The 62145-nt window shown below is 40.5% G+C and overlaps 2 protein-coding genes across 2 annotated transcripts; both read left to right on the forward strand.

Annotated features, from left to right (window-relative positions):
* Positions 1 to 3106: 3106 nt before the first annotated feature.
* LOC128442622 (troponin C, slow skeletal and cardiac muscles) lies at positions 3107 to 10422 on the forward strand. The gene is made up of 6 exons (XM_053425176.1): positions 3107 to 3250; positions 4146 to 4176; positions 9132 to 9278; positions 9466 to 9580; positions 9876 to 10012; positions 10164 to 10422. Exons 1-6 carry the CDS (start codon positions 3227 to 3229, stop codon positions 10193 to 10195), a joined length of 486 nt encoding a protein of 161 aa, XP_053281151.1. The 5' UTR covers positions 3107 to 3226; the 3' UTR covers positions 10196 to 10422.
* A 10149-nt stretch (positions 10423 to 20571) lies between these two features.
* On the forward strand, positions 20572 to 53716 carry mfn2 (mitofusin 2). Its single transcript, XM_053424406.1, has 18 exons — positions 20572 to 20770; positions 21790 to 21971; positions 25351 to 25486; positions 25640 to 25802; positions 25884 to 26008; positions 27388 to 27496; positions 27965 to 28072; positions 35694 to 35847; positions 36559 to 36626; positions 38534 to 38655; positions 38758 to 38884; positions 39134 to 39238; positions 42924 to 43026; positions 43297 to 43517; positions 44120 to 44275; positions 49536 to 49732; positions 50358 to 50492; positions 52480 to 53716. The coding sequence occupies exons 2-18, from the start codon at positions 21794 to 21796 to the stop codon at positions 52547 to 52549; spliced, it is 2277 nt and encodes a 758-aa protein (XP_053280381.1). The 5' UTR covers positions 20572 to 20770; positions 21790 to 21793; the 3' UTR covers positions 52550 to 53716.
* The last annotated feature ends 8429 nt before the right edge of the window (positions 53717 to 62145 follow it).

The following is a 62145-nucleotide window of genomic DNA, read 5'->3' on the forward strand; positions in this document are numbered from 1 at the left end:
CCTTCACCTCTGGTGACTTAAGAAAGATGGAGTACCATATGGTCTGCTGCACTTCAAATGCCCTCTTCACCAAACACCTTGACCTGGAAAACCTTGTATTTAATCTTGCCAAACAGGGATACGCTCCGTCATCAATGATGACCTATGTACATAAAGTTGGTGCAGATGCAGCTAAGGACCCTTGCATCAGAGCCAGGGAAGCGAACATTAACATCCAGGAAGTGACCCTTATAGTCAAGGATGGTTTGAAATTGGATGGAGTGAAACTGTTGGTGTCTAAAGCAGTTCATCGCAAACAGAGGTGGTTCAATCCAGACAGGACACCGACCAGTGCACCCTGAAAGCCGGAGAACCAGACATCTGCTGGAACCCAGCCACAGAATCTGACCCTCCTGCACAGACTTGCAGAGGATATTTATGATTTTTAGTCTTTGTTGACTATTTATTTATTACTGATGACTACTCGTAGAATTAGTCTCTTAAGGGATTTCCATTTTCTTTACTTTGCCCACCAGATACCTATTTGTTTATGTATATGTATCAAACCAATTTCTAAAGCTGCCACATAATAGCAGGTGCAACGACCTCTCCTGAATATGTAGCTTTGCAACAGATTTATGACCACAGTGCTTTTTTTACCCTCCCTACTGGTAGAGGTCTTGTATTTCTAGTCAAGGACAGATGTTCAAAATAGCCGGTGTATTGTCAGCTGAGAGACAGCTGACTCCACTCCACATAAAAGAGATTAAATAAATAAAGATTATTTATAGTTATGAAAATGTAACATTTTTATTACCTTCAATTTGTCAACCTATGCTGCCCTTTAAAATGCTCTATTATGGAGGGCTGATATGTTTTAGCTGAAATGGATATGAGTGACCTAACAAGCATTCTGTTTGCCATCCATTTGCTGATATGTTGCCCTGTTAGTTCTGAATTTAGTTTGACTGATGAATACATTGGATGATGCATAGCTATATGCAGATATGTTAGTTTCAATATATGCCATTTAAGTGAAAGTGAATGTGAGTACAAAACATATGATTAAGAGAATTTGTGCAGTTACACATTATTGGCATTACATGCAATTACATCGACAAGATAATTTTTAAATTGCATCGGGTTCACTATCCTTTGATTTCAAAATGTCAGGGGTCACTATCAGAAAAGTTTGTTATTAAATGTTAGCTCATAAATAGCATCTGTGTCACAAGTCATGGAATGTATCCTTTAGAGGCTGCATTAGAAGACAGGTCACAGCAGCATGACTAGGTTCCTTGAACTGCTAAGAAATGCATCCTTTCATTCATTTTTGTTTTAGTTTTTCCTTACTCTTAAGGGTGAAGGGCAGAGGATGTTTCATCTTGTTAAAGCCCTATGAAACAAATTGTGAATTGTGAATATGGGCTATAAAAATATAATTTGATTGATTGATTCCCAAACAGGGATTCAATGGGTGGATTATTTGTGGGCCAACCTATTACAGGAATGATTCTGTGGTGACACTCTCTCCAAATCAGATGTCATCATAATAACTCCCCTCAGTACAAGCAACATTACCAGTCTCTAGGTGGGTCACCTTATCTAATAAAGTCTATAAAGAGGCCTGAAATCTAGGTGTTATGTTTGACTCTGATTTATCGTTTGATTCTCAGGTGACCGAAGTGGTGCTGTTCTGCTTTGTCCATATGAGAAAGTTGAAGAAGATCACCTCTTTCCTGTCCTCCACAGACTTAGAAAAGGTCATCCACGCTTTTATTTCTTCTTGGCACATCTATTGCAACGCACTTTATTCTGGTAAGCATCAGTAAGCAAAATATTGAAATACTACAGTTAATTAAAAAATCTGCTGCCAGGCTTTTAATGTCCACTAAGAGAAGTGACCACATTGTGCACATTGATTTTACTGCTTGTTTTTAAAGCCCTGAGTGGCCACGCTTCAGTCTATCTATATACGTGACTTACTAAGCCCCTATCAGTCTGAACGCTGCCTGAGATCCTCCAACGGAGCCCTGTTAACAGTTCCAAAATATCTACTGGTCACTAAAGGTGACCAGGCCTTTGCTATGCTGACACCATAACTTTTGAACTCCATGCCTGGAAATGTCAGGCAGGCAACCTCACTATCTTTTCTTGAAAGTATATGCTTGTGTGCTGCCTCCTGGAATACCTTTAACTTGATCAAGGAATCCCTTGAGAACACTGTCCGGTGCAAGTTTTTTTTTGTCCATGGCTTAGGCTTGTGTCCATTGCAGAAAAATACAAGATGAAAAATTAGCTTTGCTGTCAATTTTAACTGTCAAACACTTGTCAGTGATTGATAGAGCAGTCAGTCCTTACTTGTACTTATAAAGTAAATGCACACGTGGATTGTGTTGCTGCCACAGGAGCACATGAAAAAAACTTTTTATAAGGAGTTGCATTTTCCATATTTTATGAGGATGAAAAGTTCATCTGCTTGGCCAAAAGTGCATAGTCTATACTAACAACAATCTCATAAATCACCTTAAAGGGATGGTTCACCCCTCAAAAATGTTTCACTCATAATGTACTCACCACTATGACAACGAAGGGGTGGGTGAAGTGTTTGAGTCCACAAAAAACTTTTGGTGTTTCAGAGGTAAACAGCGTTGCAGCCAAATCAAAAACAATTTCAGTAACTGGCGGCCACTTCTTCAAACAGAAAAAAACTACTGAAATACCCGATATTAAAATTTGACTAAAAACTGCGTAATTTACACCATATATCATGACAGCCCCTATAAACCCCCTATAAAAGTAAACACACTACATGGGCACAGTGGAATATGAGGAGACAGATGCAAGGATCTTAATTGTGACCAGGGCTCTGTGTTAGGGACCATCTGCCCTTGTCAAATTAACTCCCCAAGGAGAGATGTCAGGGTTTACAGTAACCTAAATCATGTCTACCTTCATACAAACCATCAAACTCAATCTATGAATAAATTTAAGTATCATCGCAAACAGTATGAAGTAATAACTAAGAACAGCCTATTGTCTAGTGCCTTCCGTTGTACCTATTTATAGATCTCTCCCTCTCTGTCTGTCTCTGTCTCTCTCTTTATCACCCCTTGAATTTTGAGGGATGAGTCAAGAGCTTTTTTAGTACCACAGTCACCCACAGTCCAGATACAAGCATTTGTATTGTATCTGTGTGCACCAGTACATTCAGTCGTGTGTCAGACTCAACAACAGATCAGCAGCCATGGATGATGTATATAAAGCAGCGGTGAGTACAGAATATGCCAAGTGTAATATGCAATATTATTTTTCTAGATTATGTAATTTCTAAAGCATACAATGATCACTAAGCCTTTGGATTTATGTTATCCTTGAATTTTCTTCCTCGTAGAAGTTGCTCAAGATACAGAGGTCACATCCTTGTGGTCCTCCTAACCCCTTAAGGATTACATTCAACGTAAACTTTTTAGAAAAAACAACAATATTAGGATTCATTTTTATATTTTCTTATTCTATAAATATTTTTTATAAATCATATTATTATTAGTGTAAGAGAGCTTTGAAATTGTGATGCAGAACATTTTCTAGAAAACTATTGCTTGTGATTATTTGCAACAGTAACAAACTGGAATTTATTATAACTTTTTATATGTTTCTTATATTATAAAATATACAACTATATATATACAAATAGCAATATTGTATTATATATATATTTACAAATAGCAATATTGTAAAAAATAAGAAGATATATATATCTTCTTATTTTTTTGTAAAAAAAATGCATAATTAGTATGTCTGAAAGCCGAAAAACAGGTGTTTTTACAAGTTGTAGGGCTTTTATGACACTGAAACTATAGTTGTGAAAAGCCCAGTGACCACAGGAACAGGCGGCTTTATTTAGGTCACATTGCTGTGCCTGACAATAAGAACAAACAGTTCAGGGAGCAAAGAGAAGGGACAGCTGATGGCTATTAAAACAAATGGGTGTCACCTGATACCAACCACTCCCATAGTAGTGTAACATTGCCGTCCCACTGCGCTGAGAATAGTACAGAATTGAAGTGATCAGTGTAGTTGCTGAGTTGAAGTTGTATTTACTGTGAAGTGGTAAAATAATAACTGATATATACAATGTTCATCGTCATTCTTCTTTCTTTCAGGTTGAAAATTTGACAGAGGAACAAAAAAATGGTGAGGAAACTACTATTGCTATTTGATACTGTTTTGTATCTATATTTACCAATATCTGTTCAGTTGTACAAATTAAAACATTATCAACAAGTATGACTTTAGTGTGGTGTCAAGAACAAGACAAGGCTGAAGTTACATTAAACAGCTTTAGTTAACACTCAACAGTTGCCATCTGGCATTCTCTTTCTCTCTATATTGGTCTCAACTAGTACTTATTCTCTTCTTCTATAACAGTGCCACCTAGCGGTATGAAGGAGTAGACATTTAAATGATATATCCATTTCTCTCTGCAAAAGATTACACTCTCTGATCAAACAGGTGCTAGTAGGAAAGAGAAGGTCAGCTTTAAATCGAATCTTATTACAGCAAGGCAAGACTATAATTGTCTTAACTAATTAATAGAAATGGACACTCTCTTTTGGTGCTATTAGCATAACTAGAGCAATGGACAAAAATAGCTTTACATAAGACACATTAAACATATAACAATGTAAACATGCGCAATTTCTTCACTTTCAAAAGTGTCAAGTGCATTACCATTAATTCTTCAAACTGTATTAACCAAATCAACAGCAACAACAACTACATTGCAACTATCTCAGCTTCTTATATCATGGTAGAAGTTATGGCCTGCAGAAGTTATGGTTCAGGTTGCAGAGGGAAGATGAGCAAGGTGGGAGGTGCTCCAGTTCTCTTTCTCACAGTTTCTGGGGAGTGAATCTGGGGTGTGCTTGTGCACATGCACTGGGGAAGACTTTTGACATAAGAATGCATTTTTCTGTTAAAAAGGGTGAGGTAAAAGTTGTAGCATGTGGTGTTACATGGTACATGGTACCTGGAGCCAGTTTATTACAGTCTCTCTCCATGGATGTGACTGTTGGATTGCAGATTGAATACAGAGGACACGATGGAACCTAAAAATTTACAGCTGGGTGGTTATCTGCTGTTCTCCCATGAGTTATCCCTAAGTCATGCAGGAGACAACACGTTAAGACAATATTATTTTCTGGGCTACTATGACGACTAAAGACAGCAGCTAGGAAATGTGTAGTCCTCAGTGGTGGCACTATGTTAAAAGGCAAGATCAGACTATTTCAAATTGTAGTCGGCGTTCAGCGTTAAAGGGTCCAACAATGTACAGACCAAGTTTTCTTCCATGACCCATCAGCCATTGAGACAGGCTGCAGCGGTGCATGGTGAGTATGGGCTGTTTAGTTGAAAGACTAGCAGAGTAAAGCATCATCCCCGGAGGTATGACTTCCACTTGTATGCATCCCCCACAGTTAAGTGCCCTTTTTTCGACCGTGGAATATTTCTGTTCCATTTCAGTCAAAGTGCAGGAAGCCAAAGCCACAGGTTTCTCTGTGCCATCAGGCCTTACTTGTACAAAGACAGCACACAGTCGTCTCCATGGTTACTATGGTGGATCTATGGTCACTTTGTGACATCCACAAATCTATACTTTGCGGATGCTGCAGTTGTCCCTGAGTTTAATAATGCCTAAAGTTTTGCATCATATTAATAAATTAACAGTTAAGACTATCAACTTTCCTCACATTCTGATGGTACGAATGAATACTTTTTACTCGCCTCCACCTTTAAATCTGACCCCTAATTATTTCAGGCACTGTCCTCTCTATCACACTCACTGTGTTTATTGCAGCTGCAAAAGGTTGCTTTGGTTTTATCAGTGATACCACTGCTGTGGCTTCAAATTAACATATTCCTCATATACATCTCAAACACGATGGGAAGCTGTGGCCGAGGAGGTAGAGCGGTTTGTTCCAAGTCTTCCCTGTTCTGCGCTCCCAAAGTGTTCTTGGGCAACTTACTGAATCCCTAATTGTCCCTGATGGCTGTTCTAGGGGTGAAGGGTGATATTTTATGAAAAAAAGTACTATACATAGATGCAAAGTATGAATTTGTGTGTGAATGGGAGAGTGGCAAAACTATAAAGCCCATACTCATCGATAAAAAATGTGTTCATAGGGCTTAACAAGGTGCGTCATCCTCTCCACAAGATTAAAGAAAATATACCCAAAAATATATATATTAACAGGGGATAAAAACGTAAAGATCTCTTAGAGAGTCACATTTGAGGGATCCCTCTCTCAGGATGGACAGAAGTGTATTTGAACACATCAACATAATTACAATATTTATGACATATTGAAAGGTGTGTCATTGTTTAATGTATTGACACACCAGAAAATGTCTAATAGAAAGGAAGGTAGCAGCAATGAAAAGTGAAATGGAGGCAAGTAATGGCAGATGTTAGTAGGCATATTGTAAATTAAGCAGTCTTGTTGTAATCTTACGATATTACCATAATGTTTTAATGGTGCGACGCCAGGGAGCTAGTTCATTTTGGTCTGATGATGAGCAAACTATTATGAATGAACATGAGGTAGCATAATGTGTTCATTTTATAATCATTGTAAATATTTGAAAGAGTGCTGACAATGTTTTTAATAAAAGACATCAGAGAGTTTTGTATTAATTTTGGGTGCATTGCACTGCCTAGTGGTGGAGGCACCACTAGGCATTGCATTGCATGGCGCAACGCCATGCGCAGCGCGCCATGCAATGCACCAGATATTATTATTCCGTGGTGCTTCTTATGCTTACTTCCTCATCCATCTTTATTTCGGCACGCTTCTCCTCCCACAAATTTTGTCGCACAATCACGAGACCTGTAAATAAACCTGCGGAATTACGTAGAATAGTGTGCTATTATTTTTATAAGAATTTAGTCTAACAGATCGCTCAAAGATCGCGATAACGTGGCCGAAAACGTAGAATGGGAGATTTGAAATATTTGAGGTGTTGAGACTGTTTCCTTCGCAGACATTTCACTCTCAAATCTCTCGGACATGTGCTTATATACGCCACGAGAAATCGAGGAATTATTTCCGGAAACATCTCTCATTGGAGACCCATGTTATTTTCGAAGATATTTCTGAAAAGATTAAAACAGAAAAATAAAACTTAAATTGCTCCTACGGCTCCATTCCATAGCTCTCACGAAAAAAACATATCTGGTTGTAGTGTCAAGCCTTGTGATTCTCAAAATGTTTTCATTTTCCAGATAGGAATTATAGTTTTTGAGTAACAAGTATTTGTTTGATGACGGCGTTAGAGTGTGAAAAAATGTCTCTTCCATTAAAACTAATGACAATTTTAGGAGGAAAATTTATGAAATGAGAAGTACGCTTCTAAACTGCTCGTACGGCCTAATTTTTTGACTTTCAACAATAATGTAGATATGTTCTTGTTCGTCCAAACCTTGTGATTCTCACTGTGTTTTTATTTCTCTGAGTTATAGATTTTGAATTAGAGCATTTTGTTCGGGACCTTCTCCTCAGGTCCAATCTGTCACTGTCTCTGTGTCACAGCTGCATCGTTAGTGAAGTCACACAAACTGAGGAGGGGGGCCAGAGGGGTTAAGGGGAAAATGGGATCTATTTATAAACTATCTCAGCAACTACTATAGGTGATGCAGTCAGTAGGGCAGAGGGACAGTGACCCAGCGGTGGTGGGTTCAAGTCCCAGTACTTAAACAGCTTTTTTTCTTTGTCTTTCACGGGGGTACTGTTGAACTCTTTAAATAAACAACTGTCAATGATTTTGAAAGACAATGTGATTGGCTCTTCATCAGATTCCTGTATTAGTGTGTATGAAGTGATAGTGATAGCGCCACCTAGTGGTCAGTGTGAAGATGAAGTTTTATCAATCACACCCAAAATCCTGTCACATGATCAGAGCCCTGACCTGATCAAGTCAAGATTATTACTGCATACACACTAATAGTTATAGCGCCACCTAGTGGTCGGTGTGAAAATGAAGTTTGTGCAATCTTTCCCAAATTGAACACACTTCATCAGTTTCCAGACCTGAACAGATATGTTAGTGCGTATGCAGTGATAGTGATAGCGCCACCTAGTGGTCAGTGTGGAAATGAAGTTTGAGCAATCGCCGCCAAAATCCTGTCACATGATCAGTGCCCTGTCCTGAAGAGACCTTTGAGTGTGTATGCAGTGTAAGCGATAGCGCCACCCGCTGATCAAGTCTCTCTCTCTCTTAAACCATTCTCGATATCTCTCTCTCTATTTCTCTCTCTCTATGGGTCTCTCTCTGAAACTGGTCCATTTTCTCTCTCTCTCTCACTCTCTCTCTCTGGGTCTCTCTCTGAAACTGGACCATTCTCTCTCTCTCTCTCACTCTCTCTCTCTGGGTCTCTCTCTGAAACTGGACCATTCTCTCTCTCTCTCTCTCTCTCTCTCTCTCTCTCTCTCTCTCTCTCTTTACCCCAAAAAAACAAAAGTCTCTTTTCGAGCCAGCAAAATTCTAGGCACCCATTCGAAATTTCTCGGCAGGGGAAATTTTCTAGTTTATCTTTATCATTACACAGTCTTCTTATGGTATTCTGTATTCCGAGCTGCAGTGAGAGAATAAGGCAGTTAAAGCATTATCACTGTCAGAGATCCTGTCGGGAAATCAAATAAGCTTCTGTGTGATAAATTCACCCTTCTCACATTTGAGGGCACACATGAAAAGCGTGGAAAAGAAAAATGGTCCATTCATTTAAATATCTGCAGATCTTTATCAGTTCTCACTTTACCACTTGTCACCTCAAACTCATTCGTCTCAAATCATGTAGGAATGATGACTCTGGTTTTCTAGTAATCTAACTGGACAGTATTGTCATGAGTTGAATCTGAAGTTACTTCAAGAACCGCATATCCTGCTCTGTAGTACACGCCTCAGGTGTAAAGATGTTCCTAATAAAGGCGTCAGTGAATATATTATTTAAAATTAAACTCTTGGTTTAGATACTTCGGTCCAATGGGTTTCTAAAGCCTGTTTCTCTGTAGATATGTAAACTTTTGTACATGTTTGTTGTTATTAGTAAATATCTCATTGTCAGAGAGTAACACTTGCTGTGTCTCTTCTAGAGTTCAAGGCTGCATTTGACATCTTCATCCAGGATGCAGAGGATGGCTGCATAAGCACCAAAGAGTTGGGGAAGGTGATGAGAATGTTGGGACAGAACCCCACTCCTGAAGAATTACAGGAGATGATTGACGAGGTGGATGAGGATGGTATGTCATCATCTTTCAATGAATCACATCACAGCACGAAATACATCAGAAGCATTTTTGTTTCATGGATTGGAATAAATTGATTTACCACATGGAGGCGGAAAACTGGATCTTGAGAGATTAAATCACTTAACATACAATATTGAGATTTTCAGTCTTAATCATATCATATCATGTATATTCACAGGCAGTGGCACAGTTGATTTTGATGAGTTCCTGGTTATGATGGTCCGCTGCATGAAGGAGGAGAGCAAAGGAAAATCAGAGGAGGAGTTGGCTGAACTTTTCCGCATGTTTGACAAGTAAGTTTCTCTTCATTGTCTGTTCGCACCATGCAGAGCCTTCATAAAATTCATAGGAGTTCTACTATATAAAATAAATCTGTGTTGACGCCCATTAGTAGATTTACAGATGATGTTTGAAATGTAACTAAAGTCAAACAGAACTATCTTGACTTCAGGTAACAACCCAAACTTCACTTGATCAGGTTGTTACCATGTTAGAAATAAATTGTTCACACTGTACACAGGGTTAACAGGTTTCAACTCAGCAAACATTCCAAATGAGTATTAGCTGATTCCTTTATTTTTTGTTGAGGAATGGAGATGGCTACATAGACTTAGAGGAGCTGAAGACCATGCTGGAGTCTACTGGAGAAACCATCACGGAAGACGATATTGAGGAGCTGATGAAGGATGGAGACAAAAACAATGATGGCAAAATTGATTATGACGGTACGTTAACAAGCACATTAGAGGCACAACTGTCATTGTCACCATCTGTCTTACAAACAATGCTCATATGCATGTCCTTTATTCATATATCAAATGTCATTTTTTAAATTGACTTTGTGGGTCATTGTTCCCTCATTGTTCTCTTTGACAGAATTTCTGGAGTTCATGAAAGGTGTGGAATAAAGGATTAATCCGAAGTCCTTACAATGCACCATGTTCACTCTTTGACATCATCATCTCAGGCAATTTTCTGAAGACAAGCTTTAGTCTTCTTATAAATTTTCAAACCACACACCTGTCCTCACCAGTACACAACTACCCTAACTACTGAGTCAAACAACTCCAAGGCACTGAAGGTTTGTCTTGCACTGATATAAAGGCTATTTTCAATTAAAAGATGTTCACATTTGTGTATTTTTTCTGTCATAATAACCAAACCCCAATATGTTCATACAATGTCAATCTTGAGAAAAATAACTAAATATACTGATAACACAATCATAGGAATTTTATATTGAAGATCCGAACTCCTTTAAATCTGATGCCATATTAGGTGATTTTTGTAGAGGGTTGGTTTTAAATAAGTACTTGCTAGAGATGCCCGGATTGACTCTGACGACATCCACAGGTATGCTGGCCTCATATGCCAATCACCCACTCATGGGAACGGGATGAATAAAACAGGGCCACAAGACACTGAGTTTGTTTTTTACTAACAAGTCCTGAAGAACTGAACTGAAGAAGCCTCTTGGATGAAACGTTTTTCTTAATCACATGATTAGTTATACAGGCTACATCAGAGTCGGTGCTTAAAGTGTAGACAAACACACCATTTACATTAATGATGTACGTATCGTAGATCTACCTGAACCCATCCGCATTGATACAAATGTTATTAACTGAGAGTTTGTGGATTTAACTGCAATATGCGCATCACAAGTAATTGCTTAAATCCCATATACATATACATACATATAATACATATAATAGTGTTACACCTGTTGCCATTTAGATTCTCACAACCTATTAGGTAATATAGTATCTTTCCCGCAGTAGTGTCTTGTTGAAGTCGGTGTTCGAAGAGAGGAGACGCGGACCCAGTACTTACAAGTATAATGTTTATTACACAAGAGTATTACAGGTCAGGACGAGCTCTAGAGACTCGGAGATAACACACAGCCAAATGGTGAAAATCCGCCTTGACTCTGCAAGGTAAGGCGTTATATAGGGGAGTTGTTTACCACAAACCTAGAGATAAAATGACGTCACACAACCGGGCCTTCTGCCTAAATTTGGGAATGTGTCGTGCCTTAAGATTTAAGGACCCGCTGAAAACCATCTCTCCTCTTATTATTCCATAGGCAGTTCAAGGATAGTTCAAACAAGGAGAAACACACTGAACACATCTGGAGATAATAATTAAAGGTTTGAACTTAAGATTCAAGGCGCCTTAAGATATTAACATGTCATTATGATCTATACCTATGCTAGAAAGAATCATTAGCTGGATATTAACATACCATTTATGGTTTGTAACTGTGCTATGGATATCTATTAGCTAAGGGAATATACTACAGTAACAATCTGAGAAATTTCTACAAATGTGATTTTAAGTGAGTCCAGCCTCACCTTTCTGGTATTCTCACTATCTTGTTTTGGACATGGTTAATTTGCTATAAATAGTCAGATGGTCCATTTTGGGATTACTTTAATATGCATTACTCAGGGTTGAAAAGTAAGTATTGCTCCTCCATATCCAGTCCACATAGAGCTTCAAGTGGTCACTGAGATCCAGTTTTAGTTGAATGCTAATTTATAAATTATTCCTCAAACAACAGTTCCAACTTTTGCCAGTGCATTTAAAGTGGGAAAATCATGTTAATTTAACTACATTAAATTAGCAAACATTACTATTTTCCCAAGTAATATAATAATTTTGATAGCTATTTTTCATTTCAATTCCAATAACCAATTGACATCATCACATAACCCTAGTCTCTTAACCATTTCCCCCATGCTCTGCCCCTTTATTTTCCCAAATTGCTTTGGTCTTGACATGATATGTTACTAATAAGCTGATTTTAATCATATCAATTAAGGTAGCTGTTGTGCATTGATTGAGCTTTGTGGGCAGGGGAGTGATGTGACACAGGAGGGAATAGAGAGGGAACCAAGAAAATAAGGCCCAGAATGGGTTGCAGAGCTATGTTGTTGGAATATTGTCTTAATGGTATTAAACAGGAAATAACAATGAAAACCGCAGCTTTGATAAAGCTGAATATTTGTTATCACTCAGGTCCACAAAGAACTTGAAAATAATGAATACTTGAATAAAGACCAAAACTACAAATAAAGACCAAAACTGCAGAGTAGGTTAAGATGGTAACTTTTTCAATCACTGACTTACACAAAGAAAATAAAGTCCCTGACACAGTCAATTTAGGCTAAAACTGAAATCTTGTAATAGATGGTAAACGTTTAATCACTCAGTTACAGAAACAAGCTTATTCAAGGACTGAGTGAAAAAGTCAGTTGACTGACTGTTTTCATACTATGAGGGTACCTACTAACCCAGACATGGGCAAAGTACGGCCCGCGGGCCATATACGTTGGGCTATTTAATCCGGCCCGCCGAACTTGTTCAATAAAATAATATATGATATATATTTTTTTAAACTAACAATTTAGTAGCAATTAAATGGCTCTTACTTATAGCACTTTGTAGTTTTACTTAATTTATGAGGAAATTGTACTTTCTTGCTTCTTGTTTTACTAGGTTTGTACCCTCGGTTTTGAATGCACTTATTGTAAGTCGCTTTGGATAAAAGCATCAGCTAAATTAAATTTGATCGGGAGTGTGGTGTATAGGGCTCGAAAGGGGACATGATATCCCTTCACTTTTTCGCTTTGCCCTGTGAGCCCTTCTGTAAAAATGAGCGGATCAAGGAAACGAAAAGTGGACAATGAGTGCCGAGTGTTTAACACAGAGTAGACAACAAAATACTTTTTCACTGAAGTCCAATCGAAGGCTGTATGCCTGATATGCCGAGAAACTGTCGCAGTTTTCAAGGAGTACAACATCAGCCTTCAATTTGCTAAGAAGCATGCTAACTACGCTAGCAAGCAGTCAACGCAAGAACGGGTGGCTACAGCTCAGAGGTTGGCGGCTAATTTACAGACTCAGCAAAAGAAAAATCACCGACAAACTGCGATTCAAGAGTCAACTACCAAGGCAAGTTTTTTGGTGGCATTCGAAATAGCAAAGGCTAGCAAGCCTTTCTCCGAAGGCGGGTTTTGTTAAATTGCTTGGCAAATAAATGCTTTGCTATTTGTTAAAGGCCAAATCCTTTCATGTAATGATTTTTCCATGTCATTTATATTAGTTCACAAAAACACTCCATCCATCTGGTCCTAGCCCGGCCCCTCTGTCAAATTTTAGAACCCATTGTGGCCCGCAAGTCAAAAAGTTTGCCCATCCCTGCACTAACCCTTTTCAAGTATTTATGGATAGTGAAAGCCCAGAACATGTATTTTAAACAATATGGGGCCTTTAAGATGTTGAACTCTCCCAACTTGTGCTCAATTTCTGGGTTCAATGTCTTCCTATGAGCAGACCAGCTTCCCACTGTCCTCTGCCCTAGCAACTCCTTGCTGAACTTGAAGGGGTTGGCAATAAAGGAGTTAGAAATGCAGAAATCTTCTTGGCGCGATCAGTTAAAGGGACTTGCCACTACCATTCAAGAAAAAATCAATCAAGATTTTTCAGTAAGAAGCACTGCCAACCCAGTCGACACAGTCTTTCATTTTGAGCAAAAGCTAACAGTCAGGTTTGGTCGCTGCCCAACCGGCCAGAGTTATTCAACTACACCTTCTCTTTCTTTGACAGCACCATAATATCCTCTTCCTCCTTCTGTGTGTCAGTCCCTCCTAAGATTGACAGGCCTGACACTATCATCAGCAGAGAGCGCTACCACACAGGCAGTTACAGGCTCACCCATTTCAGCACTGGACAGCTCCCCAGAGTGACAGCTACAGATTCCACTGAGTCAGATTACCGTGCATTATACAGTTTCACATTATACATATTATTGTGGCACAGCCTAATCCTACAACTTCTGTCCGGAGTAGCATTAAGATAATCATTATCACCTACTTTTTCTTGGACATGATAGAGACCACTGAAGTGAACTGATTAGAATTAGAATAGAATGTCTGAAGTCAAAATGACCCAGGGGTGGGCAAGAAAAAAGCCTGTGTCCTGCACAAACATAATGTTCTCTTGCTTTTGCTGTTTCAGAGTTAGCATAGGTTAAAAAGGCACTCATAGAAAGGACCATCCCAGGTGTATGGTGTTACTTCACTAAATTAGCAATTCGTTTTTGTCTTCTTCCATCTATAATCTTGAAATATTGTATCATTCTATTAGAAAAAAAAACGATAAGTGAGATGAGAGAAGAACTTTGGGTGAGAAACGAGTGACACGTGGAATGATAACAGGGTTTCCTATAGATGAAGACTTGGTAAAACTCAAACAAAGTTGTTATGGGTGCGAGGTGAATCGAATGAAGAGATTGCTAAAGCTGTTAATGGAGCAAGAGTTGGTTGCTTTCTGTACTAATTAAGTTTCAGGAATCAACACGACCTGAAAGAGTCAAAGTCGGATGCATGAGTTTTCTTGTAAGGCATTACATCCCGCCACCACTTTGCTACTTTAAATGCCAGAGGTATGGACATATTGCAGCAGTTTGCAAAGGGAAACAGCGGTATTCCAAGTGTAGAGCGGATCATAGGTTTGAGGATTGTAAGGATCATGGACGGGATAAATGTTGCAATTTTGGTGGAGAAGATAGTTACATATGGATTATGTGAAGTCAGTAAGAGGGCTGTTGGAAGCAGGTCAAAGCAGTTAACAACATAAGCTATGCAGAGGCTGAGAAGAGGGAAGGACAAGAGGAAAGGAATAAAACAGTATAAAGGTTTTGGGAAAGGAGCAGAGAAGGGGTATTTGATCATTGAAATTGGACAAGAGAAAGAACTATCAGAATTGCTAACTCGTATTAATTGTTCAATAGAATAACAATAGCATTACAAGACAAACTTGCAATACATTTAGAAGGAAAGTGGTATGTTGTGAAGATTTCAATGCTAAGCAAATTATGGGATAGTATTAATGATGATAATGGAATGGTGATTGAAGAATTAATGGGGATAAAATAAAGGTGTGGGACAAGATTTAAAATGAGAACAGATACAGAGCCGACCATAGACCTCACTTTAGTGTCAGATTCATTGGCATTAGTTAATAAGAGTTTGAAAAAAACGAGATAGAATTCAATGTCAATGGATGAGATTATGAACAGCAGCATTACAGGTAGAAATGGAAGAAATGCCTCTAGATATGAGAAGGACTCAGCTTGCATTAAATTATTTGGCTAATTTACAGGGACACAGTAAAGAAAATCCAACATAGGACATGAATGAATAAAGCAAAAAACTGAAACGAACAAATTACAGAATAAAGGTAGAAAACCAGTAATGGCCTAATTATTCTTTGCGGTTTACTAAAACCATAAGCTTTAATTTTATTTCAGCTCTTATAAATGTCTATTTGGACCTTTGTCGTATATTCGTTAGAGTAAAACATGTGGATATATGCTTACAAACACAAAAGACATTCTCAGAGAGTCCACCAGATGTGTGTCTTATTTACTTTACCCTTTGGGGGATGACCTTTGACCTAGGGAACCATCTCTTACCAGTTAACAGATGGGCTCAGAAGGAATATTCTTGACCAGTGTGCTTTCATGTTCGGACACAAAGATGTGCCCTTATTCAGTCAGAAATCCCATGTGGGATGCATTATACCTGAAGTCATGGGTGGAACCAAACTCCCTATATATGTTTGCTTTCATCCCCTGCAAGTCAGATTTCACTATTGGCTTGTGTGTCTCCGAGTCTCTAGAGCTCGTCCTGACCTGTGGTTTCTTGTAATAAACTTTGTTACACTGAAACTACTGGGTCCTCGGAATCCTTCCTTCATCATCAACAACTTCTACAACATCATTGACCTCTCGGCTGCATCAAATATACGATACCTTTAACCCTAGAACACTAACGTAAAATTAGTTACACCATCACTAACGTCGGGTACATTTTTACCCGATATCACATACCCGATAAGAAAAACTTCTCATCAAAATATAATAATGTACAACAATACATGGCAACTTGAAGTACTCTTCTTTTATTTTCCCCGATACAACATCGCATAAAACCAAAAAAAGTATCATGGGGGGACCCTATAAAGAGGCTCTAAAATTAGTGAAAAATTAGGGATTCGTTAAAGAAAAATTCCAATAAAAAAACATAATAGAGCTGGAGAGCTGGGAACTTGTTCCTCAGTCCACCCATTCCTGGGACATGTCCGGTGAAGGCACAGTCTCCCTGTATCATTTACAACTTATATCATATTCAACAAATATTTTACCCTCCATCACTAACGTCGGTTAAAAATCACCCGAACACGTGCCTATTGAAAAACCAGGGATGGGAGCAGGGAAACTAGCCGACCTTCCATGACGTCAGTGAGCAGACTGAAGCTACCCAAGGACCCACGCAACTCAGACAGCAGCAACACAATGAAAATCCCATGACCACACTCGCTCGGGTAAAAAACACCCGACGTTAGTGTTCTAGGGTGAATTTGAATAATGAACAAAAATATCCACCCAGTCTCAAGTTTGAAATGAACAAGTCTTAATTTACTAAAAGAAATGGAGGTCTAAAGCAGAATTGACTCTCAGCTGAGTAGAAAAAGTTGTGAAAAGCAGGATAAAATACAGTCTGATACGGAAGCATCCAAATTATTTTGAGATAGATGTGATGATGAAAGATGCCAAGTTTGATACAAGTGTAAATTTACTGGAAGCACAGATCGCAAAAAACAAGAACAATTAACAAATACACAGTTCTCAAAAAATACAAATAATAAATAGAATAAAATGTCATATTAAAATGAAAGCCCTCAAAAAGCCAATTCATTTGGGTTACAACAATAAATAGGGCTGCAAAGCAGCACTGAACGGGCCCGAGCACATGTATTTTTAAGCCTGTTGCGGTTAGTTGAGAGAGCGATCATGACCAAGCGCACGTCTCTGCGTTGCAAGCGTTTTGCACACTGCGGCTAGGATAAACACTTCACTTCCTGCGTCTGTCACGCGATGTCGATCCTTGCCTGCTAATTGCTCATTACGGCCCACGCTATTAATTGCACATCACACTGTGAACATTTTATATAAATCGAATGATAGTTGTAAAACAAAGCTTATTTCCTGTTGCGAGTAGGTGGCGCCATCAGTAATACTACATACAGACCAATAGATCTGTTCTAGTAGGGGCTCTGATGTAGCTTAAGCAATTTTTTGTCAATTGGACAATGTTACAATAACTTAATTTTCAAACTGATCAGTAGGTGGCGCTATGACCCTGTACTAATATTAATACAATGAGCTGTACAGGTCAGGATTGCAATCATAGGTCAGTAGTTCGGGGCCGGTTGGATAACGAGTGGATTTACAAAGTACTTCCATCTTCATGGCAAATCAGTAGGTGACGCTATGACCCTAAGGACATTTTGACACATAGAGCTGTTCAGGCTTGGACTCTGATCATGAGACAAAAGTTTGGTGGTGATAGGACAATGCACAGTGGAGTTATGACAACATCGTCTCCTTTGGCGAAGGAAGAACCTTTGCCGTACCTCAATGTTTACACGGTTTGAGGAAATGTCCCAATTCTGAGAGAGAGAAAGAGAGAGAGAGAGCGATGTCCCCTTTGCAAGACATCAAAGATTGCTCCTATGATCACTGACAGTGTCACTGCAGGAGTGGAGTTGTTTGTTGACGGCTCAGCATCAAAGGATTCATGGTCCATGTACAATTGCAATCCTGCATCCACAACAGATTTCAATGAGTTTTGTATAAATCTGGTTATTTGTTTTTGTGTAATTGTGTTCACAAACACACAAACCAACAGACAGGTGGAGGTTATCAATAAATCACTGGTGTGCTACTACAAAGGTGTTGTTTTAAATCACACATTAAGTCTGGAGCAGCGAATGAACAATAACAGAGGAATTTGATGATCATTGTTAGCTGATGATGAGAAATCCAAACGAACCATTAACATAATAATCCAGCAGAACGATCTGAAACCACATCAGAATCAGAATCAGAATCAGAATCAGAAAGTATTTATTGCCAAGTAGGTTTACACCTACAAGGAATTTGCTCTGGTTATTGGGCCATACAATGAACATAGAAACATAAAAACACAATAAATACAACACACATAAGAAAAGCAATAAAACAATGTATATTTACTCACTATTTACTTCTTATTTACTCACTTTTTCTAATATTTATACAAAGTAACATTTATTTAGATATAAACATATCTAAATAAAAATATATAAAAGATAAAAGATATAAAAAGTGAAGTAAAAAGTTAAATAGAAAATGCAAAACAGTGAACAGTGTCAGATTGCAATATGCAATGTAATGCAGTATAATATAATATAATATAATGTGTTAATTTGACACATCCTTGAGGTGAGGGTGAGGACTAAAAGTCTGAGTCAGGTGGCGGCCCCTGGCCTTGTTGATAAGGCCAACTGCAGCCGGGAAGAAGCTGGTCTTGTGGCGGGCGGTTTTGGTCCTGATGGACCGCAGCCTCCTGCCCGAGGGAAGAACCTCAAAGAGTTTGTGACCCGGGTGGGAAGGATCAGCCACAATCTTACCTGCACGCCTCAGGTTCCTAGAGGCAAACAGGTCCTGTAGAGATGGCAGATTGCAGCCGATCACCTTCTCAGCAGAACGGATGATACGCTGCAGCCTCCTTTTGTCGTTTGCAGTGGCAGCAAACCAGATGGTTATGGAGGAAGTGAGGATGGACTCGATGATGCAGGTGTAGAAGTGCACCATCATTGTCTTTGGCAGGTTGAATTTCTTCAGCTGCTGCAGGAAGTACATCCTCTGTTGACCTCTTTTGGTGAGGGAGCTGATGTTCAGCTCCCATTTGAGGTCCTGGGAGATGATGGTGCCCAGGAAGCGGAAGGACTCCGCAGTGACGACTGGGGCGTCTCTCAGGGTAATGGGGGTGGGTGGGGCTGGGTTCCTTCTGAAGTCCACAACCATCTCCACTGTTTCAGAGCATTGAGTTCCAGGTTGTTCTGATCACACCAGGTCACCAGATGGTCAATCTCCCACCTGTAGGCGGACTCGTCCCCACCAGAGATGAGCCCAATGAGGGTGGTGTCATCCGCGAACTTAAGGAGTTTGACGGACTGGTGACTGGAGGTGCAGCTGTTGGTATACAGGGAGAAGAGAAGATTATCTCCTAATGCAGCTGGGATTAGACACATGTGGGCAAAAGTGTGTACATCAGCAGATGCATCAAACCAAGACACAGCGCTGACAGACACTGAAACACCAGGTGACGCTAAATCTCTTCACAGCGGGAAACCACTTCATGTGTAGCTTATCAAACATTAATAAAACACGAGCATTGACAGTGGGAGGACGTATTGAAATTGTAATGATTATTATTATTATTATTATTCAGGCAAATGAATTGGCTTTTTGAGGGCTTTAACATGCTCAAATTCTTACCAAAATTTGCAGAAAGTTAGAAAGTGGTGAAAATGTACGTATTCTGGAGGAATTTTCAATTGGCAAAATGGCTCAATGGTTACGTTTTTCATAATGCCCTTGAGACGTTTTTGTTTGTTTGGTCATGATACACCTGTGTATCGATTTTTGTGAAGATTGTTCAATGTGAATGCGCTCCAGGGGGCTCGAGGGACGCTGTTGAGCCATTTTGCCACGCCCATTTAAAATTACTCCTACAATTTCAATATGGCCTAGGTCTAACAGTACCATTAACAGCAATATTAACGTGGATAGTACCTGGTGCTACTTTATATTTCACACTATTAAAAAAGGGGAAAAAAGATAGAGGGGCTATTTTCAATTCGCATATAAAAAAGGCACATATTCAATTACTAAAGTTATATCAAGGTTTATGGAATGCATCAAATAATTTATACAATAAGGTGAGAGTTGCAATTACATTCATGAATTTCATATTAAAGTAGGAAAAAAGATAAGTGAGGGGATATCGGAATATACAGGAGAAATGATTGCAATCATGTTAGTACGGCATTGCATAGAGGACATATGAGCAAGAAAGAATACAACTAACTGTAAACCTTGGCGATATTTAATTTAATTTAAAAGATATCCTACAAAATAACTCGGACAGATGTGACAATCGTAATCAGCAGGAAACAGTGGAGCATATATTTTTAGTCTGTCGCAGTACTATCGACAGAGATGAAGACTTAACGTTAAGTCTAAGGGAAATACTACAGAGGGACTCGGGTGATAGGTTGGTTTCTAAAAAACACAGGACTCTATAACAGAATTTCGATAAATGCATTCTGACTCACACTCCTTTCCAGACGGTGGCGGTAATGCACTGTCACGTTATTTGCCAGCCGCTATTAAACAGCAGCAGAAGAAGACGAAGAAGGAGGCCTATTCTCATGTGAAAGGTTAACTAATACTTCTTCTACCCTCCGAGATTAGGGCTAAATTCAAAATCCAGCTGTTCAACAACCTTCGTGGCTCGTTAACTTGCTTTAGAAAGCCACGGGACCAGGATGCAAGAGGAGTATTTGTGAAGAACGACCCGACCACGGTGAGTCCCCGAACTAGGAACATTTACACTACCTGTCAGCTAGCCGGTGACGGACCTCAGTGAAGGGCTAGTTAGCTTATAACCTAGGAAATGTTTGTCTCCACTGGACGCACTGTCATGTTCGTCAGGTTCCTGAAAGTTTCACCACACGGACTAATGGTAAGAGGACATACATGGACAGTCCTCTGATATGATCGTCTAACGCGAGGAGCTGAATGGTAAAAAAGCTAGTTGGAGGATATGTATCCCAACAGGACTACCATGCTGTAGTGTTTTGTGATTTAGCAGATATTAGTTTGGTGCTTGGGATTTTGTTGATGTTGTATGTAGTACATTAAAAGAATAAACTGTGAACTCTCCATCACGCTACATTGCTACCTTCAAACTGTGTGAAAGGTCACAGCTCATCCCTGTCCTGCAGTGGACAGGGGCGCGTACACTGGAACGTTATAGCCCTGCTGTTATTCACCTGACTGGTTGAGAAGCCTACGAGCTTTTGTTGACAGTCAGCCTGAAGCTGCTGATGTGGTCATGTGAATTGTTTCTAGTGTTGGACCATATTGTAATGCCTCCTTGTATTCTATCCTCTTAGTGTACATATCAGCACATTTTTACGAAAATGTATTGCAGTACCAGACCTTGCTGACCAGATTCCCGAGTGTAAAACAGCTCTGTTTCTCTTAAATATCCTTAAATTTCTACTGGAAGGCCGAAACTATTTGAAGCCAGATTAAAAAATAACAACACAACACAAATTATGCCAATCTTGTAGCCTTCATCTGAGCTGATGAGCAATGCTAAGCCTGCTGCAAAATGTAGCCTCATTCAAAAGCAGAGCCTACACAAAAACGTGCATTCTAACGTTTGACCCATGAATCTGGAATTCATCAATATACCTTCGGTTTATATTCGGTTTTTTGACCTTTGTATCACTCCCACTCTAATAGTTTGAATGTGATTTTCTATCAGTGGATTTAAGTAAAACCTTTAAGGTACATTTGTTCTTTTCTCCTGTGTAGTGCCATGTCTCTGGTTTTCCTACGACCCAACACCAACGCAGTCCACGGTAAGAAGGATAAAAGACTGATGGCAGAGGTGAATGCATCACCGCTCAAGCACTTTGTAACAGCAAAGAAGAAGATCAACGGAATCTTTGAACAATTGGGCTCCTACATTAAGGAAAGCACGTCCTTTCTAGAAGGTAAACACCTACTTGCAATTTCCTCTCCAAGCCTTTGTAAAACGGCTGTGGTAAAGTTTATTGTCTTGAACCAAACCGTGAAACTTACCAAGTTCTCTTCATCAATACTGAGTACACAGGTATTTAATTTATTTGTTTTTAATAATTGAAAAGACTCCCGGATAATCTTTTCCCTGAGCCTTCTTGTTTTTCCTTTTTGGTAAATTGCACCTAATGTAAATAGTTTAAGTCTGTGAAATTCACTTCTGGGCGGCTGTGACTCAGGAGGTATCCACTTACCAGAGGGTAGGCGGTTAAATCCTAGTCTCCCAACTTCTGCGTACCTAAGTGTCCTTGAGCAAGTTGCTGAACCCGAAATGGCCACTGATGGTTGCACCATCATTCTGTGATTGAATCTATGAATCTATAATGGAGAAATGCGTATGTGAATAGATGAATAGCAAAAAAGTGTATTGTAAAGTGCTTTAAATGGTGTATATTTGAGGTGTGCAAATTCACTAGCCTTTCGATTACGATTCAGCAGTCAACAATTACATTCACAACAATTTATCTGGATGCATTTCGATGTATCATATCCACAATTTTCTTTATTACTACACGTGGCTGCTTTTTCATAAATGAATAAAATCAGTCAGACAAACATGAACTCTGTTTTTATTTAGAAGTGCTAAAAAAAAGTATTATAGACTGATATGACAATTGTGCCGTAATTTACAAATTTGTGATTTCAATAAAAAAAATCTGACTACAGCAATAACTGAATGACAGAGGTCAAAAAAAAAAATTCAAACATCTTTTTTTGACCTTTGTCGCTTTTTTCAAAGAAAAGTGCCATAACTTTACTTAAATTCAACTTAATTGAAGTTCTTTAGGGGACATTTATCTCTACATTCCTCCATCAGTCTGTACTTTTTCAATAATAGAGAAAAAATGTATTCAATTATAATCACTTTGTTACAAAGATGATAAAGCTCAACCAAAAAGAACACATGCATGTGATTGTGTTGTAATATTTCTAAGTGTCATCTTAATTGGTTGGGTCTAATAGAGTTTTCAGACATAAAATCCACACTGGTCTCTCCTCATGTCCTACCCCAGGGGTAGGCAACCTTTACTATCGAAAGAGCCATTTTGCCCCCTCTTCCCCCAAATTAAATCTGTCTGGAGCCGCAAAACATATTTGATAACACAGGTTATAAAGTTATATAGTTATATAATATATATAAAAACTATAGTTTGTTGCATTTATTAAATTATAGAACGACAATAAAAAAAACTGCTATTTTTACCCATTACAGAAAAAGAAAACACCAAACTCTTATGAAGAAGAGAATAAAATACATGTGTAGGCCTACTTTGAAATAAATGAATTACAGAACTATATGCTTTTTTTGCTCATATCCAGCTTGGTACTTTTCAGCAGATGCTTTGTGCTTGCTCTGGAAATGTCTTTAAGCATTTTTTTTTTTTTTTTTGCTAATTCCTCGCCACATATCAAGCATACAGGTAAGCCTGCATCGTTGGCAGTGATAGCAAATTAACCTGTCCACGCAGAATTAAACATTCTATTTTCCTCCCTGTGTGTGTGTCCGCTATCTGCTCACGCACACACGCGCTCATGCTCCCGCTCCTATTATTTCATGACGGCCTAATACGATGATGATTTAAAAAATGAACGTGAACGGTACGTTCACTTACGTTCATCATATGAAAACTGATTCGTTAAGTTCACCGTTCGCGAAAAATATGCGCAACATTCACAGCACTGTACAGGGAGCCATTGCAGAGGGGCTGAAGAGCTGCAGGTTGCCGACCCCTGTCCTACCCCATTGACTGTGAACCCAAGAGCAAGACAGGCTTCTTCGTACTTTCTTTTCAACTTGTTTTTTGACCACCGTCTCTTGTTTGTCCCTGACGGGCTGCTTCACGTGAACGAGCTCTGATCTCCTGTGTGTGTCTCTGAGCAAGTGAGCGGGGTGGGGGGCAGAGTCCCGGGGCCTGAGAGTGTGCGCTGTACAGGGAGCCACTCCAGAGGGGCTTCAGAGCCGCCCGAAGCTTCAGAGCCCTGGCTACGGCGAAAGAACAATTTGTTTACTGCTCCGGCGGTAAAGTGATGCGGACGTTTAAACATTGGTTCGGCTATAATATATAAGTTCTGCCTCACATTTCCCCCTCCCGGTCGCGCGCCCCACCTGTTATGCCTCCACGCCCCACCAGTGGGGCGCGCCACACAGTTTGAGAATCACTGACCTAAGGCTTAAAAGGAAAAACTCTGATTGGAACCTTCAATGTATCAAGGTGGCCCAGCCTGGCCCCCCTCAGCAGCACCACTGCACTGAGGTGCATTACTACACTGGTCAACAAGTGACTCTGCTCCTCTTTCTAATCATCACACTTACAACTGATCTTTATAAAAACCTGCTGAATTCATATTAATGTTCCTGGATAAACGGGGCTTCGCTTCTTCTGTGAAAATTTACTTTAAACAGCGTTATGTCGTATCTGCGGGAGGAACCCCTTACTGCAGGAGTGAGTGTGTGTCCGCTTGTCTCTGTCCCTCTTCACACAAACTGATATCACATGTATTAATTTATTAATGGATGATGTCGGATCATGACTCCGGGTCATTCCAGTCACTTTAACCCTGATATCCTGACTGTGCGCTATACGTCTTGTGTTGTGTAGTAGGTTTAATCATTTGTCTCAAACTCTAGAGCGAATCAAACAAAAACATGACGTCGATCTGTATGTGTTCTAATAACTCGTAATCAGATCTGGTGTGTTTATTGCTAAAGTGTGAAGTGAATGCAAGTCAGAAGATTGAGGAAGAAACTCCGACAGAGACTCTGACAAAGTACATCCAGACCTTTTAATCTGCATCTGTCCTCAAGCAGCGGTGTTATAATTATGCAGCAGCGTGACATGGCTAAAACTATGAACTTAACAGTATATATGAATCGATCATGTTCAGTCACTGCATCAATGCAGAGTTGTACAAGTTCGCATCGCGATGCATCTAAGAATTGAGAAGATTCCACACCTCTAGTGTATATATAGTGCTATATTAATACAGACTATTTACTGTGCCTCCAAATTATTTGCTATTTCATGCTGTTTACTCGTGTTGCCAATAATGCGCAAAGGCCTTAACTCATAATTAACAGCCTTCTTAGTTAGCTGCCAGCTTGATCATTAGGCATGGAGGATATTATACAAACTCCTTTTGGTGATGAGAACAACTCTACACCTAAAACCAATTTTGACATTGATGTACGTAAGTCTTATACATGTTGTATGTTTTTTGGTATCATACTGTCTCTTTGTGGAAACAGCTGTAACAGGATGCATTGTCTTCTGTCCGATCACCTCCACATATTAGATACGTACAAAAATGATGAGTTGGACCCAGTCACCACAGAGGAGCAGGTCCAGGAGGTGCAAGGTTACCTTGCAAAGGTGGCAGGGATCGGCGAAGTGCTCGCCCGCAGACATATGAAGGTGGTCTTCTTTGGGAGGTATCACTATCCGTTTCCTACCCTAACCGTTTAGTTTCTGTTTATCTATATTCATCTTATTTAATTGAACCTTTTGCAAGCTACCTACCTAACTTTTGTTATTCCCTTTTCAAATGGGCTGAGGCAACACTGACAGAACCGTTTGTTCTATAGGACCAGTAATGGGAAGAGCTCAGTGATCAATGCCATGCTATGTGATAAGGTGCTGCCGTCAGGAATAGGACACACCACCAACTGTTTCCTGAGGGTGGAGGGCACAGATGGCAACGAGGCCTTCCTCCTCACAGAAGGCTCTGAAGAGAGGAAGAACATAAAGGTAAGCAGAACTCACTGAGGGCCTTGCATGCATACTGGTCTTGCTGTATGTGTAAAATAAACTGTGTGTGTGTACTTACAGACGGTAAACCAACTAGCCCACGCTCTCCATCAGGATGAGGACTTAGATGCCGGCAGCTTGGTCTGTGTCATGTGGCCCAAAGTCAAGTGTGCTCTGCTCAGGGATGATCTAGTGTTGGTGGACAGGTGAGACACAAGTTGATCTCAATTAGCCAAATCTCATCAGTGTCTGAGAGTGGTCTCAATGCACCCATTATAATTGTATATTGTAGTTGTCTATCACTCATACATTCACACAATGTCAGCACATCAGCAGAAGTTTGGGATTCATTTATTTAGAAAATGTTAATGCGCTGAAAGAAGGAGAATGTTGGCGGAAATAGACACCCGGTTTTAGGCTTATAATTACAATCTACATGAATATGAGTGATGCGTCTGCATATGATTATGTTGGCTGTACTGAATATTAGCAGGTGTGATTATATGTAGGGTTGGGTATCGATTCGTATCGATATATATATACAGATTCCAAAATGGTAAAAATAGATAATCAAATAATTAGATAACAAATATCTTTATTGGACTGGACCATTTCACAGTATCTGTGCTTCATGTTATACCGGGGCAGCACTGGTAATGCTTTATGATAGACAGGCAACATTACAAAAGAAAACCCACACAACTTATCTCAGAGCATTATCAGAGAGAAATAGAAGTCGATGTCTAATTGTCCCTTTTAAACTGATGTTACATCAATAATTGTCAACTTTAAGATCTGTGATGAATATATTCTATAACAACAGGGTGGAAATCAGTATACAGATAATAATGTTTTAAGCTGCTTGTTCTACATGTTATTTATATGAAACCTACTGACATAATTCATACAAGTCATGTTAGTCAGCTTTCCCTTGAATGCCAGCGAGAACTGCCGTTGCCTCTCGCTCTCCCTCACTCTAGTTGAGGTGCTAGCGAGTTGCTTATAACGCTAGCTTAGTCACGTTAGCCATTCAGTCTGGGTCATGTCTAAACAAACGAACAGGCTGTTGCATGGTGTGTGACGTAGTCACATAGCCAGGTCCTGGCAGATACTTAGGGTGTCATTGCAGTTTCTTTCTTTTTTTTGCGCCGTCATTTACATGTTTTAAGCCTAAATGTCCACTATCGGAAGTAGTGATGCTAGCGGAAGTAGCAATGCTACTGCCCAACCCGCGCGTGCCTGTGGCGTGCATGCCAACATGGTTCTAGAGGAGGATAACAGAGGACATTCAGGCCAATAAACATGGTGTAAATGACGCCGTTTGAAGTATGGAGGCATTTTATGTCTTTTTTACGTCACCAGTCCAAAAAAAAATTGTGGACTCAACACTTCACCCACCACCTCCATAGTGGAGATTAGATAATGAGTGTATTTTCATTTTTCGGTGAACTATCCCTTTTATTCACTACAGCCACAACAGTATGGTTTTTGTCCGGTCATAGCAAAATCCCAGCTGTGGTTTCAGTAATTGATAACATTGTCTCCTTCATAGATGATTTATCGTAGATCTTTCTTACCCTTTCAGCCCAGGTATCGATGTTACCACAGAATTGGACAGCTGGATTGACAACTTCTGCCTTGATGCTGATGTGTTTGTTCTGGTGGCAAACTCTGAGTCCACACTGATGCAGACGGTAAGACATGACAACTGTATGAAGTCATCCATTCAGACAGCTGTAGAAATAGGTGAATCAGAATCAGAAGGTATTTATTGCCAAGTAGTTTTACACCTACCAGGAATTTGTTCTGGTTATTGGTACATACAATGAACATAGAAACATAAAAACACAATAAATACAACACACATAAGAAAAGCAATAATAAAAAAATATATACATATTTACTCACTATTTACTTCTTATTTACTCACTTTTCCTAATATTTATAGAAAGTAACATTTATTTAGACATAAACATATCTAAATAATAATATATAAAAGATGTAAAAAGTGAAATGCAAAACAGTGAACAGTGTCAAATTGCAATATGCAATGTAATGCAATAAATGCATCGTGAACTGTTTCATGATGAGATTATGCTCATGTTTTAATGAATATCGTATTTTCATTTGCTGCCTTTTAAAACTGCTATGTTTTCCTACAGGAGAAGTCCTTTTTTCACAAGGTCAATGAGCGACTCTCCAGTCCCAACATTTTCATCCTCAACAACCGCTGGGATGCTTCAGCCTCAGAGCCTGAATACATGGAGGAGGTTAGTCTTTTAAACAGACTACAGTGTGTCAGAGTTCAATATTAGCAAAGCAAATACATCTCAATAACAGTGTTTACTCAAAGAGTGTTCTGAATGCTTTTACGATATTACCAAGTTTCTGAGTTCAAATTACATTTGTGAGACAATCCAGTAGGGTTGGGTGATGAATGGAATTTCAGTTCGGCTTCCCCTTATCATAAAAGCTAAATAATCAACATAAAACGGTTATTGTTCTGCATGCTGTGTTGCTCTATTTTTGTCTGGTGATGTTACTGTAGGGCAAACCTTTTTAAATCAGTGCGATCCGCCTCACAGTAGTTTCAGCTTGTGTTTAGAGGGTGGAGGGAGCCACGTCACGTTTCCCCAGTTATTTTTGAAACTGACAATAAAATTTGAAATTATTTTAGAAGATTGCAGAAAGGTCAAACAAATTCAGTCATCTGGAAATACTTGGTTTTAAAGAATCAAACGAAAATAAGGTAAAAAAGTTGTTCTATAGTCGGGAAAGCACCACAATGCAACACGTCCAATATGTTTAATCATATGGAATAGAGTTGCATCCACATAGAGTTAGGTTGACGCACACAGCACAAGAGTAAGATAAAAATTAGGGGTTTGCGATATTAGGAAAACATGCGATATCACTAACGTTTAATATCGCGATGACGATAGGACTTGCAATAAATAAACATAAACAGTCCCTGGCTACGAACGCAGAGACCACAGACAGCTCCGCAGCCAGGAGAAGGCGCACAGTGCTTCCGCAGTGCCAGCAAGACAGCTGCAGACACCAGGGAACCATGCACCTCTCCACTTACAGTGTTAATGTTGGTATTTTCACACATGTTTTGATGTTATTTTATTTTTTTCCCGTCTTTAGCGGCTCTATCAGTAATTTACGGCTTCTATATGTCTATTATTCGTGCTGCGCCATCTGCGTCAAACCAAATGGAATGCTCCTCGCCAACTCCTCCAGCTCAATACTTTACTAAGTTTATAAAGTCTGTTGTTTATACGAGAGAGAGAGAGAATCTGACCTGAAACAAACATGATCATAAGAAGACATCAGCAAGTTACAAGTAACATGTAATACTTGTATATTGTTGTGGGAACGGAAAGATAAATGACAGAAGGCAGATATATACAGTTAACATTTGTTTTTTTTATTGATGAGTTATTAAGATGAAAAATAAAACTAAAACATACCACACCATAATGGCTCTGAGCAAACGTATGATGTTATTTTTAATTTATTTATTTTTAGATCAACTCAAAGAACCTTTATCTTAAACAATGGGGGAATCTTAGCCTTTGCAATTTTTTTTTAGCAAATATAGGATGGTTGAATAAAACTCTTTTCTTTTTTAAATCAAACAACCGAACCTTTACACAATTAAATGTGAATATGAAATCTGAATCTGATCCTATCTGCAGAAGCAGTTTAGAGCCAGTTCCCACTTAAAAGAATGAGTTCCTAGTTCATGCAGATGAAAATGAAGTAGTTCAAGTTCGTTGTTTATTGGGATGATTTAGGTGACAAACGTACGGCCATGTGTTATGAATCAATGGTGTCAGATCATATCTGCTTTTCGCTCTGCTCACTTTAACACTGACTCCTGACTGTGAGCGTCTCTTCTCGTGTTGTACTGAGCACATAATGTTGATGGGTATTACCACTAATCTTTTTTACAATCTGAAGCACAAATGAAACAAATAGTGATTTGATTTATTTCATCATATATATCGACTGATATATTAAATTAGCAGATCGTCAAGCCATATTTATCAGGCTAATGTTTCAAAGTGTTTGTTGCCTATTTTGGACACAAGTGCACCTTAAAAGCAGTTTAACATGTTCAAAGGGATAATATCACTGAAAAATGAAAATTCACTAATTATCTACTCTCCGCTATGCTGACAGATGGGTGGGTGAAGTGTTTGAGAACACCAAACACTTCTGGAATCTTAGGGGCAAACAGTGTTGCAGCAGAATCCAATACAATTGAACTAACTGGTGACTAGGTCTGAACCATTTGGGAAAATAATAAAAAAATTTCCCTTAAATATTGCGATGCGATTTAATATGCGATTTAATTTTATCCTCTTCCCCCCCCCCCAAAAAAAAACGTAATGAATGATTTAAATATGACCAACACAGTATTAGAGACATTTACTGTACAATATTCTTTCCTACATTTTTATTTAACTGCTCATTACAGAAACAAGAACTACAAATCGGTGTGCATTTAAGTAATTTAATCAAAGTCATTGTAAGTATAAACACAAGCCATGCAATTTTTAAAACCTGTGTGCAAAATTTACCATATTGAGATTTTTTTTATTTTCATTATAGGTGTCTTACTGCTCCCAAGTCAGTAACATTTCCAGTGTTGGGAAGGATACTTTCAAAACGTATTCCAATACAGAATACATGCACAAAAATGTAATCTGTAACGTATTCCGTTACATTAACTAATCTGAGTAACGTATTCCGAATACTTGGATTACTTCCACATTGAATTGCATTTTATAAGTGTATGAATGTGGCGTTGTTATAGTCAGTGGAGCAGCAGCAGTTTAAGCTCTGTGTCCGCGGATGCGGCGGGCCAGCTGGATGCGATGGAAGGGCAGCGTGCGGATCAGCAGCTCCGTAGATTCCTGTTCATGTCCGGGTGGTCGTGCAGCGGTATGGAGGCGCCGGGCCTCAGCAGGAACACCCGCATGCTGAACACCTCCGTCTCGCAGATGTGCATGTAGGTGACCGGGGGGATCTGGAGCCCCGCCACCCCGGAGCTCGGCTTGCTTTTCCGGGGAGAGATTTTCAGGTCCGCCGCCCGCACTGCGGTCACCTGCGAGATGAGCTCTCTCTGTGTGTCCGCCACGTCGGCCGAAGACTTGAGGCCCCTGTAGGTGATGCAGGCTTGCTTCTGGATTAGAGGAGTTTTATCGTCCTGCGGCATTCTTGCTGCGGTTGAGGACAGAAGCCCAGTGCCCCCCTCTCTTTCGCACGTTTTAATCGCGCACGTTGCCATTAAAAAATCGCGTTTTATCATATCGCGATTTTATCGCAAATGCAATTAATCGTTCAGCCCTACTGGTGACCTTTTCTTCAGACGTAATAAAAGTGCCATAATTGAGCAGCACTACAATCTAGAGAGCAGAATAGTCAGTCACTAAATGGACAAAGTCAGACAGCTTACAAATTAGAGTGTGGTCATTGCAACTGAATGAATATATCTCATGTTCATTAATGGCTCTGCATTTGCTGTGCATTTTCGTTTGTGTATCAGTGACAGACTGATGGCCTTAATGGTTTGGACGAAAAAAAATATACGTTGTGCTTATACTTTCAACAAAGAGAAATTAAACATGTGTTCAGTCTCTTTTAATGATCCTCGAGCAAACGATTGGAAGAGAAATTTACTTGCCACACCATCCTCACATGATGTGTTTTGGGGGAGGGCCAGAGCAAATCCCAGCTGACAGTAGGAGAGAGGCACGCTACACCCTGCATAGGTCACCAGCCTATCACAGGGCCAACATATAAGCTGTTTTTAGACTTGAACTCTGTAAATTGTCTGGGTCTGGGGTTTACTTTTTTGATATGAAGAACGCATCAGGAGATTGTCCGCATCAGACACGTTAATAGCAACAGGATATCCTAATTAGGCAAAGTCTGTCACCTGTTCTCAGTCTGACTGATTGAGCAGCAGTCCACTTAGTTAAGACCAGATAGGCAGAGAGAGCTCACAACAACTAGGGCTGAAGGAGCCTGCATTGAAGCTCAGGGAGAGAATTTGGGAATATTGATTAAGGGTCTGCTGATGTAAATGGTAATGGTTTTGTATTTATATAGTGCTTTTCTAGTCTTGATGACCACTCAAAGCGCTTTACAGTAGAGTTTTACATTCACCCATTCACACACACATTCATACAATGCATCTATTCGCAGCACTTTGTTATTCTATGGTAGGCCATTTGGGGTTCCGCATCTTGCCCAAGGACACTTCGGCATGCAGATGGGTCATACTGGGGATCGAACTGCCGACGTTCAGGTTGGCCACTTTACCCCTCACCGATGTCTATGGGTCAGTTTTCACACAGCCACTGACTGCAGAGGATTTTACAGTTAATTCTGAACCCCTCATCTTTGCCTGGGACTCAGCAGGTAGTAGGGATGGGCATTCGATTAAATTGTCTTAATCGATCGTCGGGAGAATTAACGATGGATTTTCGATTAATCATTAATATTTTTATATTAAAATTCACAATTTATTCAGTGTGTTTCCTCATTGAGATCTTTATTACAATATGAACAACTCTTGTGGCAGTTAAACGGGATCCGTTCACTGGTTACACTTGAAAATATGCGCTACTTTACTCTTAAGCCCCCGATGAGAGAGCAGCAGCAGCAGCTAGCTGCTGAGAGCTAGCTGGAATTTGATGGTTCTCGACCTCTCAGTCCGGTTGTTGTCACGTCCTCACTCCCGGAACTCCTCAGCCAGACCCGGGTCTGTCCGGGTTCCTTTCCCCCGTGGACTGAATGTCCGTGTGCGGACATGAAGCAGAGCAGTGGAGGCCATATATATATATATATATATATAAAGGCTAGATGTCTCGTCCGCGTTGCCGGCCAACGGAGTCGAACGTCCGCACATGGCGGCCATCTTGCCACAGGCGGCTCGCTCACCCATAACATTGTGTTGGTATTGGTACATGTACTTTTTAAATAAAAAAAAAAAGAAGGGAAATGTACCTATTTTAGAACATTATTCAATTTTTTTGAATGACCGATATGCGGGTGTGGCAAGACTAACACGTTCTGCACAGAAGCGCTGTTAAAATGTCAGTGGACGGGTCAATGTGACTTTTACCGTAAAGTGCTTTGAGTGGTTGATAAGACTGGAAAAGTGCTGTACAAATACAGTCCAGTTGCCATTTTCCCATTCAAATTGTGCACAATGTGTTTAAAGAGCTGTAATAAGTTCACACTATATTTATGTTCACACTATATGTATGTACTTAAAGTAAAACAAAGATTTTTGGCAATTAAATGTAGGATCCATTATTTCATTTCAAACTGAAAGTGCTGAAATGCAAATCTCTAAATACTTAGTCTGGACTGTATCCTTTCCAAATTCTTGATAAAAGGAAAGTGTTGCTACATTATAATGTAGTAAGCTCAGGTGTCGTACATGAATGCAAGTTGTCAGGTATACCTTTTTTATTATTTTGATTTTCAGCTCCACTTTCTCAGTTCAGTTCATTTAGGGCTATTTTGTGACTCTAGAGCTGTTTTCAGACATGAACTCTGAAGGATGTCCCCGCTCAGACAATAGGCTCAAAAAGCATCCTCAACAGCAGCAAATCCACCTGAGGATACAGACAGTATGTGGAAGCACGATGTCGTCAACATGTATGGGTCCAATCTTTCAGCCTGACATATTTGTTTACTTTTATTTTTCTGTCACGTGAAAGAAAAATAATCAACCACCCACTCACTTGTGCGGCAGTGGCTGAGGGTTAGAGTGGTCGTCCTCCAACCTGAAGGTCGGCAGTTCAATCCCCAGTCTGACCCCTCTGCATGCCGAAGTGTCCTTGGGCAAGATGCTGAACCCCAAATGGCCCCCCATAGAATAACAAAGTGCTGCGAATGGGTGCACTGTATGAATGTGTATGTGAATGGGTTAATGTAAAACTGTACTGTAAAGCGCTTTGAGTGGTCATCAAGACTAGAAAAGCGCTATATAAATACAAAACCATTTACCATTACTTGTGGGGAATCCTGCCAAGGCTCTCCTGCTGTGTTTTCACATTGACAATATGGTATTTACAGTATAGTCTGATCAAAGAAACTCAGCAGAAAGTCTGGATGCTCTCACTTAGATATTTGAGTTCTCACATACAGCCCCTCAACAGAGTGTCTGGAGATTTCCCAACGTTCTCTGCATGTCTGGAAGCGGCTTAGGAATCGAGGACATATTGGAAGTGAACAGATTCTCCATATAGTCTCTAATAAGTCCATCCTTTGTCTGGTTGTTAAAATACACTGATCTTGAGGTGTACTATGGTATATTCTATGCAGCCGAGCGGTCAATGTTTTTGTTGAAGTTGATGTTGAAGTAAGGAAACCGCAGACCCAGTACTTACAAGTATATATTGTTTTTACACGGAAGTATTACAGGTCAGGACGAGTTGTAGAAACTCGTAGACTAGATAGTGAAAATCTGCAAATATTCTTATAGGGGAGGTGTTTACCCCAAAACTAGAGATTAAATTACGTCACACAATATGGACATGTTTTGGTACCTAAATTGAAGATGCCTGCTAATAGAACATTCCTTCTGCACTTCATCCATTAGGAGGTCAGAGATCATTCCCTAAGTCACAGATCATTCCAAAAAGGGAGAGGGCTAACGGATAACATATGGGATAGTATTTAAAAAGTCTGAGAATTTAAGAATCAAGACACCATAGATGTAAACATGTCATTATGTTTTATGACCATGTTAAAAAGATCTCTTAGGTGAATATACAACAGTACCATTGTACCCTGTCACAAAGCTTTCTGTGAAAAGCCGCAAGCTGGTAATTTTAGTTACTCTTACACAGTGTTGCCACAGTTACTTTGAAAAAGTAACTTAGTTACTTTACAGATTACTTGATTTTAAAAGTAACTTAGTGACTTTACAGATTACTTGATTTTAAAAGTAACTAGGTTAGATCACAAGTTACTTTATTAGTTACATTCAGCAGCTGCCGACAACACCCCCGCCGCCTCAACATAAAAATGACAACCGGTTTTGCCAACACTCACTTTATTAGAAGCCGCCGCCCGCCGCCCCCCCCCCCCCCGCGCGCGAACGGAGGGTTCTGAGGTGATCCGCGAGAAGGGCCCGACACGCGTCCAGAGTCGCCGCCGCCGCCCGACGTATCGGCCCCCTCCAACCGGTCCCCGCCTTCTGCACCGCCGACGGCCCACGCCCCGCGGCCCAAGAGAAGGAAAGCCCCCGCACCAGCGACGCCATGAGGTGCCGCGGACGAGGACCCCCCGCAAAAAAAACATTGAGATGTGTCGCACACCGAGCCTCCGGCGGAGTGGAGAGGAGGGCGACGGGGCGACTGCTCCCCCAGCCAGGGCACGTGCCCAGTGGTTTAACCACAAATACCAAAATAGTAACTCACAGTGACTTGGACAAGTAACTTTAATCTATTTACTGGTTTGGAAATAGTAACGCGTTAGATTACTCGTTACTGAAAAAAGTGGTCAGATTAGAGTAACGCGTTACTAACGCGATGCCAGTAACGCGTCTGCAGGCTAGGCACCGGCATCACTGCTCTTACATAATCTTTAACCTTTTAATATTATAGAAAAATAAGAATTGTGGGGAAACAGTAAAATCAATGTCCTGCAGCCTGAGCCTCATTTCTGTCTGCTCTGCTGCCCTCAGTTTTGGTGCTAAATGACAGAACAGTCAGCTGAAGTACACCTGGACTAAACTACACTGTGCCATTTCTTCTTCTTCTGTTGTCCTGAAAGAAACCTGACGTTGATGTTTTCCTCCCTAATGAATCACTTGATGAAATTCATGTTCAATAAAGTGGGCTGTTTCTGTGTCAGGTTCGTAGGCAACATATGGACCGCTGCACCAATTTCCTGGTGGATGAGCTAGCTGTAGTGGACCGGACCCAGGCCAGTGACCGCATCTTCTTTGTTTCTGCCAAGGAAGTACTGCAGGCTCGAGTGCAGAGAGCTCAAGGAATGCCTGAAGCAGGTGGGGATGGTAGTCGGTGCGAAATCTGATGTGCAGCAGCACTCCCTCAGGATAGAGTTTATGCTTAAACAGTAAAATTACCAAAGTTAAATTCTAATATTTCAAATTTTTATAATATATATATTTTTTACACCATTGCTTTATACCCCTCATTTCGAGAGCAGATCTATATATTTATAATTGAAGGCATTTTATATAATTTTGATGTACACAGAAATCACTGAATGTATTAGAATGACAATTTAATTCATTCAGGTTAACATTCCTACTGACTGTAGTGTTAATGAAGCTATGTTCAGTGATGATCTTTGATTAGTACTAGAGGTGCACAGCTTTTACTGTTTGATACAGTATATTTAATCAAAGAACTGAATGTCTTTAGTAAGTACCACCTGAATGTCTGAAATAAACAAGTTAAGTGTAGAAAATTGATGTAAAATGTCTGGTTAGGTAACATTTCCATTACATATTCTTTGATGGGATGGTAGTAACTGTGTTTATGCCCATTCAGAATGTGCCACAGAGTGTAAGCAAGCAACATTGTGCGATGTTAGCTTATCATCAAAATCACTGCTAATTTGTGATATAACAGCAAGTACAGTTAAAAAGATATGTTGGTTTAGGGCCAGGGTCTTTCCCTCCATAGTGGGAATCTCGGGGTGGCCCGGGGTCCTCAGTAAATTGAACTGAATGTGATTCCATGTGTTTCAGGTGGAGCTCTTGCAGAGGGATTTCAAGCCAGAATGTTTGAGTTCCAGAACTTTGAGAGGCGCTTTGAGGTAAGATCCTCATCCCTATAACAACTAGGTTTAAGATTTATGTGCAGCATATGACAGCTGCGTCGCGGATCTGCTGCATATATGTTCACGCAGGGAGCATGTCCGCTGCGTTAATACAGCAAAGTTGCTATTTACCATTTATCGTATAACTACTTTATTTTCTCGAATAAAAGTAGGTCTATTTATCCAATTAATGCCAGGCTTTTTTTTTTTTTTGAGTTATTAATTTATTATTTATTTGTGACATATTCAACAGATAGACATTGAAACTGTGGTGAAAGATAATTTTTAAGATATATTCTACTGAGAACCCTGTGCAGTACGCATAGAAAAATAAGCAAGACCCTGACACTCTAGAAGAGCAGTGCAGTCTTCTAACATGGGCACTAGGGATGGGCGTTCGATTAAATTGTCTTCGTCGATCGCCGGGAGAGTTAATGACGAATTTTCGATTAATCATTAATATTTTCAAGTTAAAAAATTCACTATTTATAAGCTACTTTAAAATGCAGTGAAAAAAAAAGCGTGTTTCCTCATTGAGATCTTTATTGCAAGATGAACAAAATATGCGCTGCCGTAATCTTAAGCAGCGGTGCCGACAGCTAGAAGCCGGTGCTACTAAACACAACTGACCCTCGTTTTTTTTTCCTCCAAAATAAAATAATAATAATATGAAAAAACATAATGTTAAACAACAACTACAAATATATAATACTTAGGTCAGACAGGTTTTGCCAAATGTAACTCAAAACTATCAAACAAGGTACCGAGTCGAGAAAGCTTCATAAAAATAACCAGTAACTCACATACAACTTCAGCACCAGCCTACGGATTTGTGTTGAGAAAGATGAGCATGTTAACATGCTCTGGGGTCAGACGCGAACGCAGCCTGGTGACCGTCAGTCCAGCCGCCGAAAAACCCGATGTGAGGGGACTGACGTCGCCGTGATACACAGGTAGCTCCGTGCTAACTTGGCTAGCCTGGCCGCGGCTCCGGTGTTTGCGCTCCCCTCGGCCGTGTCAGACAACGCAGGCTCCTTGTCTCCCCCAGTCTCTGGGATAGCTTCGCAGTGTTGGCAGTGAACCAAGTCATTTTTAAACTCAAAATGGTCCCATGCAACACTTCACCGTGATATCTTCATGTTTACTTTGAAAATGGAACTACACGGTAACTCGCAGCCAGTCGCAGGTAACTGAGTAGGACTGTGGCGTTTTTTTCAAACACTGCCCCCCGTGGTCAAATGTGTAATTAGCGAATTTCTCGATGAAAAAAATATTTCATCGACGAAATACTTAATGATCAATTAATCGATCGTCGATTAATTATGCCCATCCCTAATGGGCACCATAATGAAAAACAAGAAGTTCTGTGTCCCACATGCTTCCATCATGCATCCAGTGTGGCCTGAGCATTAGTAAAAAAGCTAAACAAAGAAGAGCCTGCACACTTATTTGTGCCACAGAAAATGTCTTTAAATAATGTTTCGTTCCAGAGTGAGCTTTTAGTCAGGTCCTTTCTTGGTTAAAAAAAGAGAGCCACCCATATTTATGGTTAAAAAAAAAACTAGCAGCCAGTTTTGTATTACTTGTTGCTTAGGTTTTGCCCATTTATTTTTTATTTGTATTATTGACCAATTTAATTATTGTATTTGTTATTGCTGGTAGTTGTTTCACCTGTAGTGGCTGACACACACCACAGAGCCTACCATCCGTATAAATATGGGTAACTTAATTATAATTTCTGTGGCACGAGCCTGTGCACAAGCCTGTGCATTCATTGTGGAAAATGCACTCAGTAATCCAGATATCAAAAATTGATATCAGCTGCACTTGGAGAATTGAAGTATCCAATCATTTGTGGCCATCCCTTGATCTTTTTTGATTGTTGGCCAATGTGCTGTGTGCAGGAATGTATCTCACAGTCAGCGGTGAAGACCAAGTTTGAGCAGCACACTGTGAGGGCCAAGCAGATCTCTGAAGCCCTGCGCCACATTATGGATTCTATACATATTGCTGCACAAGAGCAGAGGTGAATCAAGTCTGAAATGTATTGATTGAGTCTGTGTGAACCTAAGACTGGAGACAATAAAATACCTACTCTGATATATTCACACTTTGTGTGTGTGTGTAGGGTCTACTGCCTTGAGACTAAAGAAGACCGTCAGTGCCGATTGGAGTTCATTGATAAGCAGCTGGACCTGTTGACCATGGACTGTAAGGCTAAAATCAAGAAGATTACTGAGGAGGTGGAGAGACAGGTGAACTCCCAAATCATAACATGCCTTCTTTCACTGCTGCTGCTGCTGCAGTGAGACAACTGGGCTTCAAGTTATCTCCTTAATATTATTACTCAGTTATCAAATGATATTAAACCCAGTGAAAATTATTTCTAAATTCAGGTTGGTTCATAATAAACATTGAGGAAAGAATCACATTGTGATTTGCTCTTAAAAGATGGCAAACTTCACCAGGAAGTGCTTTTCATTCTGCTCTTTGCTTGTGTACAGGTCTCCAATGCCCTGGCAGAGGAAATCAGGAAGCTAAATGTTCTGGTGGATGACTTTCACATGGACTTCCACCCATCATCAGTAGTGATCAAGGTCTACAAGAATGTGAGTTCAACACATGTGTTCAACAGAATTTATTGTATTTAATGTGAACTGAGCAGGAGGGCTGCACAACTTCTGTTTACTTTGGTGTGCACACAACAGCAATACTGTCCATACTGTTCTTTCATGCAAGTGTTTGACTTGTGATCGTATACCTTCTAAAACCAGATCTTGGTGTTAGATATCAAGAGAGACTCCTAGAGCATGGAGAGAGCGAAAGAAAGTGGAGAGCTCCAGCGAGTCTACGAGTGTTCAGAGACAAACGCTGAACCGAAACGAATTAGTTTACGTAATGATGAAAGTGTACGCACTACAATCTAACCTCCTTTCTGTCTAAAATCCCCATGAAAATTGTAGACAATCAGTTGTGTCGATTTCTGCAGGAAAGTAGTGTACAGGTGCATCTCAATAAATTAGAATATCATGGGAAAGTTTGTTTATTTCAATAATTAAATAATATAGATTCATTACACACACAGTGAAATATTTCAAGCGTTTATTTATTTTAATTTTGATAGTTATGGCTTACAGCTGATGAAAACCCAAGATTCAGTATCTCAGAAAATTTGAATATTGTGAAAAAGTTCAATATTGTAGACTCATGATGTCCCACTCTAATCAAATGATTAACTCAAAACACCTGCGAATCTATATAATAGCAGTTTCACTTTTTGAATTGAAATATTGAAATAAACAAACTTTTCCATGATATTCTAATTTATTGAGGTGCCCCTGTATATGAAGACCCAGTCTTTAGCCAACTAAAGAACAATATCCAACCTACCTTCCTGTCTAAAATCCTCAAGAAAGATATAGCTTATTACAGCTAGCTTAAAAGATTACTGTTCATATCCTGAGGACAAGATAACTCCCCCGTCTACATGTCTGACACACTGGTGTATACATGCTGTACTGTGTAGAGCCTCTCCCTGGTGTCCTTTTGGCAGGGTGAACCTGTTCAAAGCCCAAGTGATCTGTGTTATGTAAGAGCAGTCCATACTGGGTCATGATACACTCTTTAAACTCCACAATCTAATCGGATGGGCACAGGCACCAGAAATGTAATATAAAATAATCCTAGTGGTGTTTTCACTATTGTGTAATCATCTACATTTTCGATTCTAAATTGTACTAATTGTTCTTATCTTTACTCTAGAATGGTCCGTTTATATTCAAATACTGTATATTTACAATGGGGGCCGGTCCTCTATGGCAGTGATTTTCAACCAGTGTGCCGCGGCACACTAGTGTGCCGTGAGAGATCGTCAGGTGTGCCCTGGGAAATTATCTAATATCTAGTGTTGCACCGAAGTATCGGCCGAGCATCGGTAGCGGCAGATATTTGCCTCGTTTACCGACATCTGCACATCGGTAATAAACTTGACTTTCACCGATATCATTGGTATTTGTGGTTAAACCGCTGGGCAGGTGCCGCGGCTGGGGGAGCAGTCGCCCTCCTCTCCACGCCGCCGGAGACTCGGCGTGCGGCACGCCTCAACGTTTTTTTGGGGGGGGAGGTGCTATTCCGCTGTGCCTCACGGCATCAGTGGTGCGGGGTGCTTTCTTTCTCTTGGACCGTGGGGCAGTGTCCGTCGCCGGTGCGGAAGGCGGGCCGTTGGAGGGGACCGGGTACGGCGGTCGGCGGCAGCGACTCTGGACGCGTGTCGGGCCCTTCTCGCGGATCACCTCAGCTACGGCGCCCTGGGGGAACCCTCCGTTCCCGCGGGGGGCCCCTTCCGGCGGTGCGCCTCGACTGGCGCCTAGCAGCCAGAACTGGTGCGGACCAGGGGAATCCGACTGTTTAATTAAAACAAAGCATCGCGAAGGCCCACGGTGGGTGTTGACGCGATGTGATTCCTGCACAGTGCTCTGAATGTCAAAGTGAAGAAAGGGTTAAAAGGTCCTGTTTTAAATGATCCTTGTGGTATTTTGACCAAAATATGTTACAGACATTTCAATAAGACCCCAAGGAACCATATCAAATATGATAAAATGGGTATAATATGTCTCCGTTAAATAAAGTTTAATTAAATCAAAGATTGTTTCATAAATCTGATTCAATTTGTGCTCATTAAAAGGTAAGAGTAAGAAAAGGCTGAAATAATTTAAAATAGTGCTTTTTAATACATTTAGAAATTATATTACTAACTATATGTATTATATTTACTGTGTTAGTCCATAGAGTGTCATTTTGGTTGGTGGTGTGCCCCAGGATTTTGTAAATGTAAAAAATGTGCCGCGGCTAAAAAAGGTTGAAATTCACTGCTCTATGGAGGCTGCCATATTTTTTTATAGTTGTCTAGTCTGGACTTACAAAACGCCTTTTTAGTTCTTATGACAACTGAAGCGACCACAGGTTCTCTTTCATGTTTGGAAGGGGAGGGTGAGGGGTATTGAGGTGAAGCTATCAACTTCACAAAAAGATGTCACTAAATTGAACTGAACCTGACCTAACACAAACACTGACGCTAGATAGGTAGCACTGTTGATACAAAGCACTTGGCTCTGAAGGCCAATTACAAAAGACTGTGGCAAGGGATGCTGCGACTGGGGTCTCCCAACAACAGCCAGACACAAACCACTCACTTTTTAAACATACTAATTGGAATATATCAAAAATAACAAAGAGAAATTCATTAAACAAAACATAAATTGTCCAGCATTATATCGTGCTCAGGTGGTTTGGCAGCTCTTTCAGCAACTTTTTTAACCATGGAAGTAATCAGCCAACAGCTATCAGCTGCGCTGATTGCCCACCTGGTACAGATTGAGGGGCTACCATGCCCACAGTGACCCTACTGTGTCCTTATTAGGGTTGCAAAATTCCAGGAATATTCAAAGTGGGAAACTTTCCATGGGAATTAACGGGAATATACGGGAATTAACATTATAAACTGGAAATCTTGTGGGTAAGTTATACTAACTGTATTTACCTTGTCATATAAAGACATGACTATAAACATTTTGTTTTGTCATAGGCTGATTTCAGCCCTGAGGAAATGTTGGGCTCTTGACTATATGCTTCTGCATCTTTGTGTCATTCTTAACATAGGTCTTTGCACAGTATTTTACAAATATACACAGCCTTTCCTTCTACATTGGCTGGGGTGAAATGTCTCCTCACATGAGATCGTGCACGTGGCATTGTTCTGTCGAATAAGATGAGAAAAAAGTTTGTAAAAAAACACTAATGCAATGCTAGAGATATAAATAGTTAGCAAGACAATTGGAATCGTCTGTAAAAATTAATTTAATGAACAGATGAACAATCCTCAATCAGCATGCTAATATATTTTCCCCAGTAAAATCATCGAAACGTACCTGACTAGTCCTGCACACTACAGCAGGCCTCAATAGCCCTGCTGTAGTGTGCAGGATGCTGGGAATTATCTGTGTATGTGATGGAAGAATGCACAGTGGAGGGTTGAAATTCAACGTGCAGAGTGTGCTGCATTCCATACATCTTTAAAATATAGTTTTGAATGATGTTGTTATTGCTCAGCGTTTTTCGCTTTTTTTTTTTTTCTTTTTTTTTTTAATTCCCAAGCTTAACTTCACATGGAAAGTTTCTGGAAATTTTCGGAAAAAATGTTTGCTGCTTTTAGGCATCAGTGAAAAAGGAATTTTAGATTTCATCTAATGTGTGATTACAGCAGTTGTGTTGACTGATTGTTTTCTTGTGTTCTAGGAGCTTCATCGGCACGTAGAAGAGGGTCTGGGAAAGAACATGTCACAGAGGTGTTCCACCTCTATTACCAGTTCGCTGCAAGCTACACAGACTGACATGATTGGTAACAGTCCCCTTTACACCTGAGACAGATGTCCAATCTATTCTTGTCACTGCACAGGCTGCAATGTGCTTAAATGAGCTTAAATGTTTTACAAGCATAATACCCTAATAATCCTGGCCACACTCTTGTTAAACTGCTTACTGAGTGTAATTTGCATGTGGAGATATGTAGGATTCAGGAATGTCTTCTGTCAGCTTATGTAAAAACATGTATTTAGCCAGACTGTGTCCCTAGTTTTGGTTGATCTGTTTGCTGTCTGTGTTTGTACAGATGGTCTGAAGCCTTTACTGCCCAGCCCAGTCAGAGAGCAGGTTGATAAGCTAGTTCCTCGCCAGTGCTTCAGTCTCAGTTATGACTTGGCCTGTGACAAGCTTTGTAGTGACTTTCAGGAGGACATCAGCTTCCACTTCTCTCTGGGCTGGACCATGCTGGTCAACCGCTTCCTGGGTCCCAAAAATACCAGGCGGGCCCTTGTGGGCTACAATGACCAGGTAATACAGGATATAGAACTCCTCCCAGCTCAGTGTTTAAGTAGGGCTTCATGACTTTACAAAAAATCCTAATCACGGTTTTCTTGCTGAGCATTCAGATCAAATTTCCCCATCACTGTGCTTTTCCAATATAATAATATAAATTGCATTGTAGAGTTTGATGATTGGCTGAATATATCATTGAATCAACGATTGGCTGAGTCCATAGCGTGTTTTTTTCTGTGTGTGTGAGAGAGATAGAGAGCGAGAGAGAGATATGCACTTAGAGTGGTGAAGTGAGATCCAATCACAAGTGGTCAAAGCTCTCAATACAGGCCAGTGCTCGTGCATGCACACACATGCGTACAAATATATTGCATTGGTGTTTCTTTTCTGGACAGCAGCTATTTTCACCTGTTTATCAATCATGAGGTACAATCCAGAGTAAATTAGGGAGGGTTGACTGAAGCAAGACTTTTAATCTTCAGGCAGAGGCACATAAATGTTTTTTCATGTAGGCTGGTGTCTTTTTGATATATGCAGTTTCATTATCCTGGACTCTCTGTAGCCCTGTAAGCCAGTCACTTTGCTCTGTGTCATTATTAACTGTATTCTCCCTGTAGGTCCCTCGGCCCATGGCCCTGACTCCTGTCAGCACTACCATACCTCCTTTCCCGCAAAGCTCTGTGACCCAGGAGGAGCTCATGGTCTCCATGGTGACAGGTCTTGCATCCCTCACCTCCCGTACTTCTATGGGCATCCTTGTGGTTGGTGGGGTGGTAAGGACACATACACACGCACTGAATACACATATTCGTAGTAGTAAATATCTTCATTGGGATTATGCTTGAATTTTTTTTGTTAATTTTTTCCTGATTCAAAAATTATTACCAGTGAAATCCAGTGAAAAAAAAATACTTAATCTTGCTGTGATAAAAATTGAAAATAATGTCAGATCTGCACCCAATTTTAAAGTTTTGTGCAAATCCGTAATGTAGTTTTTGCATAATCCTCCCAAAATAGGGCTGCCACTAACGACTATTTTTCTATCGATTAATCTGTCGACTATTTTACCGATTAGTCGATTAATCGAAACGATTCATTTTCCTCCCAAAAAATTGAATTGACCCTTTCATTTCATTTTCAAAGCACCGCGCCGCGTCGCACAGCGCCAAGGAAAGCCCGGCGCCACCTGTCCACCCCGCTGTTAAATCTTTGTGCGGTTCACATGGGCTGCGATGCGCCTTGCTCCCTGCACCGATGTTTCCGGCGTCGAGTCTGTAGAGTTCGCTTAATAATGTGCGTGAGACAGACTGTACTAATGTTGACATCTTTATTCGGGTCCTCACTTCCGTGTCTGACCCTGCCCCCCAGATTCATTGCCTCATTCCATTGGTCGGCAACTTACCAACGAAGGGGCTTCCTATTAGCTAAACCTACATGTCAATCAACTGTTGTGAATAACAGTGAACGATACCACAGTCTTTTTTTTTCCGCTCGCGCCAGGAAACACGGTGGAAAATGATTTTAAACATTATTAATGACATATTTTATATGATTTACATCAAATATGTATCCCATACTTTGTATTCCCCTTATATTGTCCTGGAGTTTTTATTTTCCCAATCACGTAATTAAATGTCCCCCTCTGCCCATCTGCTACAAGCACACAAGCAAATAGATGTTTTTCATAAAACAAAAAAAAAAGATGCGTCGATCTAAAATATTGATGTCGACGTCATCGATGACGTCGACTAATCTCGGCAGCCCTAAAACAAACGCAGATGAAGCCTAACGTTAACATAAAGTGAGTGGATGAGGAAGATCCACAGAGGAACCCATGCTCAAGACAGCGTCGGTCAGGCCAGGGGATGTGACATCCAACCTGTAGAACCTCGCAAATGTGAAGGGAAAAGACCAGCTAGACTCCCTTGAACAGGGCCCCCTGATCCCCTTTCCTAAAACTCCTTGTCCTCTCCACATATGTGTGTAAAGCACGGACAGGGCAAATCGTGTGTAACCGCTGCGGTTTTGCAGAACCATTTGGAGGGGGCTGAAAAGCTGACAGTTCCACTGGATTAACCATGCCCTCGGCTGTGAGCCTGGATGCATCAGTGGAAAACATTTTATTGACCCAAACCGTGTGAGTGCTTGTGAGACATTGATGTGCCGTTGGAACAGTCCCACATCTGAACCTTGTCTCTTCTCCTCTTGACTGGTAAGCACGAACTGAGCTCCGGGCCCACGCGTCGCCGACAGGGAGGGCTGGCACTGGGTAATTTCTCCCCAAACACACAGGATAGCTGGACTGCCAGGGAATAGGGAAAGGCTGGCAGGTCCACTAAAGGTGGGGTGGACCACTAAGATGCTTTCTTCTTCTGCCTGACCTGCTGACTGGGAGGGTCAGCAGGTCAGGCAGCCTGCTCAACCGGGCCCGGTTGAGCAGGCTGGGTTGATCGGGAATTGAAGGGCTTTTTAGAACAAGTGGGCTTGGTGTCAGGAGGGCCGGTGTTGCTCGCACCCAGTAACTGAGCACCAAGCAACAGACTTGTTGCTTATAGCAGTGCGGGCCTGATCCACCCCAAACAGGCTGAGCCGACCTGGTGTGTGTCCTTGCTCCAAATTTTACTTACACAGGTGAATGGGCGAGGGGCATCGCCTAGTTGCGAGGTGGAGGGAAGCTTGGCAGCCTGGTCCATTTAGCTTGGTGTGCTCAAGGGAAGCAATTATCTGGATTGATAACTCGATAAGCTAGCTAAGGTGGCAGGCACTGTGGTGACTGCAGACTCCGGGTGCAGGTAGCTTGCTAGGAAGTTAACGCACTAGGTACTTTTAATAAAAAATTGCTATGGTGAAGGCAGTCGGATCGGCATTTCTTACCACTAGTGTCCGGTGATCAGAGGTGTAAAGTAGCGAATTATATTTACTCACGTTACTGTAATTGAGTAGGTTTTTTGTGTACTTTGTAATTTTTTGAGTAGATTTTGATAAAACCATGAATTCACTTGACCGCTATTTAGTAGTACTGTTAAAATCACACACCCCAATTCTATGCCCTATGGCATGGATGAGCAACAAACAACCTTGTGTGTAAAAGCTGAAATTATGTCACTGTTTGCATAAGGTACAATCATAATCACATTTGTGAAATCAGCAAAAATAAAATAATACAACGTTTCATGGTGAATTTCCCTCTATTCACCATTATCCTAACCCTCTCATCCCTAAGCTGCTTTAAGACATGCACTGAACTCTGGAAATGTGAATTCAATGCAAGCGCACAGACCCAAAAAAGAAATGAAGGAAATCAAATATCTTGGGATGAAAATATGGTGCCATACAATTAGAAGACAGTAACGAACACAAAATGAACATAGCTGAAACCGAATAGTTTGTGAATGCACACATTGGGGAAAGTATTAACCGAATCAACAAGCCTTGTTGTAGCTGTGAAACAACTGCATACAAACAAAGTAAATTGTGTGAAAATACAAGACATTTTCTTCTCTCCAATAATAGAAGCCTGCTGACTATAATTCATTCAGACATTTGTGAAGAGGAATTGAACACATCTGTTAAGTTGATCACACCAAGTCTTACATATTGGCTGCAAAGACATCCCCAGTCAGACATATAACATGTGCAAAAATGTCTATCAGGCTATTCAACATCCTGAAGGTGTGTGAGTTCACACTTCAATCATACAGCTCAAATTGGTATATCTGGGGACTCATTTATACAACAGTTCGTAGGATTAATACTAAAAGTACACGTTCTCACAAAAGCATGCACACTTGAAGGCAATGTTCCCTTTATAAATCAAAATCCACCTGGAAATCTGTGTACCTGAATCTGCCTCAAAGTCGACCCTCTACAGGCCCAAATTCAACCATAAATGCTTAATGCAATAATGAATATTAAATGATCCTGCTGACCAATGGGTTTCTACTGTGAATCAAGCGATAAAAAGAGGACGATCAACTATCTGACACCGACATTAAGATGTTTGTTAGTGAGGTGGAGGTGGCGAACGACAGATTGTTTGGTGGCAACAGCAGTGATGTCACTAATAAAGAAAATTCACTGATACACTGCTGCTGATGCGGATAACACAGTAAGTGAGCGGGAGTATGATAGAAAGAACGTCTAATTCAAAGGTGGAGGCAAAGAATATCGCTTCACACTGTCAGAATGTGAGCGAAATTGTTGTACCGCCTCTTCGTATTTTAACAATCCAAACTGCAGGATTATTAAATTCAGGGACAGCTGTGATATTCCCAATCAATATAAATTAAAAATGGGGGTCTACAAAGAAAGGGAGATATTATAAAGTTGTAATCATACCACACATATGCCTATTGACTAATAAACCAGAGTAGTGAGTACTGTGATTGCTGAACATCGCACTCTATCATTGCCAGGGCATTCATCACGCAAATTCCACCACAGTATTTATTTAATTAAGGCAATCAGACCGATTGCTTGGGATCAGTGGGATCCTAGCCTACACTCTGGGATATTATTTGGAAGTAAAAGTTTGAAAGTGAATAGTTTCACTCACGTTCACTGCAGCAATTTTACACACTCACTGTATACAAACTAAAGTTGGACTTAATGATACACACAGAGTGTTAGAAGATATTATTAAAAAGTATAACTCTGCAACTCTGCTGTTTAATGGTATCGGAACATAATTCGTGTAAGGGTTAGGTAAGTTGTTTTACATCTTTTTTAATTTAAGAGTTATGTTGCGCGCTGATGAAAAGGATCAATAATCTGGCTTCATTTCACCTCACGTCTGCATCATATTTCCTGTCTCCAAAATGTTTGTAAGCGTGGGTCAAGGTTAGCGTACAAGTGCACATTCTCCTGTCAAGTTTGCTTTTATAAATCCCAAAGTTTGCATGAGAAGTCAATCAGGTCCTGTTGTGCGTATGCAATGGTTAGAAATAAGGCCCCTGGTCCCGTTGCACCCGCTGACACGGGACAGCCACTTAAGCCAGACTCTAAATCTAAACTAAAATCTAAAGCTGCCATCAACCTGAACATTTACAGAACCAATGGGATTTGCTCAAGTTTTCATAGTAAAAGCAGCAATAATATCACAACATAAATACAATGTTGCCATTAAATCCCACCAAAGTCATCTTGAATCTACGATGTGAAACCAAAGGACTGTTTGGGGGTCATAGGAATGTTAAGTGTGTCCTTAAATTACAGTGGACTATAGTGGCATCTGATCTTGATGGTTGATCATGATAGTGGTGGCTGCGGACCATAGACAATGATAACGACAAGACTGCTTGATATATAATATTCTTCCTCAGATACTTGACCATTACTGAAAATATTCCATCAATTCATTGACCTTCCATTATGCCACAAATTGTTTATTCAAATCCATGCTGCAAATACCTTTTATCTTTCTGATGTTCTCCATTACACGTGACATCTATTGCACTTCTGTCCATCCTGGGAGAGAGAGATTCCTCACATGTGGCTCTCTCTGAGGTTTCTACCTTCTTTTTACCATGTTAAAAGTTTTTTTTAGTAGTTTTTCCTTACTCTTGTTGAGGGTTAAGGGCATAGGATGTCACACCTTGTTAAAGCCCTATGAGACAAATTGTGATTTGTGACTTTGGGCTATACAAATAAAATTTGATTGATTGATTGATTGATTGATTAAAAAAGCAACCGGTTAAAAACTATGAGCAGATTCCATCATGGATTATTGTGGTGATCTCAAAGAAGTCACTCAGGGATTATGTGGTAACAGGAAGTCCAGACTGTAGATTTGTTGATTTAGATTCATGAATTTCACCAATTAATGCACTTCTTCTAACATTTATTTTGAAGATTCCATACTCAGCTCATGAACATTTACATTTAACATGTTTAAAATCCATAACCCACCAAAAACCCTTGTACTGAAGGAAGGTATCATTCAACCATGATAGCGCTGTTATCCCTGCATTCACAGTGTGTTTATGTATGAGGAGAATGGGGATTCAGTTGGACCTAAAGCTGTTGTGTGTTCAGATCTGGAAGGCAGTGGGTTGGCGGCTGATCGCCTTGTCAGTTGGCCTCTACGGACTCCTCTATGTTTACGAGCGGCTCACCTGGACCACCAAGGCCAAGGAGAGATCCTTTAAGAGGCAGTTTGTGGACTACGCCAGTGAGAAGCTGCAACTCATCGTCAGCTACACTGGATCCAACTGCAGCCACCAAGTCCAGCAGTGAGCATGTTAACTGACTATATACATTTGCTGTATCTCATATCAAATACAAAGTACACACACATAAGTGTGTACATTCTGACAGGGAAGTGATCAAAACAGATGTTGCAAGATTAATGGAAATTACAATTTTTATTTGCACATTTTGCACCAACAAAGTGTCCTCCCTACTTGGCTACCAATTTCACAAATGTGAAGCTTTCAGCCATAACTCCCAGTGAGTACTGTCCGTATGAGCAATAAAGAGAGAATACTACCAAAAGCTGTTTGTCCAACATGCCTCCACTGCTCTCGCAAAGAAAATATTTTAGAGGCACTAGATTAAATATCTATCATTCCTTTTTCTAAATATTCAAATTTTGTAAATACTGTGACAGCCCTAATTAGAACATGCTGATAATAATGAACAATTACAGTAGTCCTGTCTAGAGTATAGGAGGTATGCAAATTGAAACAGCAACTAAAGCCCCTCAGTGCAGACAAATGTTTAGTTTGATCAATAATTTGATAGAAAACAGGAAAAAAATGATTGTAACTTTTTGTTTTCAGTCTCGTAAAAAAAAACATTGTTAACTTTAGTTATTATGTTATCTAACCCTTTTTCTGTTTCTGCTGTGCTCATCAGGGAGTTGGCCGGTGTGTTTGCTCAGCTCTGCCAGCAGGTAGATGTCACCCGTCAGAATCTCGAGGATGAGATCACTGACATGAGTAGGAAGATAGAGCTACTGGACAGCCTGCAGAGCAAGGCTAAGCTTCTGCGGTAAGTGCATCACAACACTCGTACAAATTACTAAAAAGCAGGACACGTCTACACGAAGAAGATGCACGGTGAAGTAGGTGTGGGTTTAAATCACACCTGTAAGAATGACTAATATTAAAAAGCAAGTTACTGGTTTGAAGTCACCTGGGGCCTTCATTCTGGGGGGGAGGGGAGTTATCGCCTTTATTTTTGATAGGACACAGCATGAGTTGTAAGTGAGTACGATAGAAAGAACAGTGCCTGAAATAAAAATAAATGATCACTTCACGCTGTCAGAATGTTAGGGAACTTGTTGTATCTCCTATACATATTATAATCACACAAAAGTGCAGGAATATTAAATTCAGAGACAGCTGTGATGTCGACTATTTATAAAATTTAACTATTTATAAAATATTATATAGTGTTAATAATGTACCACACATATAGCCTGGATGCCAGACGAATTTAGCCCCGCCCACAACATTTTTGGTCGGGCAGTTCGGTCTGGAGTCGCTCCATTGGGAACAAATTATGGCCCGACCGGGCCAATCAGATTGTCAGGGCGGGCTTTATACGATGATTGACAGATGATCAACGGTAACGTAATCAACCACGTCATCAAAGAGCCCTTGGGTTGAATTCGTTTTCAACAAACATGCCTGCCGCTGGCGAGCTGAGATGTGTAGATGCTGCCATTGAGTCTGTTTTAGAAGACATCGACAGCGCATTAATTTTGAAAGAGGAACACAGAACGTGGAGGCGACGCCAAAGCACCGCGCTAATCCCTATCGCCCCCGCTTGGCTGTTCACAACGGACGCTGAAGCGACGCTGAACCGCCGGGCAGCGCTAATAATATCACCCGTTGATCCAGTAGATCGCTGCACGGCTTTGTGCCGGTCACACCGGAGGCTGAAGCACCGCTCTGCGCCAAGGCTGCCTCGCGGTGCTTCAGCCTCCGGTGTGACCGGCACAAAGTTTTAACATGGGAGTGGATGGGAGCCAGCTGTTATTTAAGGCTTGGCGCTGCGCTGAAGCGTCCGCTGTGAACCCGGCGTTAGTAAATAACTCACAATGCGTTGCTTAGCATACGTCACATACTACGTTGCTCTGATTGGTTGTAGGTCTATCCAATTGAGCGAAGAGGAATTTTACTTCCTGGTCAGTTGAAACACGCCCCATAATTTTTTCCCAATGGAGCGACTCCAGACCGAACTGCCCGACCAAAATGTTGTGGGCGGGGCTAAGTTCGTCTGGCATCCAGGCTACCACACATACCTATTGGCTAATAAATCACAGTGGTCAGTACTTGATCTGTGTGATATTGGACTCGATTCTAAACAACGATCCAAGATAACAGATCTATAGAATCTATATCAGCTGATGAATCAGTCATTATCATGGCTGCCTCTATACAGCCTGCTTCATCAGCATTCTACACATTGTATATCCAAAGTAGGTGTTAACCAAAAGGTTCATAATGAAAGGTGAGATTATTTATGTAGTTCACACATAAAGTGAAGTGTAATTCACTGCTAAAGATGTAATGTAATGTGTAGGAGGGGATTAGATTTTTCTAGCAAGGCAGGTTTAAAATATATTTTGCAGAAAACTTTGGCACTAACTAGAGTGTCATGTAGGAGTATTAAGTAAAGTAAATGTGAAAATAAATTTTTTAATCTCTGTTTTGGACATTAACAATAAGATAGAAATATCTTCCAAAAATAGTTATATCAAAAGTGTTGCCCTAGTGGACTAATTTGAAAATACTGGCCTTTTAAAAAAATATTTAGTCATTGTTTTGGGAAATGTAATAGTTAATTGTTGGGCAGAGTAGGGAGGAATTGTTGTGAACATGTCTTTAACTCTTCAGTTTTTGTGCCCATAACTCTGAATCTGAATCAGTCTTCATGTTACCTGCTGTAGTGACTTCCATTGGATTACCCCTTCAAGACTTATTATTATGCTTCATGAATACACCAGCAATTTGTGTGTGTGTGTGTTTAGGAACAAGGCTGGCTGGCTGGACAGTGAGCTGAACATGTTCACCCAACAGTACCTCCACCATAGCAAGTAAAGCAGGCAGAGGCTTCACCTGAGAGACTGAAGGACAGCAGGAAAACATCTGCTCGCTCCAGCTGTTGAAGTATCTCCTCTAGTTGACACGCTGAATATAAAGAGAAGAAACAATCAAAAATGTTCTGAAGAGTAGAAGTAGAATGGACAGTTTAGATGTAACTGAATGGATGTGATATGGATTCATGGACACTAGTTAAGGATCAGTTGGTGAGTAACCACACAAACAATATTAAACATGAGGCTCAACTTGATACAAAGGTTAAACCACAGATTGTTTTTCATGTTCATGATGAGCTGATGTCTCCATGTGGCTAACAGATCTGACTCTTATCACTAATCCAGTCTAAACTCTCCTTACAACCTTATCGGTAGTTTTCAGTAACTCTGTCAGCCTCTCTAGTCAGTCCTTGTATTTGTCCCAGTCAGCTCTGCCAAATTGAACCTGTGTACATTTGATTTTGTAAATACATTTTAACAATGGAAAAGTGCCATGAAGTGAGAGGCAGAGCACATGAGGGAAAGGAAAATAATGTGTCATATTATGAGGATAATGAAATGAACTAAAGACATGCAAACTAATTTATTCCTCCAGTTGCTGAAATAAATTTGAATATTGAAGATATTGTAGTTCAGTTGGAGATTGTTTAACATTTTTAATTGACTTTTCCACACTGTCTCATTTGGTCCTAGTTTAAGTGATGAAAGGGAAACTACTGCTCACTCTTAAAGTCTTGCTAATGAGCACCAAGTAGAGCTGATTTGATTGGACATGTCACATGCTGATGGGGGTCATTCAAACTGTTTGCTCTGCTGTGTCTAATCTAGACACTATCTGGTCATCTTGTATGTAGAGTGGCTCTGACATGTTAAGTTACTGACTGTGTCCTTTCCTTTAATACTTCCTCCAAGAGTAAACATACATGTTTTGAGAGGATGGTTTAGGCTGAGAAGTGAATTATTAGATTTTAGTAGATTGAACAGTGAAGTAAAAAATATGAGACCCCTGTATATAACCTCTAAAAGTATCACTCTGATGATATTCTGCACTTTTCCTGACTCCCATACTCCCTGTGGCCTCCACCTTCAAGCCCAGTGGATTAGATACATCTTTATAACCATGCACTTATTGCAGTATACATTATCGTTTCATTTAAGGGGGGGGGGGGGGGGGGGGGGGCAGCAGTCATTCTTTAAATGGCTGAGCACTGTTGTCTTCATTTAAAAAGGAGAAAGGTGTGTTTGTTTTCAGCTGCAGTAGTCGAGCCACACGATTCAAAGTAATCTACCTGATACAAAGGACTTGTGAACACATCGATTTTTGGCTTGTCTTTTCATGTAAACAAGAAGTACTATATAGAATATCAAAAAGCTGATTCCTTAACTGGTTACCATTATAGATAGTCTCAGTCAGTCAGTATAGTTGCCATAGCTACAAGAGAGAATTGGAACCCTTTGGTCAGTGTTTAATAATTCAACTGAAGTCTCTTCTGAGATTAAAGTTTTATTTTAAAAACACCCTTCCAATTTTGTGTTCCCAAATTGCTTGAGTCTGTCTCATAGATCTGCCCCTGTTAGCTTCTTGCTAAGACGTCAGTAAAGATATGCCAAAGAAATGTTTGAGGTCAGTTTCTATCAAGCCGTGGAACATTACTGAGCACATCTCCAGGGCCTTGATAACCCAATGCAAGTGTTTTTTAGTAAATATGTTAAATTAGAGTATTTATATAAATCAATGGCTCTGATTCAGCTGAAACATCATCATCACATTTTAATGTTAATATTTTTTAAATGTCTGTGGTTCATCTATGAAGTCGGCGCAGTGGTAACCTGATCAACCTGCACTGGATTCAAATGTGGCTCAGGCTCAGTTACTGTCTGCATACTCTGTCTGTGTCACATATAGATGTATCAGCTACACAAGATATGTATGTAAAAGTGGCCAAGTCCTGCAACAGAACCCCTTGATGAAACAAACTTGTACTTTTGCTTTCTGAAATGTGTATATGTAATTTATAAATTTGCCTTTTTAATTGGAAACTGGGGAAAGATAAAATGGATGTGCCTGATTTGTCTAATATGTGGGTATTGTTGATGGGAGATGATGTAAAATGAAGCCATAGACTATTATGCCAAGTGAGCAACACTTGCCAACACTTCCTTTAGGGTGAAGACGAGCACTTTAATCTTTTTTCTTCTCAGTAAAGGTAGTGTTTTTCTGCTATGTAAAACCATTCTGTAGTTGTATTTCGCTTCAGGAAGGTGACAGTACCTGCATGCTGTGATAATTGTAGTGTGTTAACCTGTCACACTGTACATACATATGAATATAAAAAATAAAGGTGAATATGCTGGAAAGGTTTGTTTGCAGACCATGTGACATATGTGGCAAAAGTTCCAACAGAAAATAGTATATTTTCTGGAGCTTGATTGCTCATCAAGTAATAAGTGTTTGTAATGCAGACTTCTAGTCTGAATGTTTAATTAGAAGAACCAATATTAACTGGCAATCAATATCTCACTGATTCAGTGTTTAGCTTGCACGGAAAAATGAAGTTTGCACATCACACACTGTGTGTGTGTGTCGATCAGAACTACTGACTCATCTACAGCAGTCCAGAATATGAATTCCAGCAGGAGTCTCCAGATGTTGAGGTTCAGCCAGAGACTAGAGATGTTGAGGTTCTCAACCGTGAATTTCTGCATCCATCAACCATCACTGTCTCTCCATCCATCACCCATCACTGTTTCTACCAACAACCTTCTTGACCCTCAGCAGTCTGGTTTCAAGGCAGGTCACTCAACTGAGACTGCCCTCCTTGCTGTCTCTGAGTAATGTCACACTGCTAGAGCTGCCTCTCTCTCCTCTCGCCTCTGTCCTTATCCTTCTTGACCTCTGCTGCATTTGAAACTCGGAACCACCAGATCCTTATTTCCTCCCTTTAGGACATGGGTGTCTCAGGCTCTGCTCTCTCACAGCTCTCATCCTACTTCAACGACCACACTTAACGGGAAATTAGAGTGGCTCTGTGTCTGAACCTTGTCCTCTCACTACTGGGGTCCCTCAAGGTTTCGTCCTGGTTCCCCGCCTCTTCTTTCTGTACACCAACTCTCTCGGCTCTGACATTCACTCACATGGATTTCTCTACCATTGCTATGCTGATGACACCCAACTAATCCTCTCTTTTACCCGAGCTGAAACACAGGTAGCAGCCACGAATATCTGCCTGTCAGACTGACATCTCTCAGTGGATGTCCGCACACCACCTGAAAATTAACCTTGACAAGACTGAACTACTTTTCCTTCCAGGGAAAGACTCTCCCACCTACGACCTGACTATTACCTTTGACAACTCCGCGCCCCCACCCAGACTGCTAGGAACCTCGGTGTGACACTCGACAGCCAACTCTCCCTTACTGCCAACATTACTATAACAACACGGTCCTGTAGATAGATGCTGCACAACATCAGGAGAATACGTCCCCTTCTCACTCAAGGCAGCGCAGGTTCTGGTCCAGGCTTTGGTCGTCTCACGACTAGAATATTGTAACTCCCTCCTGGCAGGTCTACCTGCTAGTGCCGTACGACCTCTGCAACTTATCCAGAATACAGCAGCTCAACTGGTCTTTAACCTAAATTCACTGAAGCTCCTCCGCTCCCTTCAATGGTTACATTATTACTTGCGTACCGTGCTACGGATCGGATTCAGTCTACATCCAGGACATGGTAAAACCTTGCACCCCAGCCCGTTCACTCTGCATCTGCCAATATGCTTGATGCTCCCTCACTGGCTCCTAAATGGTGGAACGAGCTCCTCAATGACATCAGGACAGCAAAAAGTCTACACATCTTCCGCCGGCGCCGCAAAGGAAAAACACATCTCTTCCGAATATACCTTGAATAAATTTATTTATAAAAATAATTTAAAGTAAAAATTTAGCAGTACTTTAATGGCACTTACTTATAGCACTTTGGGTTTAGCTTTCATGAACAAATTGCACTTTCTTGATTCTTGTTTTGGGTTTGTTACCTCATGGTTGAATGCACTTCTAAGTCGCTTTGGATAAAAGCGTCAGCTGAATTAAATATAATGTAATGTCTTCCCAGTTTCTTGTGCAAGAAACTCAAATCAATCAAATTGTATCTACGATATTTATAAGAAACTGTTTGTATGAATTGAAAGAGTTGTGAATTTATTAAGGAGTTATTGTCAGTCATGGTAGAGTATGTAAATAGGCATATGTAAAGCAGTCCACTATCAGCTGGCACCACGATCAGGTTCCACCAAAAAAAAGGGCTACCTATAGATGCACTGTATTATTTGTGTGTGTGTGTGTGTGTGTGAATGAGTGAATGGCAGAAACTGTACTGTAATGCTATGAGTGGTCATAAGACTAGAAAAACCTTATATAAATACAGATGATTTACAATTTAGCCCCGGATAAATACATCTATATTCAATGTAACATACACTCCTTCTAAACCTGAACACAAAACTCAGGTTTCTATTACTTTGATATTGTACTTAAGTTATGTGCCATAAATGTACTGAACTTAAATTTACAGTGTATCCTGCCACTATCTAAGCACATTACGACAGCATGCAGCTTTTCTTCATTTGATCTTTTGAACAGCAGATGGCAGTATGATATCACTAACTACTGAGCATGACCGCCATCATTTTCCTTGGTATCCTGTTTGACACATTCTCAAACTGTCAAAAGCTTTTAACATTTTAGGGCAGGGGTCTTCCACGTTTTTCAGGCCAAGGACCCCCAAACTGATGGAGAGATATACTATATATATTGTATAAAATTGTGTTTTATACTAAACTGGGCCTAGTGCTTTGTATAAACATAGCTACCCTGTTATTGTGCATTCAATACTAAGCTATTCAATAATAGAATATATATATATAATAATACACAGGTTCATATATTCATGTTTTTAATTTAAACATCTGCAAGGTAGAGGGTGGCTGTGCCACTGCCATTTATAAAAAAATTGATATGGTGCCTTTATTTGCCTCTTAACCCTGCAGTCTGTAGCTACACAGGACAATGTTTGTATTATTGTCAGACGTCTCACATCAGCTGCCAACCTCTGAGCACATGCATACAAAAGCTTTTAAACTAGTTCAAGAAAGAAATAACATAAGCAGAGGTGTTTGCTGCAACATACACTTACCGGACACTTTATTAAGCACACCTGTTCAATTGCTTGTTAACAATCAGTCAATCAATCAATCATATTGTATTTGTATAGCCCATATTCACAAATCACAATTTGAGCTTTAACCTGGTGTGACATCCTCTGTCCTTAACCCTCGACAAGAGTAAGGAAAAACTACTAAATAAACCTTTTAACAGGGTAAAAAGAACGTAGAAACCTCAGAGAGAGCAACATGTGAGGGATCCCTCTCCCAGGACGGACAGAAGTGCAATAGAAGTCACCTGTAGGAAAACATCATCAAGATGAAGGTTTTAGCAGCATTGATGAGGGTAAACATTTTGAAGGATAACTTCAATACTATATGTCAAGCAGTCCTGCTGCAATCATAGTCTATGGTCAGCAGCCAGCAAGATCATGATCCACCATCAAGATCGGATGCCACTATAGTCCACAGTCATTGTCCTCTGCCGCTTATTAGGATCCATCAACAGCCGCCGCCTCGGACATGGTCCACCACCATTATCTGACGCCAACTCGACAAATGGTTTTGTATTTATATATCTCTCTTCTAGTCTTGATGACCACTTAAAGCGCTTTTTAGTACAGTTTTACATTCACCCATTCACACACATTCATTCAGTCAGTCAGTGCATCTATTCGCAGCACTTTTTTTATTCTATGGGGGGCAATTCAGGGTTCAGCATCTTGCCCAAGGACACTTCGGCATGCAGATGGGTCAGACTGGGGATCGAACTGCCGACCTTCAGGTTGGAGGACGACCACTCTACCCCTCAGCCACAGCCGCCCAGGCATATAAGGCTAATCAGCCAATCACATGGCAGTAACTTGATGCATTTAGGCATCTAGACGTGGTGAAGACAACTTGCTGAAGTTCAAACCAATCATCAGAATGGGGAAGAGAGGGGATTTAAGTGACTCTGAAAGTGGCATTGTTGTTGGTGCCATACGGGCTAGTCTGAGTATTTCAAAAATTGCTGATCTACTGGGATTTTCACGCACAACCATCTCTAGGGTTTACAGAGAATGGTCTGAAAAAGAGAAAATACCCAGTGAGCGGCAGTTTTACATTAACATTTTTCATTTAGCTCACGCTTTTATCCAAAGTGACTTACAATAAGTGCATTCAACCATGAGGGTACAAACCCAGAACAACAAGAATTAAGATGGTACAATTTCTTCAAAAAAAGCAAAACTACAAAGTGCTATCAGTAAGCACCATTTAAGTGCTACTAAATTGTTAGATTCAACATTTTATTCAAGGTATAGTCGGAAGAGGTGTGTTTTTAGTTTGCGGCAGAAGATGTGTGAACCATCTGATGTCGGGATGTCGATGGGGAGCTCCTTCCACCATTTAGGAGAGAGGACAGCAAACAGTTTTGATGAGTGTTTAGTTTCTTAGTGTGGGAGCAACAAGCCGATTGGCCGAAGCAGAGCAGAGTGAACGGGCTGGGGTGTAACGTTTAACCATGTCCTAGATGTAGACTGGGCCTGATCTGTTCACAGCACAGTACACAATTACTAAGTTTTGAAACGGATGCGGGCAGCCACTGGTAACCAGTGAAGGGAGCAGTTGTGTGGAAGAAAATGCCTTGTTGATGTCAGAGGTCAGAGGAGAATGGGCAGAGTGGTTCGAGATGATAGAAAGGCAACAGTAACTCAAATAACCACTTGTTACAACCAAGGTATGCAGAATACCGTCTCTGAACGCACAACACGTCGAACCTTGAAGCAGATGGGCTACGGCAGCAGAAGACCACACCGGATGCCACTCCTGTCACCTAAGAACTGGAAACTGAGACTACAAGGCCAGGCCTTGTTGAATCTATGCTACAAAGAATTAAGGCAGTTCTGAAGGCAAAAGGAATATTGCACTTGCCCTAAAAACACTTAAAATTTGAGCTGGGCTTTCAAGCACAGCAGCATAAAACATGGACATGACGTCAGTGCTCATGCCGAACAGTCTAAAGGCCGGTGCATGCTTCTGCAACTGCGTCGGCGGCTTTTCACGCAGCTGTGTCGCAGGACTCTTTGCCATTCATGCTTCCCCAACCTTCCCCAAGCGTTGCGCGTCTTACAAAGCAATGCCCCGCCAGAACACTAGGCGGAATAATGTTTTTTGTCGAAGACGACCTTAGAAACGCCTTCTTTCTTCTTCGTCGATTTTGTATTTACATAGCCACTGCGGCTCCTCGTAGCCTTTTTCTGGCGGACAAATCCGCCAGTCAGTGACGGGTTATACAAGCGATCATACTATCGGATCTCTTCTGCCAAACGCTCTTCTATTTGGTCCATATTCGTTCTTCTAAATCTTCCGTTGCTTCTGCCGGTATTATGGGACATGAAACCGGAAACTAGACTCCGGACGGGATGTAGTAAGCAGACCATCACAAGCCTTGCGGGCTGCATGAGGCTCGCGTCGCTTTGCCGTATAGTTAGAAAAATTGGGCGACGCACGTAAGCACGTAAGAAGAGATACATAAGCACGTAAGGGGCCCGGAAGGGCTCTTGCTCTTGCGGACCCATGAAAACGCAGAAGCATGCGCCGGCCTTAAGTCTGCATAAGAAGTGCAGCCTTTGATTTAACTTCCCACACAGAAAGTCTACAGTCCAGCTGTATGCCCAGATATTTAAAAGTGCTCACCTGCACGATAAAATTGTCAGTGATTATGACCGGGTCATGGACTCTCACTTCTCTGGGGTCAAATATCATCTCTTACATCTTTTTGATGTTACAAATTAGACGATGACTGTCACACCAGCCTTTCAAGGTGTCAATCTCATCCAAGTATATTGCAGGGCAGTCATCAACATCAACAAGCTTAAAATCACTGTATCATCAGAAAATATAATAATGTGATTATTTGGCCAGCTGCTCCTACATTCATTAGTGTACAGTGTATAGAAGAAAGGAGAGCTCACACAGCCTTGTGGTATACCTGTGCTACATTATTTGACCCTGGAAAGTGAGCTATGTACATTCACCTGCTGGGTTCTGTTGGTTAATAAAGACCAGTAGGTCAAGTTGGATAGGGTTTAAAGCTGAAGAGAAGTCTACAAACAGCAACCGAGTCCAATTTGAATTCAGGGCTTTATGGACACTTGGATGACACCACAGGAAGATTGGTGTCATCTAACCCAAAAATAACGATAAACACTGTTTACCGTAGTGTAAACAGTGTTTACCGTTATTTTTGGGTGAACTTTCCCTTTAAGTCAACATTTAAACCTCACTTCCCACTACCAACCTAAACAACATTTATAAATCAAGAGACACAAAGAAAAATGACCTAACTATGACACACTGGATAGTTGTGAACACCCTTTACCTTTTCTTTCACATTTTGTCAGTTTTAGTCTTGTTTCTACTTAAAGTGCAGCACTTTGTTACCCTATAAAGTTATTTATCATCATCATCATAACTATTATTATCATTAATATTATTATTATCATCATTGAAGAAAGGGAAAACCACATTCAGCCTTTAATTAATATAGTACAAACATTGTACCAAACAGATCTCATGCAGACAGGAGATATTATTCAACTGCTCAGCATCATCATCATGCTACCCAGTTTTACTCCTGTGAAAAATTGCTCAATGAATAGACGCTTCAGACAGCCATTTAGCAAACGAAATGCATCTTGCATGGTGGATCCGCATTGCTTGATCTACAAAATGGCAACATTGATGCTGGAGGTGGCCCTCAGCCTCATGAAGGTCCCATGCTTCCTGGCCTGAGAGCCAGTCTTGTTCTCGCTGTAATCGCGTGTGAAAAAACAAGTTAGCGATGCTTTCGACAGAGCCATAACACGCCAGCAAACAGAAAATAGCCAACCATAAGAAATTGGCTATGTTTCCAGTGCTGGCATTAAGCTTTTTGAAATCTCTGACTTGGGATTTATACTTCTCATTGGGCTCAGGATGGCAGATTTTGTATCTATCCTCCTCAGTATAGCTGAATATCATTAACCCACAGAGGAGAATAAGAAATGAGGCTTATCCACTTCAGTGTTTGAACATATTCACTGATCACCTCCATTCTCCTGGAGTCCTCAGTGTTGAGCAGTGGAATGATCGTGCTGCTGTCTGTGTATGTTCATGTTGCAGGGCTTGCTGACTTGTACCAGTGAATCCTCACCCTGCATGCTATATCAGAGTTGATTAGAGAAGGTTTAAGTGAGACGCTGACACACATCAGGTTTCGTTTTGCTAACTGCGGGAAAACCAAAATCCGAAAAAGCGAACTGGCAGATTATACACCATGTCTCTGTATCTAATGTCTACTCATAATCTTGATTACTAAGGTTTGGCTATGGTGGCCAAAACATTCAATGTTTTGGCCACACACACGCAACTCAAAAATGGATGTTGAAATTGTATGGAAATAATGACCTCCATTTGA

This window comes from Pleuronectes platessa, chromosome 6 (assembly GCF_947347685.1).
Source record: "Pleuronectes platessa chromosome 6, fPlePla1.1, whole genome shotgun sequence".
NCBI classification, from domain to species: domain Eukaryota; kingdom Metazoa; phylum Chordata; class Actinopteri; order Pleuronectiformes; family Pleuronectidae; genus Pleuronectes; species Pleuronectes platessa.

Bases quoted from the DNA above. Each gene is read 5' to 3' on its own strand.
- LOC128442622 (XM_053425176.1), top strand. From the start codon at position 3,227: ATGGATGATGTATATAAAGCAGCG. The intron at 4,177-9,131 runs GTGAGGAAACTA...TGTCTCTTCTAG, and splicing joins GACAGAGGAACAAAAAAATG to AGTTCAAGGCTGCATTTGAC. The intron at 9,279-9,465 runs GTATGTCATCAT...GTATATTCACAG, and splicing joins TGACGAGGTGGATGAGGATG to GCAGTGGCACAGTTGATTTT.
- mfn2 (XM_053424406.1), top strand. From the start codon at position 21,794: ATGTCTCTGGTTTTCCTACGACCCAACACCAACGCAGTCCACGGTAAG. The intron at 21,972-25,350 runs GTAAACACCTAC...TCCACATATTAG, and splicing joins AAGCACGTCCTTTCTAGAAG to ATACGTACAAAAATGATGAG. The intron at 36,627-38,533 runs GTAAGATCCTCA...TGCTGTGTGCAG, and splicing joins ACTTTGAGAGGCGCTTTGAG to GAATGTATCTCACAGTCAGC.